The following is a 63,622-nucleotide window of genomic DNA, read 5'->3' on the forward strand; positions in this document are numbered from 1 at the left end:
CATCGCACGTACCAGAGCCTGCCAGGAAGTCGGCACTGCTCTGAGCTAATCACAGGCAGTGAGACATTTCCTGATCTCTGCAGCTGTGGATCGGGAAATGTCTCACTGCCTGTGATTAGCGCAGCGCAGTGCCGACTTCCTGGCGGGCTCTGCACGTGAGCTGTGCTGTGATAACAGCTCCCTGCACACTAGACTCCGCCTAATTTATTGCAGGTGGGACACGATCTTCCCATGTGACAGGTTGCCCTTTGGAGTGCTGCTATCTTCAGCTATCTCTCTGTTTGTTGGACTTGTCTCCAGTTATGGAGTTATACTGTCCCAGCAGTAAATAAGTCTGATCCTGAGTGTGCAGTGAATGTTCTGTTATCAGGTGAGGAGGTTAACCCTTTACTTCCCTGCATTTGTTGTGTTGGTTTCTCTTATTACCTACTGGAGGTCAGGTATGAGCCCAGGTTCAGACTACTGCGATATAAGACCCGCACTGCGGTGTGAATCACATGCGATGTCTGTGAGATGCGAGTTCAGCCATACAGTTGTATGGCTGAACTCGCATTAGATTCGCAGGAAAAAAAGTCCCCCACACTGAAATCGGATCGCATGGGTGTTCTCACCTGTGCCATGCGATTTCTGTGAGAGTTCACAGTTCACACTGCGATCTGTGAACCGATCGGGGGGTGTCATTAACATTGTAATGACACCCGCAGCGGTTCGCAGAGGGCGGTGTGACCTGCCTGCAGGAGAGATGCGATGTGGGAACCGACGCTGGAATCGCACTGGTTCCCGCATTGCATCAGTGTGAACCCAGGCTAAAGGAGAAGGATCATCTCATAAAACCAGGACTGGTGCTCCAGATTAGATTAGAAGCATCCACTATTTTAGAATTCAACTGTTTGTTGAACCCAGGGGTGTTACAAGGATGAGGATGATGATGATGACGGGTGCATTATACAAGGATGAGGATGATGAGGATGGGTGCATTACACAAGAATGAGGATGATGAGGATGGGTGTATTATAGAATGATGAGGATGATAATGACGGGTGTATTATAGAATGATGAGGATGGGTGTATTATATGAGGATGATGAGGATGGGTGTATTATACAAGGATGAGGATGATGAGGATGGGTGCATTACACAAGAATGAGGATGATGAGGATGGGTGTATTATAGAATGATGAGGATGATAATGACGGGTGTATTATAGAATGATGAGGATGGGTGTATTATATGAGGATGATGAGGATGGGTGTATTATACAAGGATGAGGATGATGAGGATGGGTGTATTATACAAGGATAAGGATAGCGATGACGGGTGTATTATACAAGAATGAGGATGATGATGACAGGTGTATTATAGAATGATGAGGATGGGTGTATTATACAAGGATGGGGATGATGGGTGTATTATAGAATTATGAGGATGGGTGTATCATACAAGGTTGAGGATGATGAGGGTGGGTGTTTTATACAAGGATGAGGATAGCGATGACATGTGTATTATGCAAGGATGAGGCTGATGATGACGGTGTACTATACAATGATGAGGATGGGTGTATTATATAAGGATGAGGATAGCGATGATGGGTGTATTATACAAGGATGAGGACGATGAGGCTGGGTGTATTATACAATGATGAGGATAGGTGTATTATACAAGGATGAGGATGATGATGATGGCTGTATTATACAATGATGAGGAGGATGATGATGATGGGTGTATAATATGGGCAGAAGGATAGTGATGATGGTGTATAATAGGGGGATGACGATGATGGGTGTATTATACAATGATGAGGAGTATGATGATGATGATGACGCGTGTATAATATGGGGATAAGGATAGTGATGCCACTGATGATGGAGGAAGGAGGAAGGTCTCTATATACAGGAAGGAAGGTGGGTGTATATAGCTAGCTGTATACAGGACAGATGATGTATACCTGCATACCCTCATCTGTGAGGCTGAGCTATATACCCTGATCTGTGAGGCTGAGCTGTATACTCTGTCCTGTGATGCTAGGGCTGTATACTCTGTCCTGTGATGCTAGGTCTGTATATTCTGTCCTGTATTGCTGAGCTGTATACTCCTGACACTATGGGTGGAATACAGGGGGCGGAGTGGGTGGATTCTGTAAGAGGTGGGGCTTATATGAAGTGGGTGGGGTAAAAAAAGAAGGGCGGGGTCTGGCACCCCCCATCCTAAACTTTCACTAGCCGCCACTGCTCGTGGAGATGTACACTCCACTGGGGCACTCAGAATCTGGTGCAGTCGTACATAGTAACCAATCAGCTTCCAGGTTTTTTTGTCAAAGCTTCATTGAACAAACTGAAGTTAGAAGCTGATTGGTTGATTGGCACAGCTGCACCAGATTTTGCAAACTCCAGTTTTAGTAAATCAACCCCTTGCAGTCTTCTGTACAGCAGAGCTCAGTAATGATGAAGGGGACACTGCCTTACATACTCATAAACAGTGCACTGTGTAAACTGCAATGTATGTTGTTTACGAGGGGTGAAAACAACCTACAACAGTAACAGGTAAATTGTTAGATATTGTTCATAGGATCACAGTTTGTTTTTATCTGCAGTGGTGAACCAACTCTTTAACCTCATAGCACCAGCACCTCCTGGTCCTTCAAGAGTTTTATGACACCGGGAGGCAGAGCGCGGCTTAATATCTCGTGACCACGGTGATTGGCTGTCATGTGGTCCAAACACTTCCGATCACAAGCTTTCGGTTAGACGACAGTAATGCCGCATACACACGGTCGGACTTTTCGTCTACAAAAGTCCAACGGACGCTGACGGACTAAAGCTGGCTGGTAATCCGATCGTGTGTGGGCTTCTCCGGACTTTCAACGTACTTTTTTAGCCTCAAATCCGACGGACTTTAGATTTGAAGCATGCTTCAAATCTTTACGTCGTAACTACGACGGACCCCGAAGTCCGCTCGTCTGTATGCTAGTCCGACGGACAAAAAAACGACGCATGCTCATAAGCAAAAACTAAACGGAAGCACTCGGTCTAGTAAAACTAGTGTTCGTATTGTAGGTAGCACATTCATCACGCTGCAAAATCTGTGATCGTTGAATGCAGCGCATTTTATTTCTTCTTTACGAGTGCTCTAAAGAACGAAGGTGTTTTGCTGTTCATAATCAGAGTTCTCCCAAACTGATTTCTGGATTCTTTTTCTCTTTGATCTCATGAATGATATAGTATGCATTTTAAAAACAATGTTTCCATACTAATAATACTTTTTCCCCTTTTTTTTTTTTTTTTTTAGGTTTGTAAAGTTACCACAAAGAACCCATTATTCTTTTTTTTTTTTATAGTGATTATTTTTTAGTTTTTAGATAAAGTTAACCCAAAGCACCGTTTTTGGTTATGTAAATTTTTTTATTTTCAAGACTTACCACTTGAACATTATTAACATTAGTAATGTATTTTTGGTGTGTTTTTTCCAAACTCAATGAGATTGTTGTCCCTTGTTAATTTAACATTGTGTGTAAAATCAATGATTTCAAAGAAAACACATAAAGTCTTTTGCTAAACTCAAAAAAGATCCATTTATTCATGGTCAAAATAAAATAAAGAGGAAGTCAACGCTGGAAAAAGTCGGTGTACCAGAAAATTGGGATCTTGCGGAGTCCATATAAGAGGGAGCACAATCTGGTCCAAGAATCCCAGAGATCAACAGCACCAGCACATGATCTAGATGTCCCCAGACTGTGGTCCTACAACAGCCTGCGTCTTCTGTCAGACCAGACTGAACCCAGGTCATCACTTTCTTCTCTTCCCTGCAGCCTTTCCTCCACGCTGCCCTGCAGCCTTCCCTGTAGCCTTCTTTTGAGGCTGTGGCTCTGGTGTTTCAGTTGTGGCAGGAGGAGGAGGAGGAGGAGGAGGAGGAGGGGGGGCTGCCTCATGTAGTTGGGTGTTTTGTGTTAGCGTGCCCTGCAGCCCCTTATGGATTGTTTCCCCAAATAGGCGCTCACAAATGAGGCGCTGCTCCCAATCCATCTGAAGAAGCCTGCTGGCTAAGTAGCAGCCATAGGATTCTTCCGCTTCGGGGGGGCTCCTTAAAAAACGGGTGGCCTCTTGCATGAGGCGCAGGGATGCGTCCTGTGTGACCATCCCCTTCCTGGCCCTTTTTTTGGGAAGGTGGAGGGGAGGCACTTGGGATTCGGTCAGGCTCCTACTGGGCCCAGCCACCTCACTTGGCCCAGCCACCTCACTTGGCCCAGCCACCTCACTGGGAGCAGCCACCTCACTGGGAGCAGCCACCTCCTGCCTGACACTGGGCCCAGCCTCCTCCAGGATGATGGTGAATCCGGCCTCCTCCAGGCTGTCCATGGGCCTGGTCTCCTCCTGCCTGCCACTTTCCCCACATTCCTCCTGGATGAACTCATCCTGTGTATAAAAAAAGGACAATAGTTTGAGTATATTTTTTTGGGTTCATCAATGACACACAGTTTGCTTCTCATGAATAGCAAATTCAATGTGAATACTTCTCTTTAATAAAAGAGTCTAATCAGACACCATAATTATTTCAAGCAGGTGCCAAACATATTTAGCCACTACTGTCAATTGATATGTATACACAATTTTGAGTGCAAAATTATTTTAGACAATTATAACATCCAGTTAACATCATTAATATTAGTACAGTAAATATTTGTTAAAATAATTTACATGACTCCAGATGGTCATATCTGGTTCATCCAGGATGGAAGACCCAGCTTGCTCCTCATCAGCCTCTGCTGGGGTGGAGGGAAGGGTGGAGGGAAGGGTGGAGGGAAGGGTTGAAAGTGATGGCCTGGCTTCATTCTGGTCATCCAGAAAACGGAGTTGATTGTAGTACCACAGCCTGGGTACATAAACATCATCTGCTGATGCTCCTGATCTCCTTGATTCCTGGATCTTCTTATGCTCCCTCTTATACATGTTCCTCAAGACCCCAATTTTCTTGAGCAATGTCTCCATTGTTGCTTCCGGGATGGTCGCCTGGACAAAGGACAGAAGTCTCTCCAGCGTTGACTTCCTCACATGCTTTGCATAATACTGAGGGTGTTTCACCTCCCACAAATTCCTCATCTCTCGATATTTAGAAATAAAAGCTGTAAGGAACTCTGGATCCTTAAATAGGGGATTCATTATATCTGGAAAAGATGAAGTCACAAGACAAAAAACACTTTTATTATAGGTTTCTGCTAACCCCTCATCATCTTCTCCCTATGTAGGCCTCATCAATCTATCAAGCCATATAGGCCGCTTGCTACAAAGTCATGACCATAAAACCCAAAAAATATATATCTAAAATTACCTTCGTTTTGTAACGTCCTGGTCCACTATCACCTACCACAGAACGTACGTACGACACGTGCGCAAGGCCCCTCTTTATACACTACGCATGTGTGAAACTCCGCCTGCGTCGCCCGCCCCTGACGTTCGAAATTAACTCATGTTCTCCGCCCCCTAATTCGACGCACAGAACGTACGTACGACACGTGCGCAAGGCTCTTTATACACTACGCATGTGTGAAACTCCGCCTGCGTCGCCCGCCCCTGACGTTCGAAATTAACTCATGTTCTCCGCCCCCTAATTCGACGCACAGAACGTACGTACGACACGTGCGCAAGGCCCCTCTTTATACACTACGCATGTGTGAAACTCCGCCTGCGTCGCCCGCCCCTGACGTTCGATTTTAACTCATGTTCTCCGCCCATTTTTTGTTACGGCGCGTAGTGGAGTTAAAGAATGGCGGAGACACCTGAAATGTTGACCTCAGGTAGTGGAGACAGCCCGGAGGCTGGAACGTCAACTAAATCTATGAGGCCTAGATTTAAGGCCTCTAATATGAGTTTTAAAGAGATGGTGGAGATGGTGGCCATTCTTCACAAAGACGACTATGATGGGAATTATGGGCCGTACGCACGGCCAAATTTGCGCAAGGCCAAAATAATGGCGAAGGTCGTGGAGACTTTGCAGGCATCTTTTGGGGTCCAGCGCTCCAAAGATCAATTGAGAAAAAGATGGTCTGACCTGAAACTCAGGGAGCCGGATCAATACCGACGTATCCGGAAAGTTCTTAAAAAAAGTAAGTACTTGTCGTGTTTTTCTCTTGTGTTTATTACCTTGTATACTGCTCCATGTGCTTTTCCTTCCTATACGATTTTTTGTTCATCGTTTTAAACGATCTTTTAATAAACCTCGTTACATATCTATAGATAGATCTATATCTATATCTATATCTATATCTATATCTATATCTATATCTATATCTAGATCTATATCTGTTCATCGTTTTAAACGATCTTTTAATAAACCTCGTTACATATCTATAGATAGATCTATATCTATATCTATATCTATATCTATATCTATAGATATATATATAGATATAGATATAGATATAGATATAGAGAGAGAGAGAGAGAGAGAGAAATATATAGAGAGAGAGAAATATAGAGATAGGTAGATAGATAGATATAGAAATGTAAAACATTCTTTTGGAATATTTTAAGTTATCTTAATTTTTTTTCTTTACATTTAGTTAGATATTTAGAGATTTTGTTCCAGATATAGAGAGAGATCAAAAGATTATTAACTATATTTTGAGATATTGATATCTATCTATCCGATATGTCTTTATAATTTTAAATATTGCGGTAAAATAGGAACTCTACACAAACCACTTCACTACAAATGTTGCAAAATTACTATGTACTAAAATATCTGTGTGCTAAGTAGATTAATAATTTTTTGTTTCACATAGGGGAAAAATCACTCAGCCAACAAGAAGACAGTCCACCCCAAGCAAAACATGATTGGGAAATCAGCCCAAGTCCCACTGAGGATGTGGAGGAAGGAGAGGTGGGCGACATGGGCACCCCACCAGGTGAGTGTCTGACACACCAGCTTACGTTAATCTATGCATGGCTGCCTTTTGTTTAATGTAATTTGTCTACTCTATTTTAGGGGATCTGGTTGTGCTTCATTCAAGCAACAGTGCCACCCCCGAGGATGTGGAGGAATTAGGCTACATGGGCACCCCACCAGGTCAGTGTCTGAGACAACAGCTTTATTTATGGTAAGGTAAACTATGTATGTGTGCATATTTCTAAACACATTTTTTGGTTTCATTCCACTTTAGGTACAACAAGAAGTGACTATTTCACCTCTGAAAGTGCCCAACGGCTAATTGGTCAAATAATGGCTTGGAATAAAGACATTGATGAAATGCGTAATCGGCTGGATCGTATGCAGCAGGAAATGAAGGACATGATTGATGTTTTGGGTCGAATCTAAATGCCCTTTTTTAAACCCCAAAACATCAATCATGTCCTTCATTTCCTGTTTTGCTGACCCCATTCTGGGCCTTCTCTTTCTTTTTTTGCCAGAACATAAATGGCTGTTTAACCTAATGTAAAAAAGGAGGGCTGTTTCTCGTAAATACCTCAAAAATCCACAAAAAAATAAAACTTGATTTTCTCAAAAACCCAAAAAAAAAAAAAAAAATAATTGATTTTAAAAAACCAAAAAAAACTAAAAAAAACTTGATTTTCAAAAACCAAAAAAAACTAAAAAAAACTTGATTTTAAAAAACCAAAAAAAACTAAAAAAAACTTGATTTTAAAAAACCAAAAAAAACTAAAAAAAACTTGATTTTCAAAAACCAAAAAAAACTAAAAAAAACTTGATTTTCAAAAACCAAAAAAAACTAAAAAAAAACTTGATTTTCAAAAACCAAAAAAAACTAAAAAAAACTTGATTTTAAAAAACCAAAAAAAACTAAAAAAAACTTGATTTTCAAAAACCAAAAAAACTAAAAAAAACTTGATTTTCAAAACCAAAAAAAACTAAAAAAAACTTGATTTTCAAAAACCAAAAAAAACTAAAAAAAACTTGATTTAAAAAAAAAAAATAAAATAACAAAACTTGATTTTCAAAAAAACAAAAAAAAACAACAAAACTTGATTTTCCAAAAAAACAAAAAAAACAACAAAACTTGATTTTCCAAAAAAACAAAAAAAATAACAAAACTTGATTTTCAAAAAAACAAAAAAAACAACAAAACTTGATTTTCCAAAAAAACAAAAAAAATAACAAAACTTGATTTTCAAAAAAACAAAAAAAACAACAAAACTTGATTTTCCAAAAAAACAAAAAAAATAACAAAACTTGATTTTCAAAAAAACAAAAAAAATAACAAAACTTGATTTTCAAAAAAACAAAAAAAACAACAAAACTTGATTTTCCAAAAAAAAATAAAAAAGCCTGTTTGCGAAAATCAAAAAGCCAAAAATATTTTTTTGTGGATTAGGTAGAAATATTTAAATATAATTATATTTTTCTACATTATTAAGATATCATTATATTTTTGTCTATGAACATTTTATACTAAATGCAGAACTGAATGCATAACAACCATTAATAAAAACATCTCCTTATAGGAATTAAATAAATGTGTGGTTTGTTATTTCAAGGCTCAGTATCAGTTTGGTTATAATTGTAAAAAAGTTGTTTACAGTGGCAATGGAGCTTATTTAGACATTTAAAATTAAAATACAGTTGGCACTACAACTGCTCGACCATAACCTAGGAGACAGCCCAAAAGAAAGGCAAGCAATAAATATAATGCAAGATTTCCTCAATATTTTTTTTATTGTAAAAAATTATATATCCTGGCCCATTGCAATGGCCCCCCTACCCATAAAATAATTAACATATTGCTGTCTAACTTGACGGGCACTTTGGGGGGCCAAGCCAGTACGGACAGTATCCAAGCCTGTAAGGTTGGCTTCTATTTGTCCGGCCTCAGGCCCAACTGTGCCTATATAATTGGGAGAATGCTTGTTTAAAAAGTTGTGCAGAATGCAGCACGATAAAATGATAAAATTAAGTTTGTATTCCGCCAAATTAATGGCTGTTTGAAACAGGCGGAACCGGCTGGCCAGAATTCCAAACGCATTCTCAACCACTCTTCTAGCTCTGGCCAGCCGGTAATTAAAAACCCTCCTCTCCGGGGTGAGGGTTCTTTGGGGGAATGGCCTCATGAGGTGCTTGCTGAGAGCGAAGGCTTCATCGGCAATGAAGACAAAGGGGAGTCCTTCCACGTTATCCTCATCAGGTGGCAATCCCAGGCCACCACTCTGGAGACGCTGGCAGAACTCCGTCTGGGCAAATACTCCTCCATCCGACATCCGGCCATTCTTCCCCACGTCCACATATAAAAAATCATAGTGTGCCGACACCACCGCCATTAAAACAATACTGTGGAACCCCTTATAATTAAAATAATATGACCCCGAATGGGGTGGTGGCACAATGTGGACATGTTTCCCATCTATAGCCCCTCCACAATTGGGAAAGTCCCAACGGCTGGCAAAATGGGATGCCACAGTCTGCCATTCCTGTGGCGTTGAAGGAAACTGGGGAATCAAACAAGAAAACCAAAATCAATTAATTTGGAAGCTAACATTGCAAGAAAATTATAGACAATTAAAAACATTATTCCCCAGCATCAGTATAACATTAAATAATTTAATTCTTCTGGAATAACTAATATGGAAAGGCACACTTATCAGATTGCTCACCCCCTCTGATGGAACATTGATTACATTTTAGGGGGTTGTGAAATCCCTAAAAAAGATTACTTTTAGGACACGCAGGAATTTAGGGACTAAAAAGGCTACAAGACTGCAGTTGTCGCACTCTGCAGGTGCAGTTGCTAACCAGCTTACAGTAAATGAGGTAATGTAAAAAGGCATTCATGTTGCAAGGAGTACACAATCACAGGCAAGGGCAATTAATGAAAACACTTTGAGGCTTGCATATGATTTGATGATGTAAATCAGCAGAGCTTCTGCTCATTTACTAAAGCACTGGAACAAATGCACTTGTAGAGTGCACATGCATTTTGCAAACTGCAACATATATTTGCTTTAGACAAATCAACACCACAGAACATTCAAGCAAATTTTAACGAGGGTGGGGGGTGGGGGGGTTGTGAAATCTAGATAATTGCTCATTAGCAGCACACTATTTGGAGTGAGTTTAGGTGGGGGGGGGGTGGGGGAGTTGTGAAATCTAGATAATTGCTAATTATAAGCACACTAAATACACTCAAACAAAATACATTCAAAATGAGTAGACTAGGTGGATATGTTCCCATCACTTCATGCTGGGAAGGTTATTGAAGGAAAATATACATGCATGACAAAAAATAACAGGAAAAAATTCCAGCATGTGTGAGGATAAAAAGGGGACATTCACACTATATTGCAATGATGGTAAGTAGTGTTTGAAGCAAGAAATACATTACATTATCAAAGATTACATAAAAGAACATGTGATGCTAATAAAAGAAAAATATCTTACCTTAATATAGTCCTTCTGCAGGACCTGTATGATGGCAGAACAGGTCTCTGGGATAATGATCCCCAGAGCCTGGGGGGAGATGCCTGTCGAGAACTTAAGGTCCTGCAGGCTTCTCCCTGTGGCCAAATACCGCAAGGTAGCGACCAGCCTCTGCTCCGGAGTGATGGCTTGCCTCATGCAGGTATCCTGCCTGCTGATATAGGGGGTCAGCAAAGCCAACAAACGGTCAAAAACGGGGTCCGTCATCCGGAGAAAGTTCCTGAAATCCTCAGGATTATTCTCACGGATCTCACGGAGCAAAGGCATGTGACAGAACTGGTCACGCTGAAGCAACCAATTCTTGGTCCATGAACTCCTCCTCGCCCTGTTCATGGACTGGTCTTGGGCTGAAGAATAAACTACAGCACCAAGCACATACAATGCACGAGCTCTACGACGAGTACGTACAGGTAACATGGCTTCAAAACGGTCGGCTGGTCAGAACGCACTAAACAGAACGCACTGAAGAACAGCAAGGCCTGTGAAGAACGACCTGAAAATCAGGAACGAGCGGCCAATAAAACAAAGATTTCTCAATGCCAACTGACCAAACGCACTGAAAAGCAGATACAAACCTCACAAGCACAGACTGAACAACAGTTAAAACGAACTGAAAAATACGAGTCTCACAAGCGCGAATCGTCTCTCACCAAACTTCTACTAACACGAGATAAACACGAGATTAGCAGAAGGAGCCCAAAGGGTGTCGTACGGGCTATTGAACTTCCGTTTTTTAGTCTCGTCGGACTTGGTGTACGTCACCGCGTACTAGGCTGTCGTACTTTTGTGTGGTCGTGTGTAGGCAAGTCCGTTCGTAAGAAAGTCTGCCGCAAGTCCGCCGAAGGTACGTCGGAAGTATGTCGGACAGGCTGTCGGACTTTTGTAGACGAAAAGTCCGACCGTGTGTACGCGGCATAACAGTTTCCTGAGTGCGCACACTGTCGACACAGGTGTATTGGCAGCATATGGAAGGACTCTGCGGCAGGCACTGCTGAGATTTGAACTCAGGATCTCCTGTTTACTAGACAGGCGCTTTCACCAACTAAGCCACAGCGCCTCACTTGGGGCAAGCCCCTTGTGAGAATTTTTCAAATCTTTGGAGGCAAGGTCTTCCGTCAGGTTAGCACTGGGTTAGAAACCTACCACGCTTGGGAGACTCAAGGGTGCCATTAAGCTTGCGCAAAACTGAAAACTTTATAAATGGAAAGACTCCACGGCAGGCACTGCTGAGATTTGAACTCAGGATCTCCTGTTTACTAGACAGGCGCTTTCACCAACTAAGCCACAGCGCCTCACTTGGGGCAAGCCCCTTGTGAGAATTTTTCAAATCTTTGGAGGCAAGGTCTTCCGTCAGGTTAACACTGGGTTAGAAACCTACCACGCTTGGGAGACTCAAGGGTGCCATTAAGCTTGCGCAAAACTGAAAACTTTATAAATGGAAAGACTCCACGGCAGGCACTGCTGAGATTTGAACTCAGGATCTCCTGTTTACTAGACATGCGCTTTCACCAACTAAGCCACAGCGCCTCACTTGGGGCAAGTCCTTTGCAACCCAGTCAAGTGCAGAGTGGGTGCAGGAGTGAGCGCTGTGTGTAATAGGAATGCCGGGGCTGGGGCTGGGGCTGGAGCTGTGAAGGGGAAGGGGAGTGCACAGAGGTTAAAGCTGTGAACAGAGGGGAGAACAAAAGCGGGAGCTATGTCCGGTCAGGGATGTGAAGAGCTCTGGTTGGGGGCGGCTGGGTGCAGAGGTGAAAGCCATAGATGGGGGTGATTGAGTGCAGAGGTGAGTGCTGTGGATTGGGGTGAACTGTGGAGAGGGCCGAAGATAAGGTATACGGAATGTAGGTAGATTGATTGTCTAGGGTGACTGTGTCTTTTTATTTTTTTTTTTTCTATGTGTAGAAGACTATCGTGCCATAAGATGCTTTACGTTACGCACGTTTACATGGATTATAAAATAAACTACCGACGAGGATGGGATTCGAACCCATGCGTGCAGAGCACAATGGATTAGCAGTCCATCGCCTTAACCACTCGGCCACCTCGTCATGTGTGATCTAGAACCTTGTGCAGTTTCTTGTCTGTGGTTTTTGAGAAGGGCTTAGCCAGATTCCGGCAATCTGGGAGGGCACACGGAGAATCTGGCAGGAGTCTGAGTATGTCTGAGCACCACGTTCTCCTGGGGCAATATGCTTCCTTCTGAGCTGTACCACCTTTGGTGACCCCCTTGGTGATTGACGTAGGCCACAGCCATGGCATTGTCTGTCCAACTGGATTCCCATCTGCGGTTCTCACAGAAGAAGAGGTATCCAACATTGAAGGGAGGCCTGATTTGTTCTCTGCTCCAGAATGTTGATGGGAAGGCATGCTCCCTCCAAAGACCAAGTCCCCTGCATTCAAAAGGGCATCCAGGACTGATCTTTAGCCTAATAGGCTGGTATGTTCAGTGAGAATTTTTCAAGTCGTTGGAGGCAAGGTCTTCCGGGAGTCCAGCACTGGGTTGGTAATCTACCACGCTTGGGAGACTGAGGGGGGACATGGAGCTCGTGCAATACTGAAAAGGTTATAAACGGAGGGACTCTGCGGCAGGCACTGCTGAGATTTGAACTCAGGATCTCCTGTTTACTAGACAGGCGCTTTAACCAACTAAGCCACAGCACCCTACACTGGTAGTGACATTCCTGCTTTTCTCTGTCTAAGTAATCTAGTATGTAAGTTATATATATATTATATTTTTTTTTTTAAAATATGCGTGTTCCTGTATACAGTACATATTTTTTTTAAATATCTGTGATCATATATTGAACTATATAATATTGTTATATTGGGTTTAGATACCTTAACCACAGTGGCGTGCGGCAATGGTTCAAATATAGGCCAGGACACTATCTAAATGGAGTTTGCATGTTCTCTTTGTACTCGTACTTGTCATTCCAAAGACATGTCAGTAGGTTATTTGGCTACTGACTAAATTGGCCTAGTACGTGTGTGCAGGTCTAAAAATTTTAACAGCAGACCCTGGTAACACTCTGTTGAGTGGCTAATGCAGCTCTGGTATGCCTGTCAGACATGGAGCCCCCAAAAAATAGTGGGGTAAGGATGGATAATACAGTAAATATTTGCTCAAAAAATATCTTGTTTTATTTAAAAATATATATATATTTATTGAAATACAGTGTATAAACAAAATGTCTAAAGCAATAGACATATTTTTTACATGTAAATATAGCAGAAATAATTTTCTACTTACTCTGTAAGACCCTCTATTGTCAAATCTATCAGCGAAATCACAAATTTTTACATTTTTGCACTACAATTTGTTTCAGATCCTACATCCAGTCCTTTAAATTGTGTTTTCCACAGTACTTGATCTCTTATACACAGTCACAAAACCTTTCCTTTGGTAGTCTTACATGGTAGAGACAACAAGGGGAGCTGGATGACTAGTGTGAAAATCTTTGGCGTGTACAGTTCCTCCGCTCCTTGGCTTGTGAAGAACAAGTTGATAACAGTGTAATAATGCTGTACACTCTTCCAGCTCCTTGTACAAGAAAAGACAAGATAATATGGATTGACATGAATTTAGCCCTTGAGCCCTTTAGAAAGTCTTGTTCTTTTGAAACCGCTTCACAAAGTTGGTGAAGACCTCCAGCCCCTCCAGCAGTCCTTCCACATTGGTTGCACAGCACCCCTGGATGTGCCATGGATGTCCTTTTATCTTCGCCAGTCCAAACGCATCTGCCACCTCCATAGGTTTCCTGGCACCTGGGAGATCTTGCTTATTGGCCATCAACAGAAAGGGCACACCTCTCATTTCATCATCCCCTAGCATAGCACTGAGGTCAGTCCTGGCTTCATCAAACCTCTCTGGATCAGCACTGTCCACCACAAAAATCAACCCATCTGTATTGAGATAGTAATGTCTCCACAGGGGTCGAATTTTGCCATGACAGGCTAAATCCCAGACAGTAAAGATCACATTACGGATGGGCTCCACAGTCTCAACGTTGAATCCGATGGTTGGGATTGTACATACTGTCTCATTTAACTTCAGCCTGTAGAGGATGGTGGTCGTTCCAGCTCTGTCCAGACCCAGCATCAAGATCCGAGCCTTGGTGCCAGAGAAGCTCATAAGAACTTGTTAAAGGCTGCTGAGGAGGGCACCCATATTTGTAGATATAGATTAACTGTCCCTTCTGAAATCTGTCTGCTCTGTCTATAGCTTTCCATACTCCTAGTAAGCTTGATTGCTGTATATATACACAAGATCTCTTATCTGGCCAAACCCAAGTTGTCCAGCAATTTCCTGGTTGCTCTCTAGTTCCGTACTACGTTGGAAGATTCCCCTAGAAGTCATTATGACAGTGACAAAGCTGACAGCAGCACATAAAGTGATGTTGTTAGCACAGCATTCAAAACAGAAACAACTTTATTGTAAAGAAGCACTTTAAGTAATAAACAAATCAACCATTCAAATGTACAAGAGCATGAAACAACATTGTAATTGTTTGCAAAGACCAAGTACAATATATATATATATATATATATATATATATATATATATATATATATATATATATAAATTTAGGTAAAACAGATTTAATTGTATTATGAATAAAAATCATTTCAGCAATTTATCAGATGTATCATTCAACTATTTTTTTTTTTTAATGGTAAAAGGTTAGAAATGTTTTCAGATTATAAATGCTGCAGGAGAGCCCAGGAACCACGCAGGGGGGCTATACAGCCGTGGCCAAACGTTTTGAGAATGACACAAAAATGAATAATGCTTAAAGTGAAACAATAAAAATGAAATATTCCTTTAAATATCGTGCCTGGGGGGTCCCCTTAGTCGCCTGTAAAGTGGCGCATCTGTGCAATGTGTAGAACAGTGCCACAGCAAAATTACATTTCTACAGGAAAACATTTAATATAAACCTTCTCGCGGCTGTAATGTATAGCCGGCTCCCGGCAATATAGATGAAAAATCAAGGAAGAAAACAGCGTAGGATTCCCCCCCAGTCCATACCAGGCCCTTTGGGTCTGGTATAGATTTTAAGGGGAACTCCACACCAACATTTTTTTTAAAAAAACAGAGTGGGGTCCCCCCCAAAATCCATACCAGTCCCTTATCCGAGCAAGTAGCCTGGCAGGCCCAGAAAGAGGGGGGGGCAAGCCAGCGCCCCACACTCCTGAACCATACCAGGCCACATCCCCTCAACATGGGGAGGGTGCTTTGGGGTCTTCCGGGGTCTGCGGGTGGGGGGCTTATCCAAATCTGAAAGCCCCCTTTAACAAGGAGGCCCCCCGATCCTGGGCCCCCCCATATGAATGGGTATTGGGTACATTGTACCCCTACCCATTCACCAAAAAATGTGTCAAAAAGTAAAAACCACAATAGACAGTTTTTGACAATTCCTTTATTAAATAAGAAAAAAAAGTGTCCCACGATGAACATCTATCATCAATCATGCCGCCCGACGGACCCAAAAAATAGAAAAAAAAAATTAAAAAACTCTGGATGACCCCGACATGACGCCAGAAGGAGGCCGGGTCACTTGGTTACGTCACCTTGCCTATATAACAGCTGTCACAGCCAAGAGACAGCAATCGCCAGGAGGCCTCCCATCAAGGATATTTCCAACTGACGGATTACTTTTCACTACTCCCGCAGTGGCTGTAAGTCTTTTTTGTAGACTTTTTTTGCCATATGCCTTGAGATAGCAACCCCATCGGCACAGCTGTTTGTGTTATCTACCTGCATGTTTTAATGTTACATAATGAAATATGGAAAACCACCCTGCTATCTACTATGTAAGTGGATTATTGAAACATTCAGTATACATATGTACCTTGATTACAATATTCTATGTATAAAACTGATATAATCTTTTAATTATGCCATAGATGAATTTCTCCTTTTCATGCACCCCTGAAGGATTAAACTGTACCCCAAAATGTGTTGGGTGTAAGGAGGTTCTTTCTTATGCCCTTTAGCACAGTGTTAATATCTGATATTGTTCAGATAATCAATATTTCATTCTTTGTATTTTTTAATTATGTCTAATTACCAATAAAACCTTTTTCTACTTTAATACTCTGTATACTTGCACATTTTGATACTACTAGTTAAAAATGGAAATTCAGTCAGCGCAAAGAAAATCCTAACCATAAAATACAAGCAGCTGAACACTGAAGGCAAACATATAAAACCCTAAAGTACACAAAATAGATAAGCAGTGCAGCACTATGAATAAAACCAGAAGACTCAAATGTTACTCATAGCATAAATAATAAAAGTCCCCTTTATATTGTAGAAATCAGCAAGCTGATAGAAAAGAGGTCTCCTCTGCGGTGGTCTAGGTGCTTATAACAGTTCATAAAGTGCAATGCAATCCGTGATTCCACCACCAGCTAGCCAAACCGCTCACCTCAGCAATTGGACCCCTGAACTAACAGATGGGTCAGAAAAGCATTTGCCACTCTCAGTGGACATGGACGGAAACTTGCGTAGGCAGACGGTCACACGTATTTTTAAGGACGGCACTCGGTTATTCTCAATTGATGATCATATTCACATGCAATATAAAATAGAATATATAGTGCACACTGTGTGGCTAAAATAATCACAATTATCACATTTATTGAATTTATTGAAAGTCAGGTACTCACATACAAAGCACTACACCCTAGTGCTGGGATAAAAGTATAAAATGACATCAAAGGATAGTGTAGCAATAACACTCAGTGGAGCTGCTGATTTAAAGCAGGCCTGTTACCTTCACTTTCGCCAGCTCTGTTTCACCGGCACCGGGTCTAGGGTCCCGTTGAGTTTACCTCTGGACAATGTAGGCACCAAACACTTGAGTATCTTTTCCAATGCTTTAATGAACAGGTAATAAAGGAAGTAGCAGGAAAGAGGTAGAAGGAAAGTTGCAGGGAAGCTCAAATACCTTTTCTTAGTATTCTTTAGTACATTATTAGGAATTGAACACTTGTAGTTGAATGCATTCCCCTTGTGGGATTCAATCTTTGCCCGCCTGGATAGGCCTCTCTCACTTGCCTAGCAGCCAGTACGTAGCACGAACAAAAGTCTCTGCCGCAGACTTGTCTGGAACAAAACCCGCACAATCCTCTGCCACAGGATGCAATGGCCCACGATGAATATCAGACACAGCACTTGAACCTTTAAGCCAACCCGGCAGTACCATGCAGTAAGATCACTTCAGGATACGTCCTCCAACCTAGTCACCAGGCCCTTCTCCAGACCAGCACTCTGCATGATCCTTCCATGATGGGTCCTCCCCTGGGATCTCCTCGGTTGTCCAGCTTCTTCACTCAGGATAGACAGCTCAGGACCATTCCTCTGCTGCTGTGGTAGGCCCCAGACAGGCTTCTGGGCCCACCCACACGCCGCAGCGACGTGGGCCTCTGGAACGGAGGACCACGAGGTGGTATTCCTAATGCATACCTGTCGGCCAGGAGGGCCAGCAGGTGGATGAAAACGAACCCCTAAACATGGCATCTGTCCCATAAATACACTCTCCCAGAATGCAACTCGAAGGACCACCTCCACCGAGTTGTCTTCGGGACAGAGGAACACTCACACGCTTCAACACGTTGCCTTTCCAACACTGGCCCATGGTGACAACGACACCCATCGGCGCAGTGTGAAACTACACGCAACTCAGCCAAGCTGGAACAGAGGCAAATCTAACTTCACCTAACAAGTAACACACTAGATTTACCTATCAGCAGTAGATTAAAAATCTACCAGCGCTACAATAGCATCAGTAGAAAAGGTGGCTGCAGTGATGTCCGAGGGACTCGAAGTCCCTCGGACATCACTGCAGCCACCTTTTCTACTGATGTTACTACTAGTTGCCTTAAAAGTCTGTTTAGGGGAAATTTCTTTTTCTTTCTTGCCCGAGGAGTAGGGTTGTCACATGTCTGGTTTTCTCCCGGACAGTCCGGTTTTTGAATGATGTGTTCGGGTTTTCATCTGCCCGAGACCCAGACACATTATTCACACCGGACTGCACTGAGAGCGACATCTGATGTCACAGTCTCCCCGACGGGAGCGTGGTTCAGCACAGCAGAGTGTCAGTGAATCAAAGCTTCCCCCTCCTCCTCCTATCTGACCCCCTCTGCTATCTCTAGCTCTTTCTTTTCCCAAAGCATCCCCCTAGCACTTATCTGACCCCCCCAGCTAGCACAAGTCTTCTCCCCTCCTAAAGCACCCCCCAGCACATATTCAAGCCCTCCACACCCCCCCTTGCTAGCTCTAGCTCTCTCCCCTCCCAAAGCGCTCCCCAGCAAATATCTGACCCCCCTTGCTAGCTTTCCCCCCTCCCAAAGCGTCCCACTAGCACATATCTGACCCCCCCACTAGCACAAGTCCTCTCCCCTCCCAAAGTGCCCCCCCAGCACATACCTGAGCCTCCCTTTGCTAGCTCTAGCCCTCTCCCCCCCAAAAGCATCCCTCCAGCACACATCCAAACCCCCCTGCAAGCACTAGCCCTCTCCCCTCCCAAAGACTCCCCCCCAGCACATATCTAACTCCCCCCACCCCCTGCTAGCATTACACCTCTCCTCAGGACATATCTGACCCCTGCATTTTGTACATTAAATATTTCTGACCCCTGCATTCCATGCGTAACACTCACAATTTAGCCACACACACTGTTCGCCACGGGACTATGTGCCACATTACTACTCTCTTTCGGGCCACCAAAAGTTTCCCGGGTCTTTTACAATCTTATAGCGTATACCCCCCCCAAACAAAAATGCCGCCACTAAAGTGTTCAGGTTTGGCTTGAAGTAATGGTGGTACCCCTACCAAGAAGGCCCCAATGTAATTCCAATGTCAGTCACATCATCCAGCAATGCAAATCGATCATCAATAATGATGAGCGACGACCTTCCAACACGAGGATCCTCATTTGGTATCAGACTTGTGGACAGTGGTGGCCCATCCATAGGGGGCGCACGGCGCCCCCCCCCCCCCCCCCAAGCTGTAAAAAAAAAAAAAATGCCCTTTAAGAGTGTCCCAGCGGTTCACTGCGATCTGTAAACCGATCTGGGGGTTTAACATTGTAATGACACCCACAGCGGTTCGCAGAGGGCGGTGTGAACTGCCTGCAGGAGAGATGCGATACGGGCACTGACGCTGGAATCGCACTGGTTCCCGCATCGCATCAGTGTGAACCCAGGCTAAAGGAGAAGGATCATCTCATAAAACCAGGACTGGTGCTCCATGCTTCTAGATTAGAAGCATCCACTATTTTAGAATTGTTTGTTGAACCCGGGTGTATTACAAGGATGAGGATGATGATGATGACGGGTGTATTATAGAATGATGAGGATAGGTGTATTATACAATGATGAGGATGATGATGATGACAGGTGTATTATACAATGATGAGGATGGGTGTATTATACAACGATGAGGATAGCGATGACGGGTGTATTATTCAATGATGAGGATGATGGTGGGTGTATTATACAATGATGCGGATGGGTGTATTATACAAGGATGAGGATAATGATGACGGCTGTATTAGACAATGATGAGGATGACGATGAAGGGTGTATTATACGGAGATGAGGATAGTGATGATGGGTGTATAATATATGTTTGATGATAACAGGTGTATAATATGGGTTTGATGATGACGACGAGGAGTATGATGATGATGATGATGGTGGGTGTATAATATGGGGATAAGGATAGTGATGATGGGTATATAATATGGGGATGATGATGATGGTTGTAGTATACAATGACTGGAGCATCAGGGTGTCAGACAGTGTCAGTGAGTGTGCCACATCATGTCTCGCTGGCTGCTTTGCAATACATGATTTTGGGGATTTTTGTCATGCCATGTACTGACTAAGTTACACTACATAATAGTCACAAATTGTGAGTAAATCTGTCCTGTAATGTATACAGCTATATACACCCACCTTCTTTCTTCCTCTATATAGAGACCATCCTCCATCATCACTGACTGCTGACTGCAGATATACATCATTATTACTTTATTTATTTTATTTCAGGTACTTATATAGCGCCGTCAATTTACGCAGCGGTTTACATATACATTGTACAGTCACATTAGTCTCTACCCTCAAGGAGCTTACAACCTAAGGTCCCTAACACACATTCATACACATATTAGGTCAAATTTAGACAGGATCCAATTAACCTACCAGCATGTCCTGTTATGCCCCGTACACACGGTCGGATTTTCCGATGGAAAATGTCCGATCGGAGTGTGTTGTCGGAAATTCCGACCGTGTGTGGGCTCCATCGGACATTTTCCATCGGAATTTCCAACACACAAAGTTTGAGAGCAGGATATAAAATTTTCCGACAACAAAATCCGTTGTCGGAAATTCCGATCGTGTGTACACAAATCCGACGGACAAAGTGCCGCGCATGCTCAGAATAAATAAAGAGATGAAAGCTATTGGCCACTGCCCTGTTTATAGTCCCGACGTATGTCATCACGTTTAGGACGATCGGATTTTCCGACAACTTTGTGTGAACGTGTGTAAGCAAGACAAGTTTGAGCCAACAACAGTCGGAAAAAATCCTAGGATTTTGTTGTCGGAATGTCTGAACAAAGTCCGACCGTGTGTACGGGGCATTACTGTTTTCGTCTAGGATATCCCTGTACTTCCCATCTTTCCCTCGATTGCAACCAGTCGTCCTGTCCCTGCATCTGAAAAACACCCCCACAGCATGATGCTGCCACCACAATGCTTCACTGTTGGGACTGTATTGGACAGGTGATGAGCAGGGCCTTGTTTTCTCCACACATACCGCTTAGAATTAAGGCCAAAAAGTTCTATCTTGGTCTCATCAAACCAAAGAATCTTATTTCTCACCATTTTGGAGTCCTTCATGTGTTTTTTAGCAAACTCCATGCGGGCTTTCATGTGTCTTGCACTGAGGAGAGGCTTCCGTCGGGCCACTCTGCCATAAAGCCCCGACTGGTGGAGGACTGCAGTGATGGTTGGCTTTCTACAACTTTCTCCCATCTCCCGACTGCATCTCTGAAGCTCAGCCACAGTGATCTTTGGGTTCTTCTTTACCTCTCTCACCAAGGCTCTTCTCCCCCATTATCTCAGTTTGGCCGGACGGCCAGGTCTAGGAAGGGTTCTGGTCGTTCCAAACGTCTTCCATTTAAGGATAATGGAGGCCACTGTGCTCTTAGGAACCTTAAATGCAGCAGAAATTTTTTTGTAACCTTGGCCAGATTTGTGCCTCGCCACAATTCTGTCTCTGAGCTCTTCAGGCAGTTCCTTTGACCTCATGATTCTCATTTGCTCTGACATGCACTGTGAGCTGTAAGGTCTTATAAAGACAGGTGTGTGGCTTTCCTAATCAAGTCCAATCAGTATAATCAAACACAGCTGGACTCAAATAAAGGTGTAGAACCATCTCAAGGATGATCAGAAGAAATGGACAGCACCTGAGTTAAATATATGAGTGTCACAGCAAAGGGTCTGAATACTTAGGACCATGTGATATTTCAGTTTTTCTTTTTTTAAAAATCTGTAAAAATGTCAACAATTCTGTGTTTTTCTGTCAAAATGGGGTGCTGTGTGTACATTAATGAGGAAAAAAATGAACTTAAATGATTTTAGCAAATGGCTGCAATATAACAAAGAGTGAAAAATTTAGGGGGGTCTGAATACTTTCCGTCCCCACTGTATACCCTGATCGGTGAGGCTGAGCTATATACCCTGATCCGTGAGGTTGAGCTGTATACTCTGTCCTGTGATGCTGGGGCTGTATACTCTGTCCTGTAATGCCGTGCTGTATACTCCTGACACTATGGGGGGAATACCGGGGACAGCGTGGATTCTATAAGGGGTGGGGCTTGTGGGAGGGGTCAAAAAAGAAGGGAGGGGTCTGGCCCCCCATCTTAAAACTTCACCAGCCGCCACTGCTCGTGGAGATGTACACTCCACTGGGGCACTCAGAATCTGATGCAGTCGTGCATAGTAACCAATCAGCTTCCAGGTTTTATTGTCAAAGCTTCATTGAACAAACTGAAGTTAGAAGCTGATTGGTTGATTGGCCTCCTGGCCCTTTAAGAGTTTTATGACACCGGGAGGCGGAGCGCGGCTTAATATCTCGTGACCACCGTGATTGGCTGTCGCGTGGTCCAAATACTTTCGATCACACGACGGTAACTGTTTCGGGAGTGCGCACGCTCTGGGCACTGGTGTATTGGCAGCAATTCACGCAAATATGCTGCCCCTCGGCGCTAAGAGGCCGCATAATTGCATATGGCCGGCGCCAAGGGGTTAAGAAAAAGCAGGCACTGCTGAGATTCGAACTCAGGATCTCCTGTTTACTAGACAGGCGCTTTAACCAACTAAGCCACAGCGCCCTACACAGGTAGTGACATTCTTGCTTTTCTAATCAATGATGGGAGAATCGTGCGAGAAATGTCATAAAAAAAGAAAATTTACAGAGAGAAAAGAAAATTCTTTTCTGTAGCAACATAAGGGGAAATTGAAGGCTTGGTCGGCCGAATTTCGAAAATCAATGGTGGCATCATCGAAGCACAAAAAGAACGAACTTTCTGATTTTGAAAAGAAAATTTGTTCAAAATTCGACCATGTATGGCCTGCTTTAGTAATCTAGTATTTAAGTTGGTTACTATATTTTTATATTCTTTATGTGTGTTCCTGTATACAGCACATTTTTTTTTAAATATCTGTGATCATATATTGAACTATATAGTTTTTTTATATTGGGTTTAGATACCTTAAACACAGTGGCTTGTGGCAATACTTCAAATATAGGCCTGGACACTATCTGCATGGAGTTTGCATGTTCTCTTTGTAATCGTACTTGTCATTCCAAAGACATGTCAGTAGTTTATTTGGCTACTGACTAAATTGGCCTAGTACGTGTGTGCAGGTCTAAAAATTTTAACAGCAGACCCTGGTAACACTCCGTTGAGTGGTTAATGCAGCTCTGGTATGCCTGTCAGACATGAAGCCCCAAAAAAGTAGTGGGGTAAGGATGGATAATACAGCAAATATTTGCTCAAGAAATATCTTGTTTTATTTAAAAAATATATATATATTTATTGAAATACAGTGTATAAACAAAATATCTAAAACAATAGACATATTTTTTACATGCAAATATAGCAGAAATAATTTTCTACTTACTCAGTAAGACCCTCTATTGTCAAATCTGTCAACAAAATCACTAGTTTTTACACTTTTGCACTACAATTTGTTTCCGATCCTACATCCAGTCCTTTAAATGGGTTTTCCACAGTACTTGATCTCTTATGCCATGTACACATGGTCGGACTTTTCAGCAACAAGTCCGACGGCCTGTCCGACAGACTTTCGATGGACTTTTGGCGGACTTCCGACAGACTTTCTAAAGAAAGGACTTGTCTACAAACGATCACACAAAAGTCCAACGGATTCGTACGTGATGACGTACACCGGACTAAAATAAGGAAGTTGATAGCCAGTAGCCAATAGCTGCCCAACGTCGTTTTTTGTCCGTCGGACTAGCATACAGACGAGCGGATTTCTGGGTCCGGCTGAGTTACGACGTAAAGATTTGAAGCATATTCCAAATCTAAAGTCCGTCAGATTTGCGACTGGAAAAGTCTGCTGAAGGTCCAGTGAAGCCCACACATGATCGGATTGTGCGCCGGATTTGGTCCGTCAGGGTCCGTCGGACCAGTCTGGTCGAAAAGTCCGACCGTGTGTATGCTGCATAAAACACAGTCACAAAACCTTTCCTTTGGTAGTGTTACATGGTAGAGACAATAGAGGGAGCTGGATGACTAGTGTGAAAATCTTTGACTTGCACGGTTCCTCCGCTCCTTGGCTTGTGAAGAACAAGTCGATAACAGTGTAATAATGCTGTACACTCTTCCAGTTCCTTAGACAAGAAAAGACAAGATAATATGGATAGACATGAATTAGCCCTCTTGGCAAGTCTTGTTCTTTTGAAACCGCTTCACAAAGTTGATGAAGACCTCCAGCCCCTCCAGCAGTCCTTCCCCATTGGTTGCACAGCACCCCTGGATGTGCCATGTATGTTCTTTTATCTTCGCCAGTCCAAACACATCTGCCACCTCCATAGGTTTCCTGGCACCTGGGAGATCTTGCTTATTGGCCATCAACAGAAAGGGCACACGTCTCATTTCATCATCCCCCATCATAGCACTGAGGTCAGTCCTGGCTTCATCAAACCTCTCTGAATCAGCACTCTCCACCACAAAAATCTACCTATCTGTATTAGGATAGTAGTGTCTCCTCAAGGGTCGAATTTTGCCATAACTTCATCCCAGACAGTAAAGGACACATTAGGGATGGGTTTCAAAGTCTCAACATTGAATCCAATGGTTGGGTTTGTACATACTGTCTCATTTAACTCCAGCCTGTAGAGGATCGTGGTCTTTCCAGCTCCGTCCAGACCCAACATCAAGATCCGAGCCTTGGTGCCAGGTAAAGGTTGCTGAGGAGGGTACCCATATTTGCAGATGTAGATTAACTGTCCCTTCTGAAATCTGTCTGCTCTGATGTCTGTAGCTTTGCATACTCCTAGTAAGCTCGATTGCTATATATATATATATATATATATATATATATATATATATATATATATATATACACAAGATCTCTTACCTGGCCAAACCCAAGTTGTCCAGCAATTTCCTGGTTGCTCTCTAGTTCCGTACTACGTTTCCTTCCTTCCTTCCGTTTTACGTTTACTTCCTCTAGAAGTCATTATGACAATGGCAAAGCTGACAGCAGCACGTGAAGTGATGTTGATAGCACAGCATTCAAAACAGAAACAACTTTATTGTAAAGAAGCACTTTAAGTAATAAACAAATCAACCATTCAAATGTACAAGAGCATGAAACAACAACATTGTAATTGTTTGCAAAGACCAAGTACAATATATATATATATATATATATATATATATATATATATATATATATATATATATATATATGTATATTCATTTAGGTAAAACAGATTTTATTGTATTATGAATAAAAAAAAATAAAATAATTTCAGCAGTTTATCAGATGTGTCATTCAACCATTTTTTTTTTAATGGTAAAAGGTTAGAAATGTTTTCAGATTATAAATGCTGCAGGAGAGCAGGGGGGGGGGGGGGTATACAGCCATGGCCAAAAGTTTTAATTAATTTTCACAAAATCTGCTGCCTTAGTGTTTTTAGATCTTTTTGTCAGATGTTATTATGGTATACTGAAGAATAATTACAAGCATTTCATAAGGGTCAAAGGCTTTTACTGACAATTACATTAGGTTTATGCAAAGAGTCAGTATTTGCAGTGTTGGCCCTTCTTTTTCCTTGTCAAAAGAAGTTTATTGAGTATACAATATTATAAAGATACATAAAGTAAGTTTACAAGGATCTATAAAGTAAGCTCATTGTTTTACAGTAGGGATTATATAGGTAAATATCATGAAATTTCAAATATTAAACCTTGGGTTCACGTAAACCTAAATTAAAGATATATATCATTTCCTTAGTTACTTTTGTAGGTATTTAAATGATTTATACCTACTATACATATTGTTTACAGGTAGAGTGTATATAGGTCAAATAAATTCTGATAATGAGCTTTAATCGTAAGGTGGAGAAAAGGAAAGAGAAAGAAGAAAAAGGGTAGAAAGGCAGAGGTATGGTCCACAAGGTTGTCCCGCTCGTCAGTTTATTATTCTTTTTAGTTCTCTTTAAAGCCTTAGAATGGGTGTCTCTGTAAGTCATTTAATCTGTTACCATGGCAACAGGACAGAGTCATTGAAATTTGACAGGAACTGTTGTTTTATCCAAGGATGCCAAAGTTTTTCAAATTTTGGAATTTGATTTTGATCGATGGCTACCATCTTAGCATGGGACATTGTATTATTCATTCTGTGAATTGTTTCTGCTAGTACCAATGTAGGAGATTTCCATGCCTTGGCCACTGTTTGTTTTGCAGCCGTTATTAGTTGGATCATAAGTTTGAATTGAGAGAGTGTTAACCATTCCGGTTTTAGATTAAGTAAAGTTATATATGGATCTGGTTGTATTATTTTTTTAAATATTTTAGATGCAATCACGAAGACTTCCTTCCAGAAGGTTTGGATTACTGGGCACGTCCACCATATGTGTAAATGTGTGCCTATTTCTGGGCATCCTCGAAAACAAAGAGCTGAGGTATTAGGTGAATATTTTGCCACTCTAGCAGGTACAAGGTACCAGCGAGTTAGGACTTTATAATTTGTCTCCAGTGCTAAGATGTTGGGTGAAGATGACTTAGATGTGAGCCATATGTTAGACCAGTCCGTGTCTTCTAAAGTTCGTCCCAGGTCCTCCTCCCACCTCTGAACGTAAGAGGGTCTATTAAGATTTACTACTCCATATAATTGATTATAAAGTGATGAAATTGTACCTTTAGCAAATGGATCTTTTGTACAGATTGATTCAAAAATGGATAATTGGGATAATGGTGTATCCCCCTTTAGGAATGGTGTATAGAAATTTTTGATTTGGAGATATCTAAATATCTCAGAGTTTGGTAGATCATATTTTTCTCTAAGCGATGGGAATGAATGGAATGATTTAGATGCTATGAAGTCATTTAGTGTCTGAATGCCTGATGTTGTCCAAGCTTTAAAAGAATTTGGGTAGATCCAAGCCGGATAAAAGGCCGGATTTCTGATAAAAGAAAGGAGAGGATTGTGTGGAGATTGTAACTGATATTTGGTTTTTAGTTTATCCCAGAGAGATAAGAAGTGTTTAGTTATGGGATTATGAAATTTAAAGCGGTCTTTAGGATCAAGCCATAACAAGTTTGATATTAATAGAGGGTAATTTTCTGAAGCCTCTATAAATACCCATAATGGGATTTCCTGTTTTGCATGGTATTTGGACAGACTGGCCAAATGTGCTGCTCTGTAGTAGTTAGTAAAATTAGGGTATCCCAGGCCTCCTTTATTTTTGGGAAGATGTAGTGTGTGTATAGGTATACGTGGTTTAGAAGAGCCCCATATAAACGAAGTTGCTCTTTTTTGTACTATTCTCAAAAAATAGGAAGGAATTGGAATAGGGAGGACTCTGAATAGATAAAGCAATTTGGGTAGAATAGTCATTTTGATTGCATTAATCTTCCCTATCCAGGATAAAGGAAGTTGCGACCATTGTTTTATTAGATTTGTGATCTGTCTTAATACAGGAGGTTAATTGGTTGAGAATAAGTCAGAATGAGAAGCTGTTAAATGAATTCCAAGATATGGGATTGATTTTTCTGCCCATGTGAATGGGAGTGCAGCCCTAGCCGGGATCAATTCCATGTTTGTGAGCGAAATATTAAGCACTAGGCATTTCTTAGGATTAATCATAAGGCCGGATAGGGCTGCAAATCCATCAAGAGCTGGTATTAAGTTAGGACCAGAGACCTGTGGTGATGATAGAAAAAGTAATATATCGTCTGCAAATATACATAATTTGTGTGTAATACCTCCTACTTCAATGCCAGTTATAGTTTGGTTTGTTCTGATGTATTGGGCCATGGGTTCGAGTATAAGGGCAAATAATAAGGGAGATAATGGGCAACCCTGTCGGGTACCTCTTTCGATATTAAAGGCATCAGATTTGTATCCAGCATATTTTATATAGGCTTTGGGTTTATTATATAATGCTTTGATCCATGTTAAAAAGTGGGGTCCAAAACCCCATTTTTGTAATGAACATTGCATATATTGCCAGGATACTGTGTCAAATGCCCTCTTAATATCGAGAGATAGAAAACATAAAGGGATTTTCCGTTTTTTAGCAATATGTGCCAAAAACACTGCCCTGCGTATATTATCGCCTGCCTGTCTATTTGGCATGAAGCCTACTTGATCTCTATGTATTAATTTTCCTATAATGCTATTGAGGCGTTTTGCTATTATTTTTGCTAATAATTTAATATCAAGGTTTAACAGAGAGATAGGCCGACAATTCACACAGGAAGTATCATCAGAAAGGGGTTTTGGGATCATACAAACAATTGCCATTAGTGTTTCTTGCCGAAAAGAATGTCCTTCTAGAAGTTTGTTAAAAGTTTCAGTGAGAATGGGAGAGAGTATTTCTGAGAATGTTTTATAGTATAAAGCCGAGTAGCCGTCTGGGCCTGGTCTTTTGTTAAGTTTTAGGTCTTTTATGGCGTTAGCAACTTCATATATAGTTATAGGCTCATCCAAACTGCTTTTTTGATTCTGGGACAACTCAGGTAAGGTTATTTTTGAGAAAAAGGATTCAGCCTCTGTAGGATTAAATTCATTGTTTGTCTTGTATAAAGTTGCGAGATGTGAGTGAAATTTATGGACTATTTTAACTGGATTACAAGTATAAACATTTTTTGATAATATCAAACGTATTGGTTTGAAAGATTTGTTAGTTGAATTTAATGCCCGAGCCAAATATGTACCTGGTTTGTTTGTATTCATGTAGAAATTGTGTTTGGAGCGTTTGAGGGATTTATCAACTGACTCAGTGAGAAATAGATCGTATTCCAATCTAGATTTTTCCAGATGAGATTTTGTACTCTGAGATGGATTATCTTGGAATGATATGTAGGCTGCATTAAAATTGAGTTCTAGTTTTTTTGCTAGATTTTTGCGTTCCCGTTTAAATAGTCCCATTTGTCTTTGTATTGTACCACGCAAGACAGGCTTATGAGCTTCCCACAGTGTTATTGGGGAAATGTCTGTTGTATTATTAATTGATATGTATTCCTTTAAAGCTTGTTCAATGGCCATCTGATGTAGTGGGTGTTTGAGCATTATGTCCGGTAAGTACCACGTTGGGTCATGCGCTTTTGGTATGGCTGAGGCTATAGTAGTGTATACTGCATTATGGTCAGACCACGGAATCGGAATTATATCTGATGCAATAATTTCTGGTATCATTCCTATTGTTAGAAAAATATGATCTATTCTGGTGAAGGTTTGATGAGGGTGTGAGAAATAAGTGAATTTCTTTTTCATTGGGTTACTTTCTCTCCACGAATCTACCAGATTGTATTTGGAAAGAAGTTGAGAAAAAGGTAATCTAGAGGTTATTTTGGATGGTGTAAAAGGTGATTTATCTAGAAATGGGAGGAGGACCTGGTTCGAATCCCCGCACATTATCACTGTTCCTATTTTGTGTGTATTAATCACTTGTAATATATGTGAGAGGAATGGTGTAGGTTGTTTGTTAGGAGCATAGTAGGAAATCACCGTGATTGCTGTATCCATTATATAACCCATGAGTATCAGGTATCTACCTTCTGGGTCTTTAATTTCTGATGATAAGGTGAATGGTGTGGATCGGTGAAATGCAATTAGAGTACCCCTTTGTTTGGTACAGGCAGAAGCCATGTAAATTTGTTGATAAAAAGGAGAAATATATTTTGGAGTAGAATCTTTGGTGAAGTGTGTTTCTTGGAGGCATACTATGTGAGCCTTCTTGTTATGGAAAGTACGGAAGGCTTTGGTCCTTTTTTGAGGGACATTTATTCCCTGAACATTCAGGGAAAGTATATTCAGTGGTGCCATGGCAACAGATCAAATAGTTTTGACTTACTTTTTGTTATGCAGAGCTGACTGCGCAGATCAACCTGTGTGGACTGAAGAGATGAAAAGATAGAAAAGAAACCAGTGAATTCTGGAGTAAAGAGTAAACAAAAAACATATGAGATTAGATGATACATTGTATAAATTATTTTTTGCAAGTAATCACAATTTACCCGTGAAAGAGAATAAATATCTCTCTCAGGGGAATAAGTGCCTTCGTCACACTCCCACATAATATGGTTGGGAGAATGAGGAGGGCTAATGGGGGTACACGGATCTTCCGCTTACAGGAGAGAAGTGCTATGTCAAAAGACATCAAAATGATGATTCATTAATTGGAGTGCAGAATATAGTTTTTGTTGAAATTATTTATTCCAGTGTGGTTGTATATGGTTAGTCTTGCCCTAGGCTAAATAATTCAGTTAGAAAGGTACTGTTAATAACTTTGGTATTGATGAAGATAGTTTGAATTATTTTGGGATTTTAACCCTTTTAGAGTAAACAATTACATATTTTATTCATATGTAACTGTTTAGATATGTTAACTCATAAAATTGAGGTTGTATTGCTTCAGATTAGAATAAACAAAAACATAGTTCTAGGAACTAGTTAGGTAATAATATATTTGTTTTAAGAAAAGAAAGAAAAAGCTTCCATTACTTCTGGATTATTGAACATATTTGTCCTAAAAAGTAATAAATCTATTGTTATTACCTGAAAATATATAACTGAACCAGAATTTCCTTATTTCACTTATATATTCTAAGGCCATATGAATCAGAAGTAATAAGAAATATAACTGGAATGTAACATGATCCCACACAGTGTGTGACTATCAGAATGCAGTTACATTCAGTTATAAATACAGGTTTTTTATAGAGAACCATCTCTTAGTATAATAAATGAAGAGATATCAGGGATTAGGATGTCAGTCCATTGAATCTTCTTGGTCCATGGATGATGTGGCATAACGGCCTCTTTTGTGAGAATGATGATTCCCATTTTGTTCTGAAATTTTCTGGGTGCTGCCTGAAGGTGAAGATGATGCCATTCTTCTGCGTGTGGGAGAGTTGCTGCTTGTGGGTTCTGTCAGATTTAATTTTAAAAGGGTTTGTTGTAGTTCATCTGCTGATCTGCTTCTGTAAATTGTACCTTGGTAGTTAAATCTGACTGAAAAGGGGAAGCCCCATTGATACATAATGTTGTGGCGTTGCAGTTCCATTAGTTGGGGTTTCATGGATCGTCTTTTAGTAATAGTAAGTTGGGATAGGTCAGATAATTGTGTCCTTGAAAATTAAGTTCCTTTTTTTCTCTTGCAGCAATTAGTATTTGTTCTTTCGTTCTGTAATAATGAAATTTTGTGATTATATCACGTGGGGGTCCATCTTTCTTTTTGGCTGTGAGGGCTCTGTGTACTTTGTCCAGTTCTAAACGTTCAATAGGGATATCTGGCTTTAGTTCTTGTAATAGAGCAGTAATAGTAGATTGCAGGTCTGTCACAGTTTCAGGTATTCCCCTTATGCGCAAGTTTGAACGTCTGGCTCTATTTTCGTAATCTTCGAGCTTAGTTTGAAGTATTAAATTCTCTTCTTTTAATTGTTCCAATTCTGTTATATTTTCTTGGGTTGTAATTTCAATTTCATCCATTTTTATTTCTAAGGCTGCTGTGCGGTTTCCCAGCTCTCTTATTTCTTTGGTTAGGCTGTTTGTTATTTGGTCTGAGGTTTGTTTTAAAGCCTTATGAAGCATCTTTTCAAATTTTAATAATATTACTGGGGATGCTGAGGAGGCTTGTGGAGAAGTTTGTGAGAGGAATTGTTCTGTATCTGACTCAAATGGAGAGTCTTGCTGTGACATTTTCTGTCTGTGAGAGCGCCCTGATGCTGTATATTGTGAGGTGACTGGAGCTGCTTTAGTTGCAGTGAGTGCCTGTGAGCTCTTTGTGAGGTGATTTTTATTTCTGCCACGGCTTCCTCCCAGTACCATATTTCCTGCCCAAACTTTCACAGTTTGTTCCCTGGGGCATAAAGGTTCAAATGGATACCTTTTGAGCCTGCAGGCTCCGCTTTGTCCTTCTCTTCTCTCCTCAGCGGTGCGGAGCTCTAACAATGCATGTCTGCTCCGCTAGGCTCCGCCCATGCACCCCTGACCCTTCTTTTTCAAGACCTCTGCAATTTCCCCTGCTATGCTGTCAATCAACTTTTGGGCCAGATCCTCACTGATGACAGCCCATTTCTGTATTATCAATGCTTGGAGTTTGTAAGAATTTGTGGTTTTTTTTTTGTTCACCTGCCTCTTGAGGATAGACCACAAGTTCTCAATGAGATTAAGGTCTGAGGAGTTTCCTGATCATTGACCCAAAATTGTCATGTGTCAAGTGTAAACCACTTGGCTATCACTTTTGCCTTATAGCAAGTTATTCCATCATGCTGGGTAAGGCATTGTTCCTCACCAAACTGTTCTTGGGTGGTTGGGAGAAGTTGTTCTCGGAGGAAGTTTTTGTACTATCCTTTATTCATACCTTTGTTCTTAAGCAGAATTGTGAGTGAGACCACTCTCTTGGCTAAGAAGCAACCCCACACATGAATGGTCCCAGGATGCTTTACTGTTGGCATGATACAAGACTGATGGTAGCGCTCACCTTTTCTTCTCCGGACAAGGTTTTTTCCTGGATGCCCCAAACAATGGTAAAGGGGATTCATCAGAGAAAATTACTTTACCCCAGTCCTCAGTAGTCCAATCACTGTACCCTTTGGAGAATATTAGTCTGTCCCTAATGTTTTTCCTGGAAAGAAGTGGCTTCTTTGCTGCCCTTCTTGACACCAGGCCATCCTCCAAAAGTCTTCACCTCACTGTGCGTGAAGATGCCCTCATACCTGCCTGCTGCCATTCCTGAGCAAGCTCTGCACTGGCGGTGCCCCGATCCTGCAGCTGAATCAACTATAGGAGACGGTCCTGGAGGTTGCTGGATTTTTTTGGGCACCCTGAAGCTTTCTTCACAACAATTGAACCTCTCTCCTTGAAGTTCTCAATGATCCGATAAACAGTTGATTTAGGTGCAATCTTAGTAGCAGCAATATCCTTGCCTGTGAATCCCTTTTTGTGCAAAGCAATGATGACTGCACGTGTTTCCTTGCAGGTAACCATGGTTAACAGAGGAAGAACAATGATTTCAAGCACCACCCTCCTTTTAAAGCTTCCAGTCTATTATTCTAACTCAGTCAGCATTACAGAGTTATTTCCAGCCTTGTCCTTGTCAACACTGTGTAATGCTTTCCGTTTATCTATTAAGTTCTTGTGGTAAAACCAAGGAAGCTTAGACTTCTGAAGTGTATCAATGCTTTACTAAACAGGGAAAAATCTGCACATACAAACGGTAGGATGCACAATACAACACAACTTCTAGCTTACAAAATATGCCTACAAATATAAGCATGTACAATATGTACACATTAAGTAAACTAAACAGTTACTCAACTTAGGGGTCAAGGTGTCCTTCATAGTTCCTTGCTCAGAGTCCAACTCACAAAAGCGTCTCCAAAGTTATCGAGCTCCTCGCATCCATGTCTTCCTCTTTGTCCTCCCAAAACCTCTCTGTTGTCCAAACACATGTTTCTTACAAACGCTCCCCAAGCCCCTCCCACCCATTTCCTGCATACACCGACTTCCTGCAAAGTACATCCTGTCCCAGTTATTTACATAGCACTAGTGGGGGAAGGGCCTCTGTAAACATATGCTGTTACTAATCCTAACTCTATATTATTGAATAAAGTCGCTATACAAATGGCCATAGCAACACATAACACCTATTGACTTTATAGAATAATATAGTAAACTTCTTAAAGCCTTTTGTCCAGGAAAGGGCGAAATAAACCCCCCATATTGTAAATGGGAGGAAAAAATTCCCTTTCGACCCCCATCTGGGCGGTCAGACTTTTGTTTTGTCCCTGGAAGGCTGCAACATTACTTTTGAGCAGAGTTAACAATGTCTTTTAGCAGTTTGTAAAGAAAGTCCCAGGTGAAAGTCTCTTGTCCTTTGGTCATAAGGAAATGCTCAGATGAAAGTCCACTCCAATTCAGCCATCATCAGGAAATCATGTGCATCTTCCGTAGGGCTCTCTTCTGGTCTGCCTCCTCCCATCCAGCATGGTCATCTGCTCTACCTGCTCCACCTCTCGATGCTCAATACCTGAAAAGAGTAAGACAAAGCAGATTATATGTTCCTTCCAACTGTGCCAAAAACATAGCTCACTGCTCACATTTCTCTATCTGCCCATTTCTAACTGCAAAACTATTGTAGGTTGCCCACTGTTGCCTTGAAACACTTTCACGGAAAGGCATTGACTTCCAACGTAACGAATAAACTTGCCTGTCTCTCCGTGCTGAACTGGGAAGCACACAGGCCTGCTGTTGTCCAGTCTTCACAGCATGGCACATTTTTGCAAAATGCCCCATTTTATGGCAACAGAAACACTTAATGTGACTGAATCTACCATTCTCAACCATTTGCTTCCACTTCCTAAACAATGCTGGTGTAGGAATCCCATCTATTTCCTCTCTGGGGACCCCCACGTTAAGTAAATCAATCCGCATGTGTTTCCTGGAGCTCATAGGCCTTGCCTTCCTTGTATCTGAATCAGCTCTGTCATTTGAGCTGATCAAATCCTCTGCTTCCCGGTTATGAGAAGTAACAATGGCACATGTCCTACTTCTGCTTACAGGCTTCAGGCATTTGTCCTTTGTTAGGGCATCATTAGACTTGGTCATGAGGGCTGCACATCGCTCATTCAAATCAGTTCGGCCTACAGGGGTTTGAACACACTTCGAAGCCACTGCAGGTTTAACTTTGATTACCTTCCTTTCTAAATCTTTTGCCTTGCTTGCAGTTTCTTCCAAACACTTGGATGCCACTGCAAGCTGCTCCTTCAGTAAATCTCTTTCTAATTCTGCCTTTTCCCTCTTTTCAGATTCAATATGTAGAGCATGCAGGAAGTGCAAACCAAACACAGCAAATGCCCGCATCTCTCTCTTACTGAACCCAAAACTTTTGAGACTAAAATCTGAGTAAAGATCAGAAACTCCATCCCCCAAGCGCTCTTCAAATGAGAAGCATATCCAGCCAGCTCCTTTGCAACAGACATACACTGACTATTTCTGGCCCAGATAGGAAGGGTGCACGCCCTCAAGTCCTCCTGGACACCAGAAACCTTTGCAGCCTTAGCACAAATCCAGGCCACGAGCCCCCATTGTAATGCTTTCCTTCTATCTATTAAGTTCTTGTTCTGACACCTGTGTTAGGCTCGATTCACACCTATGCATGTTGCTTTTGAGCGTTTTTGGAGGTTTTTTTTTCATGCTTGGCACGTTTTTGAGCAGCGTTTTTGTAGCGTTTTTGTAGCGTTTTTGCCGCGTTTTTGCCGCGTTTTTGCCGCGATTTGCGTTTTGCGTTTTTTTTTTTTTTTTACAGTCTTAAAAAAAAATTACAAAAAAAAAAAAAACGGCAAAAACGCACCAAAAACGCACCAAAAACGCTGCAAAAACGTTGCAAAAACGGTGCACTTGCGTTTTTGATGCTTGTCCATTGAAATCCATTACATGCAAAACGCTGCTTTTTGCATGAAAAAAAGTCCCCGACCCTTTCCAAAAACGCAGAGATACAAAAAAGCATTGATGTGAACATGTTCCATAGGAACCCATGTTAAAAAATTCCCATGCATTTCTGCAAAATGCAAAATGCATCAAAAAACGCGCTAGTGTGAATGGAGCCTTAATGAGAGAATCACTGACATGATGTCAGCTGGTCCTTTTGTGGCAGGACTTCAGTGGAAATGTTATTTTTGGGATTAAGTTCATTTTCATGGCAGAGGAACTTTGCAATTAAGTGCAAATCATCTGATCATTCTTTATAACATTCTGGAGTGTATGCAAAGTGCCATTATAAAAACTGAGGCAGCAGACTTTGGATCATTAGCACCAAGAAGTGCTTAGCCAGAATTCTCCACAAGTGCAGGGCCGATCCCAGGCGGGTGCACGGGGTGCAGTGCACCCAGGCGCCAGAGAGGTGGGGGTGCTGAAGAGCCAGAGTGCTCCCCTCCTTCCTCCTCCTCCCCTCGGTGTGCAGAAGTAGCTCTGTCCGCAGCAGGTCACCGCCGCGGAGCGGCCGCGCTGCTGTGCTTTACACTGCTAGAGCCCGTCCCCCCTCCCTCCTCCTCCTGTCAGAGGAGAGCAGCCGCCGGAGATCGGAGCGGCTGGTCTCTGTGTTGAGAGAGACCAGCCGCGCAGTGACTTCGCTGGGGAGGGGCGGCCTGTGCCTGCAGCCTGACACAGGTTCTCTCCACTCTCCTCCGCTCTGTCTCTCACTCCCGCCTAAGCTGCTGCCTAGCTGTCTCGATCTGCTCTTCACTCGGGCAGCGCGGCTGCACACTGTCCTCTCTAGCTGCCGCCCGGGTGTTAATGTGTCTGTACTGATGGAGGGAGGTTTGTCCCTGGGGGTCTGTACTAATGGGGGGGTTGTCCTGGGGGGGTCTGTACTAATAGGGGGGTTGTCCTGGAGGGTCTGTACTGATAGAGGGAGGTTTGTCCCTGGGGGTCTGTACTAATGGGGGGGTTGTCCTGGGAGGGTCTGTACTAATAGGGGGGGTTGTCCTGGGGGGGTCTGTACTGATAGAGGGAGGTTTGTCCCTGGGGGTCTGTACCAATGGAGGGGAGGGGTTTGTCCTGGGGGGTCTGTACTAATGGAGGGGAGGGGGTTGTCCTGGGGGGTCTGTACTAATGGAGGGGAGGGGTTTGTCCTGGGGGGTCTGTACTAATGAGGGGGGTCCTGGGGGGGTCTGTACTAATGGGGGGGTTGTCCTGGGGGGTCTGTACTAATGGAGGGGGAGTTGTCCTGGGGGGTCTGTACTAATGGAGGGCAGGGGTTTGTCCTGGGGGGTCTGTACTAATGGAGGGGAGGGGTTTGTCCTGGGGGTCTGTACTAATGGGGGGGTTGTCCTGGGGGGGTCTGTACTAATGGGGGGGTTGTCCTGGGGGTCTGTACTAATGGAGGGGGAGTTGTCCTGGGGGGTCTGTACTAATGGAGGGGAGGGGTTTGTCCTGGGGGGTCTGTACTAATAGAGGGATTTGTCCTGGGGGTCTGTACTAATGGAGGGGTGTTGTCCTGGGGGGGGTCTGTACTAATGAAGGGGGGTTGTCCTGGGGGGTCTGTACTAATGAATGGGTGATTTATCCTGGGGGGTCTGTACTAATGGAGGGGGGTTTCTCCTGGGGGGGTCTGTACTAATGGAGAAGGGATTTGTCCTGGGGGGGTCTGTACTAATGGAGGGGGGATTTGTCCTGGGGGGGTCCGTACTAATGGAGGGGGGTTTCTCCTGGGGGGTCTGTACTAATGGAGAGGGGATTTGTCCTGGGGGGGTCTGTACTAATGGAGGGGGGATTTGTCCTGGGGGGTCTGTACTAATGGAGAGGGGATTTGTCCTGGGGGGGTCTGTACTAATGGAGGGGGGGTGTCCGGGGGGGGTCTGTACTAATGGAGGGGGGGTGTCCTGGGGGGGTCTGTACTAATGGAGGGGGGTTTGTCCTGGTGGGGGGTCTGTACTAATGGAGGGGGGGTTTGTCCTGGGGGTCTGTACTAATGGAGGGGGGTTGTCTTGGGGGGTCTGTACTAATGAAGGGGGGTTTGTCCTGTGGGGGGTCTGTACTAATGGAGGGGGCTTTGTCCTGGGGGATCTGTACTAATGGAGGGGGGGTTGTCCTGGTGGGGGTCTACTAATGGAGGGGGGGTGGTTTATCCTGGGGGGGTCTGTACTGAGAGAGGGATTTATACTTAGTGGGGGGCCTGCACTGACGAAGGGGGGTCTATACTTAGTGGAGGGGGTCTGTACTGAGGGGCGACTAAAGTTGGTGGAAGGGGGGTGACACCATGTTATACCGCACCTGGTGACACCAACCCTAGTGACGTCACTGCAGCTGCGGGCTCTTCTTTCGCCCCTTCCCCTCCCTCTCCTCCGCACATGCACTGCTATACTAGTGAGCGGCGCTGGCCAGCACAGCCTCCCACTATGTTTCTTCCCCCGCCTTCATATCAGCCAGGGAAAAATTAGAATAGAAAAAGCAGCAGAGAAGAGGGATTGTGGGACATGTAGTCCCGAGGACTGGCAGCCCCACTGTAACATGGAAACTGCAGCCCACACAGCAGGCTCAGCTGAATGGGAGAGAGAGAGATACAGGAGCCTGGGAAAGCTTTCAGGGAAGTACACCCAGGACTCCAGAGGGAGAGGAAAGTGCTGAGGGAACACCATCAGAGAGGAAACCCCACTGCCCTGCGCCACCAGAGGGAAAGACACACAGCCCAGCGCCATCCCTGGCGGAGAAAGGAATGGAGTCAATGCCAGAATACAGATCTGGGTGCTACCCAGCGGAGTCGCCACAGGCAATTCAGAGTGAGCCGAGTCCTGATCAGAGGAACCATCGCTGGGTCAGGTGAGAAGGCCGATCGGCCATTATCTACTAACGTCCATAGGACTTGCAGTCTCTGACCATCTCCTGTATTATATCTGCAGTCTCTGACCATCTCTTGTATAATGTCTGCAGTCTCTGACCTTCTCTTGTATCATGTCTTCAGTCTTTGACCTTCTGTTGTATCATGTCTGCAGTCTCTGACCATCTCCTGTATCATGTCTGCAGTCTCTGACCTTCTCTTGTATCATGTCTTCAGTCTCTGACCTTCTCTTGTATCATGTCTGCAGTCTCTGACCATCTCTTGTATCATGTCTGCAGTCTCTGACCATCTCTTGCATCATGTCTGCAGTCTCTGACCATCTCCTGTATCATGTCTGCAGTCTCTGACCATCTCTTGTATCGTGTCTACAGTCTCTGACCATCTCCTGTACCATGTCTGCAGTCTCTGATCATCTCCTGTACCATGTCTGCAGTCTCTGACCATCTCCTGTACTATGTTTGCAGTCTATGACTGTCTCTTCTATCATGTCTACAGTCTCTGATCATCTCCTGTACTATCTCTGCAGTCTCTGATCATCTCCTGTACCATGTCTGCAGTCTCTGACCATCTCCTGTACTATGTCTGCAGTCTCTGACTGTCTCTTGTATCATGTCTACAGTCTCTGATCATCTCCTGTACCATGTCTGCAGTCTCTGATCATCTCCTGTACCATGTCTGCAGTCTCTGATCATCTCCTGTACTATGTCTGCAGTCTCTGACCATCTCTTGTATCATGTCTGCAATCTCTGACCAGCTTCTGTACTATGTCTGCAGTCTCTGACCATCTCCTGTACCATGTCTGCAGTCTCTGATCATCTCCTGTACTATGTCTACAGTCTCTGGTCATCTCCTGTACCATGTCTGCAGTCTCTGATGATCTCCTGTACCATGTCTGCAGTCTCTGATCATCTCCTGTACTATGTCTACAGTCTCTGACCATCTCCTGTACCATGTCTGCAGTCTCTGACCATCTCCTGTACTATATCTGCAGTCTCTGACCATCTCTTGTATCATGTCTGAAGTCTCTGACCATCTCCTGTACTATGTCTGCAGTCTCTGACCATCTTTTGTATCATGTCTGCAGTCTCTGACCATCTCCTGTACTATGTCTGCAGTCTCTGACCATCTCCTGTACCATGTCTGCAGTCTCTGATCATCTCCTGTACCATGTCTGCAGTCTCTGATCATCTCCTGTACTATGTCTACAGTCTCTGACCATCTCCTGTACCATGTCTGCAGTCTCTGATCATCTCCTGTATTATGTCTGCAGTCTCTGATCATCTCCTGTACTATGTCTGCAGTCTCTGATCATCTCCTGTACTATGTCTGCAGTCTCTGATCATCTCCTGTACCGTGTCTGCAGTCTCTGATCATCTCCTGTGCTATGTCTGCAGTCTCTGACCATCTCCTGTACTATTTCTGCAGTCTCTGATCATCTCCTGTATCATGTCTGCAGTCTCTGACCATCTCCTGTACTATGTCTGCAGTCTCTGACCATCTCCTGTACTATGTCTGCAGTCTCTGATCATCTCCTGTACCATGTCTGCAGTCTCTGATCATCTCCTGTATCATGTCTGCAGTCTCTGACCATCTCTTCTATCATGTCTGCAGTCTCTGACCATCTCTTCTATCATGTCTGCAGTCTTTGACCGTATCCTGTATTATGTCTGGGGACTCTTTCTAACAGAAGCCCTCTCTGTGTGCATCAGAGAGACTCCCCTCCAGGTCTCATTAGTGTTCTCTCTTCCTGTATTTTCTTTATTGTTAAGAGATCATGGGAGAATTTCAGGGTAACAAAGACTTCTTAGGGGAGCAGCTCTGTATTTGAGTCATTGCCATAGAATCATTTGTAAAGGGGAGGAGTTGGTAAGATGACCACGCCCATGTGGGGGCGCCAGAAATATTTCTGCACCCAGGCGTCTGTGACCCTAGGATCGGCCCTGCACAAGTGTTTTAGGTGCCGCATGTTGAGGGGGGAAAAGCCAAGAACAAAGGATGACGGACTTGCCACTAGGGATGAGCCGAACACCCCCCGGTTCGGTTCGCACCAGAACCCGCGAACGGACCGAAAGTTCGCACGAACGTTAGAACCCCATTGACGTCTATGGGACTCGAACGTTCGAAATCAAAAGTGCTCATTTTAAAGGCTAATTTGCATGGTATTGTCCTAAAAAGGGTTTGGGGACCCGGGTCCTACCCCAGGGGACATGTATCAATGCAAAAAAAACTTTTAAAAACGGCCGTTTTTTCGGGAGCAGTGATTTTAATGATGCTTAAAGTAAAAAAAAAAAAGTGAAATATTCCTTTAAATATCGTACCTGGGGGGTGTCTATAGTATGCCTGTAAAGTGACGCGTGTTTCCCATGTTTAGAACAGTCCCTGCACCAAATGTCATTTTTAAAGGAAAAAATCTCATTTAAAACTGCTTGCGGGTTTAATGTCATGTCGGGTCATGGCAATATGGATGAAAATCAGTGAGACAAACGGCATGGGTACCCCCCAGTCCATTACCAGGCCCTTTGGGTCTTGTATGGATATTAAGGGGAACCCCGCACCCAAATTAAAATAAGGAAAGGTGTGGGGCCACCAGGCCCTATATACTCTGAACAGCAGTATACAGGCGGTGCAAACAAGACAGGGACTGTAGGTTTGTTGTTAAGTAGAATCTGTTTGTAATTTTGAACATTTTTAACGTGTTTAGCTCCAGCCAAAAAATCTTTTCTAAGCTTTTTGGAAAACATAGGGAAGGGTTATCACCCCTGTGACATTTGTTTTGCTGTCTTTCCTCCTCTTCAGAAGATTTCACCTCACTTTTTTGTCCCAATGAAAAATGTTTTTTGAAAATTTGGGTTTTTTTGTGGAACAAGGATTGGAAAGCATCAGTGGAAAGGAGAAATTGTTTTCCCATATTAACTCTTACAGGAGAGAATTTCCCTTCCTAGGGGTAGATTTCATCTCACTTCCTGTTGTCTCCTTCCGTTTGCAAGTAGGAGTCGTTTGTAAGTTAGATGTTTGAAAGTAGGGTCCTGCCCTATATACTCAGCAGAAATTTGGGCCTTAGGTGTTGCTGTGGCCACAACACTGTAAGCCCTCACAGGGCCCTGCTGTGAAATATTAGATCAAGAATTGTAATTACATGCCCCTGCACTAAATGTAAATAGCAGGAACGGATCTAGCTGAACACTGTGAGCAGGACGCACTGCACTAAATGTAAATAGTCTAGAAGATAACAGGAACGGATCTAGCTGAACACTGTGAGCAGGACGCACTGCACTAAATGTAAATAGCAGGAACGGCTCTAGCTGAACACTGTGAGCAGGACGCACTGCACTAAATGTAAATAGCAGGAACGGATCTAGCTGAACACTGTGAGCAGGACGCACTGCACTAAATGTAAATTGCAGGAACGGATCTAGCTGAACACTGTGAGCAGGACGCACTGCACTAAATGTAAATAGTCTAGAAGATAACAGGAACGGATCTAGCTGAACACTGTGAGCAGGACGCACTGCACTAAATGTAAATAGCAGGAACGGATCTAGCTGAACACTGTGAGCAGGACGCACTGCACTAAATGTAAATAGCAGGAACGGATCTAGCTGAACACTGTGAGCAGGACGCACTGCACTAAATGTAAATAGCAGGAACGGATCTAGCTGAACACTGTGAGCAGGACGCACTGCACTAAATGTAAATTGCAGGAACGGATCTAGCTGAACACTGTGAGCAGGACGCACTGCACTAAATGTAAATAGTCTAGAAGATAACAGGAACGGATCTAGCTGAACACTGTGAGCAGGACGCACTGCACTAAATGTAAATAGCAGGAACGGATCTAGCTGAACACTGTGAGCAGGACGCACTGCATTAAATGTAAATAGTCTAGATAGAAGATAACAGGAACGGATCTAGCTAAACTGAATACAGTGTATATATATATATGCAACACCTGGGATGCATATATATACACAATACACTGTAAGTGCAGCTAACTGACTGACTGTTCTGCCTAATCTATCTAACTCAAATCAAATGACACTGTCTCTCTCTCTCTCTCTCTCTATCTCTCAGCACACCGGAACACACACTACACAGGGCCGCCGTGCAGGCGGCCTTATATAGTGTGGGGTGTGTACTAAATCCCCTGAGCCATAATTGGCCAAAGCCACCCTGGCTTTGGCCAATTACAGCTCTCTCTACTGACGGCGCTGTGATTGGCCAAGCATGCGGGTCATAGTGCATGCTTGGCCAATCATCAGCCAGCAATGCACTGCGATGCCGCAGTGAATTATGGGCCGTGACGCGCCACACGAATTTAGCGCGAACGGCCCATAACGTTCGCAATTCGGCGAACGATCGAACAGCCGATGTTCGAGTCGAACATGGGTTCGACTCGAACACGAAGCTCATCCCTACTTGCCACCAGACAGACTTAGCACAGAATTCCCATTTACTCACATAGGACTTGATGCTTTTGGACCATGGATGAACATCTCACGTAAAACGAGGGATGGGCAAGCTGGCTGCCAATGATGGACGGTGCTTTTCACCTGTATGAGTACACGGGCCATACACATTGAGGTCATAGAATCAATGGATACATCCAGTTTTATAAACGCCCTCAGAAGATTCTTCGCAATCAGGGGACCAGTCAAACAAATACGTTCCGACTGTGGAATCAATTTAATTGGAGCATGTAAGGAATTACAAATAGATACTAAAGACGTTGAAGATAACAGCATCCAAAAGTATCAGCGTGATCAAGGGTGCACGTGGATATTCAACTCTCCTCATTCCTCTCACATGGGTGGAGCATGGGAACGCTTGATCGGAGTGACTCCATACATTTAAGACTCTATGATGATAACTACTAGTTTAGCTCCACTCACCCATGAAGTGCTAACCACATTTATGGCCGAAGTGTCAGCCATCCAAAGTTTGCACTCCAAAGTTGGCGCAACTTAGGAGTCGTACAATGTGAATGGAGTCTAAATCAACCCCCTTTGCAGTCTTCTGTACAGCAGAGCTCAGTTAGGCCGCATTCACACCTGAGTGTAGTGTTTTTTAGCGTTTTTCAGGCGTTTTGTCACGCGTATTTGCGCGTTTCCATGCAGCATTTTCCGGCCTTTTTTGAACTTTGGTGTTTTTTCATTAGCCAATAGGAAAAATGATCATCTGTTTCATCATTTGTTGCTACGTTTTTAGATTTTGTCATCTGCTTCCTGGGTGAATATGCTCCAAAAACGCCCAAATCTGCCCGATTTGAGCGACAAAAAAGGGTCCAGAACTTGTTTGAGCTTCAGGCGTTGGGCTTCTGGCGACTTGGAGTGGAGATGTGAACCATCGCCATAGAGAATAATGGATTTTTTCCCCTCAAGCGTTTTGTAGCTTCAGGCTTCAAGCTACAAAATACTCAGGTGTGAATGGGGCCTAATAATGTAGTCAACACTCCTTTACATACTCATAAACAGTGCACTGTGTAAACTGCAGGTTACGTTGTGGACGAGGGGTGAAAACAACCTACAACAGTAACAGGCACATTTTTAGATATTGTTTATAGCTGCACAGTTTGTTTTTTATCTACCAACACTTTATAACTGTAAAGCCCATTTTACTGTAGTGGAATTAACTCTTTAAGAAAAGGCAGGCACTGCTGAGATTCGAACTCAGGATCTCCTGTTTACTAGACAGGCGCTTTAACCAACTAAGCCACAGCGCCCTGCACTGGTGGGATGTTATTGCTTATCTCTGCCTAAGTAATCTCTATTTTTATTCTTTTTTAACATGTGTGTATACATATTTTGTAAAAAATATCTGTGATCATATATTGAAATATATAACATTTCTGTATTGGATTTAGATACTTTAACCACTTCAGCTCTAACCACCTTCATCTTTTGCGATATGGCACTGCGTTATTTTAACTGACAATTGCGCGGTCATGCGACTTTGTACCCAAATAAAATTGATGTCCTTTTTTTCCCACAAATAGAGCTTGTGGTGGTATTTGATCACCTCTGCATTTTTTGGGGGGTTTTTTGCGCTATAAACAAAAAAAGAGCGATAATTTTGAAAAAAAATAATATTTTTAAAAATTTTCGTCATTAATTTAGGCCAATATGTATTCTTCTACATATTTTTGGTAAAAAAAAAATCACAATAAGCATATATTGATTGGTTTGCACAAAAGTTATAACGTCTATTTTTCTTTCTTTTTTTCTTTTCTTTTTTATTACTAGTAAAGGTGGCAATCAGCGACTTTTAGTGGGACAGCGATATTGCAGTGGACAAATCGGACACCTATTCGACACTTTTGACCTTTTGTGGGGACCAGTCACATTATTACAGTAATCAGTGCTAAAAAAATATGCACTGTTACTGTACTAATGACAATGGCAAGAAAGGGGTTAACATCAGGGGTGATCAAAGGGTTAAATGTGATCCTAGGGAGTGCTTGCTAACAGTGGAGGAGGTGCTTTGACTGGGGGAAGGTAAAGATCTGTGTTTCTGCTTAGCAGAAACATAGGATCAGTACATTCCCCTCTCACAGAACAGCGATTTTGTTTTCATAGGCAGACTACATTTTGCCTGTCTCCCGAATGATTGGCGAGTCTGCCAGATATCGCGTCTGCCAGACCTACTGATTGGCTCCCGCTGTGTCCACTCACAGCGGGAGAGGGTCACACCGGCGGCACGTGTGTGCCCCAGACCCGGAAGTGTCAGATCCCGTACTAGGTATGGGATCTGGCACAAAGCGGCTGCCCTGCCGCAGTATATGTGCGTGAGACAGTCCACATGTGGTTAAAGTCGTTGTAAAGGCAGAAGGTTTTTTTATCTTAATGGATTCTATGTACTACGATAAAAAACCTTCTGTGTGCAGCAGCCCCCCTAACACTTATCTGTCCAGCGATGTCCACGAGTGCTTCGGCCACCCGGGACTCTCCCTCCTGATTGGCTGAGACGCAGCAGCAGTGCCATTGGCTCCCGCTGTTGTCAATCAAAGTCAGTTAGCTAATCCGGAGAGAGAGGGGGTGGGGCCGAACCACGGATCAGGGAGCTGCGGCTCGGCTTGGGTGCCCCCATAGCAAGCTGCTTGCTGTGGGGGCACTCAACAGGAGGGAGGGGCCAGGAGCACTGAAGAGGGACCTGAGAAGAGAAGGATCGGGGCTGCTCTGTGCAAATTAATTTCACAAAGCAGGTAAGTATGACATGTTTTTAAAGAAAAAAAAGTCTTTAGTGTCACTTTAACCACTTCAATAACAGGCACTTTCACCCCCTTCCTGCCCAGGCCAATTGTCATAATTAGAATGACAACTGCACGGTTATGCAACACTTTACCTATATGAAATTTGTATAATTTATTTCACACAAAAAGAGCTTTCTTTTGGTGGAATTTAATTGCCACTGGGGTTTTAATTTTTTTTGCTAAAAAAAAAAAATGAAAAAACACCAAAATGTATTCTGTTACCTTTCTTTGGTGAAAAAAGCCCAAATCAGTGTATATTATTTAGTCTGTAGGAAAGTTATAGAGTCCACAAACAATGGTATATATCTGAAAATCAATCAATCCTGATGTACTGTCGGCCTATTTCTTGAGGCCCAGAAATGTCAGGACAGTACAAATACCCCCCAAATGACCCCTTTTTGGAAAGTAGACAGTCCAAGGTATTTAGTAAGAGGCATGGCAAGTTTTTTTTTGTAATTTTTTTGCCACAATTTTTTGGAAAATTAAGAAATTACAAAAATATTTTGTTTTTTTTTACATACTGTCACCAGTACAGTACAGTGTCATCATATAACTGGTGTGGCAGTGATTAAGAACACTGACTGGTGACAGTATGTGAAAAAAAAAATTCCATTTTCTTTTTTTTTTTTTTTTACAATTTTTTTTACATACTGTTACCAGAGCAACACAGTGTTACCATGGCAATACTGTACTACTACTCTGGGGAGGTGATCAGTATTTTTTTTGCACGCAATGATTGCTTAAAACAGTGAAAAACCAACATTCTTACTGAATGAAATTGATTTATTCAGTGTTTACTATTGTGATTAGCTGTGATTGGCCACAGCTAACCATATGGTACAGATTGGCTGAGGACTGTTTCTGTACCATGTGGTCACTGTGATCATTCACACAATAATGCACAATGAATGCCATGAATGGAAGCAATCCATTGTGTACAATTGTCATGTGATCTGCTGTGATTGGCAACAGTGATCACATGGTACTGGCAGCGGGCCAGTACACTGATCTGTCATTCGCTGTGTGCGGTGGCCTGTGGGGGTCACGTGAGGCACGTTCTGGGGAAGACATCATATGACATCCACCTAGATGTAGAACGGTGCCGCCCGGCCGTCATTGACTATAGGCCGGGCAGGAAGTGGTTAAGGGCTCATAAACAAAAAAAACAAGTACATTGATGCATGTTTACATCATTTTTATGGAAGTCACCATTGCATGGTGGTGTGAACAGGCACATAGGCAACAATTGTCATTGACACATTTGTGTAATAGCAAAAGGACCCTCCCGGTTGACATCATAGCCAACAAAACACAGGGGAGGGACAGGGGAGGGACCTCCAACTGAGCTCTGCAGTGTGTAACTTCAGCTCTCCACCCCCTTTTTTTCTGAACTCTCAGACAAACTTTAAAATTCAACACTTTGAATGAATGTAGAAAAGGGCTGCAGATAAACAGGTACAGCTTATGCAGAAGGATTTGTTTCATCGCTGTGTATTACCTGCGGATAATCCCTTCACTGCATATTTGTAAGGGTTTACAACCACTTTAAGACGTACTCTATATTACCAAAAGTATAGGGGCGCCTGCCTTTATAGGCACATGAACTTTAATGGCATTCCAGTCTTAGTCCGTAGAGTTCAATATTGAGTTGGCCCACCCTTTCCAGCTATAACAGCTTCAACTCTTCTGGGAAGGCTGTCCACAAGGTTTAGGAGTGTGTCTATGGGAATGTTTGACCATTCTTTTAGAAGAGCATTTGTGAGGTCAGGCACTGATGTGGGCAAGAAGGCCTGGCTCGCAGTCTCTGATGTAATTCATTCAAAAGGTGTTCTATCGGGTTGAGGTCAGGACTCTGTGCAGGCCAGTCAAGTTCCTCCACCCCAAACTCACTCATCCATGTCTTTACGGATCTTGCTTTGTGCACTGGTGCGCACTCATGTTGGAACATGAAGGGGTCATCCCTAAACTGTTCCCATCAAGTTGGGAGCATGAAATTGTCCAAAATGTCTTGGTATGCTGACATCTTAAGAGTTCCCTTCACTGGAACTAAGGGGCAAAGCCCAACCCCTGAAAAACAACCCCTCACCATAATCTCCCCTCCACCAAATGATTTGGACCAGTGCACAAAGTAAGGTCCATAAAGACATGGATGAGCGCGTTTAGGGTGATGGAACTTGACTGGCCTGCATAGAGTCCTGACCTCAACCAGATAGAACACCTTTGGGCTGAATGAGAGTGTAAACTCTTGTCCAACATCAGAGTGGAGATTCTTGTCCAACATCAGTGCCTGACCTCACAAATGAGCTTCTGGAAGAATGGTCAAACATTCCCATAGACACACTCCTAAACCTTGTAGACAACTTTCCCAGAAGCGTTGAAGCTGTTATAGCTGCAAAGGGTGGGCCAACTTAATATTGAACCCTATGGACTAAGACGCCATTAACGTTCATGTGCATGTAAAGGTAGGCATCCCAATACTTTTGGTAATATAGTATACATCATATTTGTTGACAATATCTCTTCTATGGTGAGATAAGACATTGCACAATGGACCTGTTTGCTTTCAAATGCTTTACAGACCCCAACATGAATCGAACACACAACTATGTGACCTGGAGTCAGATGTGCTACCACAAGATCACTGATAAAGCATAGTAATAGCTCCAAATAACGGAAGTTTTTTTTTTAACATGTATCCTGGCAGAGGTGTAGTCATCAGCTAAAAAGATTATGGAAAAGTTGTTACCAAATACTTGCCATAATTTTCCTTTCATTGCTATTCTACAAGACAGCATACATTTAGGTAGTCTCCACTCCGTGTTATTTTGACACTTGAAATAATTAAACAGGGGGGAGGACAATGGTTTGCGGCAATGGTTCAAATATAGGCCAGGACACAATCTGCATGGAGTTTGTATGTTCTCATTGTACTTGTCATTCCAAAGATATGCCAAAAGGTTATTTGGCTACTGACTAAATTGGCCTAGTACCTGTGTGCAGGTCTAACAATTTTAACAGCAGACCCTGGTAACACTCTGTTAAATGGCTAATGCAGCTCTGGTATGCCTGTCAGACATGGAGCCCGAAAAAAGTAGTGGAGTAGGGATGGATAATACAGCAAATATTTGCTCAAGAAATATCTTGTTTTAATTAAAAATATATATTTATTGAAATACAGTGTATAAATAAAATATCTAAAACAATAAACATAACTTTTACTTGCAAATATAGCAGAAATAATTTTCTACTTACTCAGTAAGACCCTCTAATGTCAAATCTGTCAGTGAAATCACTAATTTTTACATTTTTGAACTACAATTTGTTTTAGAACCTACAACCAGTCCTTTAAATTGGGTTTTCCACAGTACCAGATAGTCAGAAGTCACAAAACCTTTCCTTTGGTAGTCTTACATGGTAGAGACAACAGGGAAGCTGGATGACTAGTGTGAAAATCTTTGGCTTGTACGGTTCCTCCGCTCCTTGGCTTGTGAAGAACAAGTTGATAACAGTGTAATAATGCTGTACACTCTTCCAGTTCCTTAGACAAGAAAAGACAAGATAATATGGATAGACATGAATTTAGCCCTCTTGGCAAGACTTGTTCTTCTGAAACTGCTTCACAAAGTTGGTGAAGACCTCCAGCCCCTCCAGCAGTCCTTCGCCATTGGTTGCACAGCACCCCTGGATGTGCCACTGATGTCCTTTTGTCTTTGCCAGTCCCAACTCTTCCGACAGCTCCATAGGTTTCCTGGCACCTGGAAGATCTTGCTTATTGGCCATCACCAAGAAGGGCACACCTCTCATTTCATCATCTTCCAGCATAGCACTGAGTGCTGTCCTGGCTTCATCAAACCTCTCTGGATCAGCACTGTCCACCACAAAAATCAACCCATCTGTATTGGCATAGTAATGTCTCCACAGGTTAGCAATATTTCCCTGACCGGCTACATCCCAGACAGTAAAGGTCACATTATGGATTGGCTCCACAGTCTCAACATTGAATCCGATAGTTGGGATTGTACATACTGTCTCATTTAACTTCAGTTTGTAGAGGATGGTGGTCTTTCCAGCAGCGTCTAGACCCAACATCAGGATCCGAGCCTTGGTGCCAGAGAAGCTCATAAGAGTTTGGTAAAGGCTGCTGAGGAGGGCACCCATATTTGCAGATGTAGACCTTATCTATTTCTTCTGAAATCTGTCTGTTCTGATGTCTGTAGCGTTGCATATTCCTAGTAAGCTCCATTACCGTATATATACACAAGATCTCTTCCCTGGCCGAACCCAAGAAAGGAATTTCCTGGTTGCTCTCTAGTTCCGTACTACGTTGGAAGATTCCTCTATAACCCATTGTGACAGTGTCGAAGCTGACAGCAGCACAGGAAGTGATGTTGTTAGCACAGCATTCAAAACAGAAACAACTTTATTTTAAAGGAGCATTTTAATTGATAGAGACGTCAACTATTGAATTGTACAAGGGCATGAAACAACATTGTAATGCCCCGTCCACACGGTCGGACATTGATCGGACATTCCTAGGATTTTTTCCGACGGATGTTGGCTCAAACTTGTCTTGCATACACACGGTCACACAAAGTTGTCGGAATATCCCATCATTCCGAACGCGGTGGCGTAAAACACGTACGTCGGGACTATAAACGGGGCAGTAGCCAATAGCTTTCATCTCTTTATTTATTCTGAGCATGCGTGGCACTTTGTCCGTCGGATTTGTGTACACACGATCAGAAATTCCAACAACGGATTTTGTTGTAGGAAAATTTTATAGCCTGCTCTCAAACTTTGTGTGTCAGAAAATCCGATGGAAAATGTGTGATGGAGCCAACACACGGTCAGAATTTCCGACAACAAGGTCCTATCACACATTTTCCGTCTGAAAATCCGACCGTGTGTACGGGGCATAATTGTTTGCAAAGACCAATGCACTTGCAAGTACAAAAGAAAAAATATATAAATTAATGAAAATAACTTCAGAAGTTTATCAGATGTGTCATCCAACCATTTTTATTTGTTTTTTTTTTATGTTTGAATGGTAAAGGGTTAGAAATGTTGTCAGATTACAACTGCTGCCTAATGCCTCATTTGGGAGATGTTCCTTTGTTTTCTTTTTTAATTCTGACAAATGTTGTCACCGAGACAGGAAGTGAGTGATAAGAGTAGGAGAACCCAGGAACCATGCAGGAGGGCTATACAGACACCTGGATCACTTTTACTTTACAGTCAGGAGCCGAATAAAGAAAACCGGCACAAATGGCCATCAGCTTGTGCTTAAAGCAGAATTCCAGCCTGGGAAAAAAAAAAATTAAAAGTTTTAATATAAGGACACTTACCTGTCCAGGGAGCCCGTGATGTCGGCCCCCCAAGCTAATCCAGCTCTCTGCTTCAGGTGTAAGTGTCGCTATTGCAAGTAAGGGAAACTGGCAGTGAAGCCTTCAGGCTTCACAGCTGGTTTCCTACTGTGCATGATCCCGTCGTCTTCTGTGAGAAACACAGTTCCCAAAAGGCAGCAGGGGGAAGGAGGAGGGCCGGATGCAACCGTGGAAGTGACGTACCTCGCCCCGGTGACATAGGACAGAAGTCCCGAAGAAAAATAGCAAAAAAGGGTACCAAAAAGAAATAAAAATATCCAAAAATGAGAGGGGGGTGATTTTGGTCAATTGTTTGGGACCGAGTTGGCTTTTTGCCTGATTGACAATGGATTTACATCGGGGGGACACTGTTTTTTTATTTTTTAAAATAGAAATTGTCAAAAGCTGTCCCTGTGTTTTTATTACTTTTTGACACTTTTTTGGTGAATGGGTAGGGGGTACTATGGGGTGGTGTGATTGACGATGGATTTACATCGGTGGGCCGGCAATTGCAACCGTGAGTCTATTTAAATGAGATTTGACAGTTTTTTTTCTTTAGAAATTCAATTTTTGCTGCAGCATGTTCTTTTTCTGGCGAGTGTGGGCTACCTGGGAGCCGGGGGGGGGGGGGGCAGCATGGCCGACAGGCGGAGTTGAATGGGAGCCATTCTCCCAGAGATCGCCAAGGGGAAGAGGATGGAGAGCAGGCGGCCAGATTATCAGATTGCGGGGAACATCACTGTAGCAGCTTTCATTTGCATTGCCATGTGTTCCCGCCGCTCGCCGTCACATACAGCCCCGCCTCCTGGCCCGGGTACTTTGATGTACGTCACACGTCCCGGCATTCGACGGGTGATCTGTCTATCAATGAGGGGATTTTTGAAGAAAGAAAGGTATTTAAACAGAATACCCAAAAGAGTAATGGCACAGGGGTGAGCTATCAGTGAGGCCAAAGTTGCTAAATAGGGTGGAACTCTGTCTTAAATCTCCAGAGCAGTGGTCTCCAAACTGCAGCCCGTGGGCCAAATGTGGCCCTTTGCTTGCTTTTATCCGGCCCTCGGGGCACAATTCCACTGGCACCAGCAATGGGGCACTATTCCTCCCAATGACACCAACAATGGAGCACTATTCCTCCCACTGACACCAACAATGGGGCACTATTCCTACCACTAACACCAATGATGGGGCACTATTGATCTTTTATTAAAAAGAATCAAGCAACCAATTTTATACAAAAGTAAAAAACAAAACCATAGTACAAAACTTCAACAGAAATCCAAGGAATACACATCCATGTTCAAAATATATACAATATATACATAATCCGTTACCAAAACTATTTACATACAAAGCAGCAGAGAGGGCCTAAGAGGCACAACCCATCACCTATGTACGCAGCCATTTATCAAAAATTAATCCAAAAAATAATAATCTAGGGTGATAAGAGACAGACAGCCACACCCGGGAAAGAGACTCCTGGCAGTCAGGGAGGCTTGAAACCCCTCCATGCCTTCAACCAAGCCCCCTGACTCCGCTTGTCTCTCTCAAGTACCCGAATCTTCTCCACCTCATGCAGAATGTCATACACCACCACCTCAACAGGAAGGATTTTACGCCGAATGCAGACCTGACACCGTGCGTTCCAAGTGAAATAACGGACTACTAGGCTAACTAGAAAAAGTGTATCTAAACAAAAAACCCCACCAGTATTGAATGCTCCATACACCCACTCAGCATAACCCAGTCTGGAGAGGAAAGGGACACCGAGGGCCCGCCCCACCTGTTTGTACACCTCTATGTTAAAAGGGCAATGAAGCAGAAAATGGTCCATAGTCTCCTCCTCACCTGCACACTCCTCCCGAGGACAGCTACGATCCACCCCACTGCGGAATTTCAAATTGCCCCTAACATAGAGCCTCCCATGGAAGCACATCCAGGCCAGATCCCTGAATTTGGGAGGTACTCTGTCCAAATTAATAAGTCTTAACCCTGCCCTCAAAACTGGGCCTGGGCAATCCCTTAAGGCCAGTGGGTCATGAAAGACTTCGCTCAAGACTCGACTCATAAGGACTTTCCTCGGAACCGATCTGAGATCTTCAGCCGACAATCGCCACTGCCGTAATAACTTCAGGCACGGAGCGACATAGGCTGGTAGCTGACCACGATGACCCCTGAGATTCTTCACTTGGCCACCTTCTTCCCAAAGTCGCAGAAAAGGCCTAAACCAAGATCTAAAAATGCCTGCCCATCAAGGAGGTTCCACTGCAAGCATATTACCAATATTAAACTTGAGAAAAAGCAGTGAAAAGAAAAGAACTGGGTTGACCATACCTAAGCCACCCTCCCTCCTGGATAGATAGGGGACATTCCTCTTGATGGGGTTCAGTCTGTTCCCCCACAACATCTGGAAGAACACACTACTGACCCTAGCATAGAGAGACACTGGCAAGATGCAGACAAAGCTGACATACAAAAAGATCGGAATCAGGTAAGTCTTAATCAGATCAACCCTTTCCCTCATAGATAACTTCCATCTCTTCCAGCTGACCACCTTAGTATTGGCAATTTCCAGTCTGCCTTCCCAGTTTTTGAGGCCATAATCGCCGGGTCCAAATTCAATGCCTAGAATCTTAATTCTTTCCTGGGGCACTGGAAAGGTGTCCGGGAGATCAAAACCCTCACCTTCCTTTCCCATCCAGAAGACTTCACTCTTTTCCTGATTGATCTTGGAGCCTGATGCTTCAGAATACCGTGATGTCAGAGAGACCACCTCCTCTGCTTCATCTGCCCCGGTGACAATCACTGACACATCGTCCGCATAGGCAACAACCCTCAAAGGCGGCTCACCCGGGAGCCCCACTGGCACCCCACACAACATGCCGCTCTCTAGCTTCCTGATGAAAGGGTCGATTGCAAACACATAGAGCAGGGGACTCAGGGGGCAACCTTGACGCACTCCAGAGCCAACCTCAAAGGACTGCCCAACCCAACCATTAACAAGAGGAAAGCTTTCTGCCCCCTTATACAAGACTTTCAACCAATTGACAAAACCACCCGGCAGACCGTACTTACTAAGGAGCAACCACAGGTACTCATGGTTAACACGATCAAAAGCCTTTGCCTGATCCAATGTCAGCAAATACTTTCCCCAGCCTGCAGCCCTGCACCGCTCCAAGGCCTCCCGGACAGCTAAAACTGCTGTGAAGGTGCTCCTACCCTGGACCGAACAGTGCTGATGGCGAGAAAGCAAAGACTCTGCTACTGACGATAGGCGCCAGAAAAATATCTTTGCCAGTATCTTTCTATCGACATTAAGAAGGCTGATGGGGCGCCAATTCTCAATCATCGAAGGATCTTTACCCTTTGAAAGAAGAATCACAGCCGATTGCCTCATGGAAGGGGGAAGTACCCCCTCTGCAAGGCAACTGTTAAAAACCTCTACCAAATGTGGGGCCAGAATAGACTTAAAAGCTTTGTAAAACTCAGCCGTCAAGCCATCCGGTCCAGGTGACTTTTTGATGGCAAGCTGTTCAATTGCCCTCATCACCTCTTCAACTGTGATCTCCTCTGTCAAATTCATCAATGGGACATCTTCATCAATTAGACCTGGAGTAGAGTCCAAAAAGCTTTCCATCTTGTCACGGTCAAGCTCTTTCCTCCCAAGAAGGTCAGCATAAAAGGACCTCACGACCTCCAGAATCCCTGACCTGGACTTTGTCAGGGAACCTGTACTGTCCTTAAGGCCAACGACCGTTTTAACAGCTACACCTTGTTTGCAGTTCTGGTAAGGGTCAGGCGAGTGGTACTTCCCATAGTCCCTCTCCAGAACCAAAGAGGCATGCCGGTCATATTGACACTTCCTGAGAAGGAGTTTCACTTCAGAGATTGCCCCAGGATCTCCTCCTCTCGAGACAAGAATATCCAGCTTCCTCCGTAAACGTTGGTAGGTCATGTATTTATTAAACTGCTTTCTATTGGCTAGGCCCCTGAAGAATCCAGCGATCCTCTTTTTGGTCAGCTCCCACCACTCAGCCTTGCTGCTACAAAAGTCCAGGATGGTCACCTGTGCCTGAAAGAATTCCTCAAAGGATTGTCTAACATGTTCTTCCTTGAGTAGAGTCGAATTCAATCTCCAGATGCCCTTGCCCCTCTGAGGGGCGTCTGAAGCATTCAGGACCACAGATAGCATACAGTGATCAGAGAACTCTACTGCCTGCACCACTGGGGGTGAGAAAGCAGAGGTCTCCTTCAAAAAAAAACCTATCTATCCTACTCTGACTATTACCTCGATGAAAGGTGAACCCGGTGTCATCCGGGAGGTGCTTAATGTGCACATCCACAAGACCAGCATCCCTAACCATACTATTTAAAAAAACGCTATCATATCCCAGCCTGTCCTTGAAGTCCTTCCTGTCCTTGGGCCTAGTTATTGTATTAAAGTCACCTCCAAAGACCACTTGCCGGGATGTAAAAAGAAATGGCTTGATCCTTGTAAAAAGGCATTTCCTGTCCCACTTTGTGTGCGGCCCATAGACATTAATTAGGCGCAGGTCCTGCCCTCCCACAAGGACGTCTAAGACAATACATCTCCCAATCTCCACCTCAATAACCCGCCGGATAGTTACCATGCCGGTTTTAAACAACACCGCCACACCGCCGTAAGGCTCGGCCGCAAGAGACCAGTAAGATGGACCATACCTCCACTCTCTCTTGGCCATATGAATATCTGCCAAGGAGGTGAGCCTAGTCTCTTGCAAAAATAAAATTTCAGCATCTAATTGGCTGAACAAAAAGAAGGCCATAGAACGAGCTCTTACTGACTTAATGCTGGCGACATTTATTGTCACCACTTTTAACGGAGGGGGAACCGCCATTTGGGTTATTGGGTGGTTTGCTTCTTAGCTCCCCTCTGCTGCTCATCACCAGAAGCCTCTCTCTTTCTTGAGGCCGCCTCAAATTCCATCTCAGAATCGGAACTTCGCTCCGAAGAAGCTCCGGATGAAGAAATATCCCAGTTAGAGGACCTATAACGGTTGGAGACAGGCACTGGAGCCTGTTCCGTCCTCACCACCTGCTTCTTCCGCTTCCCAACCTTCCTTCTCTCCTCCAGGTACTGCAGGTCAGCTTCAGAGATGCCCTCATCTCTTGTTTTTTTCTTTGAAGTCTTTACAGAAGACTCCTTTAGAGAGGAAGAAGCGACCTTTTTAGTACCCACTACCACTCCTGGTGGGGAGGGTGCTCCCTTTGAGTCAGACTTAGGAGGGGTAGACTCCTGGGGGGGAACTGACTCAGGGGGCACAGACTTGGAAGGTTCTGACACATGAGGAGAGGGTACAGTAGGCTGGGGGGACACAGAGACAGATACAGAAGGAATACTTACAGACACAGGAGGGGTGGCCACAGGAACTGGGGAGGGATCCTGAGCAGGACCAGGGGAGTCAATCACCGCAGAGGAGGATGGTACACCAGGGGCATCACCCTCCATCCTGTCCAGCCTCGACAAGTCATCTATTACCTCCTTCTCCATATTGTGCCAGGCTTCAGGACATCTGCTGTAGGGGTGGCCAAGGCGCAGGCACAGGTTGCACCTGATCATCTCGGTGCAGTCCTTAGCCATATGACCCTGACCCAGACACACTGAACATATCAAGGCTGAACAGGAAGAGCTCAAATGCCCCTTTTCTCCACAGCGGTGACACAGCTTCGGCTGACCAGGGTAGAAAATAGTCATCCTATCCCTCCCTATAAAAGCTGAGGAGGGCAGGTGACGGACAACATTCCCATCCCTGGCCAACCTGACTGTTACTGACCAACCCCCAGTCCAGATGTTACGCTCATCAAGGATTTTGCTGGGCTTAGTCAATACCTCACCATAATTCTTTAACCAGACCTCTAGGTCCCGAGCAGGAACACTCTCATTGGTGAGTATGATGGTTATCTTTTTCACCGTTGACCTTTGCGAAACCGCAACTGGGGCCAGACCTTCCCATTCAGGTCTTGACCTGCACCGAGCCTCATATCGCTCCCAGAACAGGTCAAGACCCTCTGGCCTGGTGAAACTAATGGTATAATCCCGTGTCCCAGCTACATGTATTAGAGCATACAGGTCATTTGCCCCAAAACCCATCTCTAAAATCAAATCCACCACTGCACGCCGTGCTGGAGGGATTGCACCACCTTCCCATTTGAGAATTACCACATTTCTTCTTGGACCCCCAGCAGAAGCCAGAGACCCAAGACCAGATCCCGGGGTGCCCAAAGTGGTAGGCTGCAGGGGGAAACCCCGCTTGGGGGCGGAGCTACTTGAGCAAAGGTAAGTTTATCAGGGCCAAGGCCCCACACTGAAGTCACAGCAGTCTGTACATTACTATTATTATTCACTGCTTGAACGGAGTTGGTAGGACTGTCCACACTCGAACTGGGACCATTGTTCATCACACTTGTGCTGGGAAGATTCTCATCAGTCACACAAACATTCACATTCTCATCAGGAATAATCACAGTTTCTGCTGCAATATCAGCTGTCTCCTGAAGCTGTGCTGTAGAGTCCTCAGCAGCTGTGGGGCAAACAGCTTCAGATTCAGCTAAAGGGGGGTTAATTGGCTCTGCTGAATGTTGTAGTTCATCTGCAGGAATGTCATTTTTTAAACGCAAACTTTGCTGTACTGCAGCATCAGCAGGCACAGCATTGCTACACATAGGACTAGCAGCCTGACTCTCACTGGGCACATTGTCTGTATCAGTCACAGTGTTGAATGGCACAAAAATTGTTTTATCCACAATATGGGACTTGACAGGCTTTACCTTGTCAGGCACATTGTCTGTTATGTCCTCATCATTAAATGCCAGCTGATCCCCCCGCATAGGAGATTCCATTACCTGGATGGCCCTGAGCATGCCTCCTGAGTCCTGGGAAGGCATGGGGCTGCTTACCTCTCCCTGAGGGGGCAGGGGGTCAGAACTGGGGGTCTCCTCCTCCACCTCCATCTTTGTCATCCTCGCAAATCTTTTATCATTACAAAACTTTTCTTTAAATGGCCCATCTCTTCCTTCCATCATGGACACAATGGTCTCCTGGTGTTCCACCCGAACCTTGGCCAGTTGGATCTTCGGATCCATGGATCCACGTCTCTGGCTATGCAAGCCCTCCCGCTGCCTTCTCAGGCGCTTCAGCTCCGCTCTGAGCTTGTACAGCTTGTCTCTTTCCTTATTCAGGACTTTAATCCCGGCCACCACTCGCTCCCGGATGGCCCCGGAACCTTCATCTTCACCAGGGGTAGAGAGATGACCAACCATGGGTTGCACAGGGGCAGGTATGTTACCTGATGGCCCAGGAGATGGCTGAGAGCCTCCAGCAGGAGAGGCCCTGCTGGCCTCCATGGCTTCCCCAGAAAGGGGCCAGGAGAGCTGGGAGAGAGTTCCTCACCACTCCCCTCTCACACGGATCACCTGCAGCAGCTCCAGAGACAGCCTCCTCCTGACACACCTGTGCTCCAATGATGGGTGGGGCACTATTCCTCCCACTGACACCAACAATGGGGCACTCTTCCTCCCACTGACACCAATGATGGGGCACTATTCTTTCCACTGACACCAATGATGGGGCACTAATCCTCCCAATGACATTAATGATGGGGCACTATTCCTCCCACTGATATCAATGATGGGGTACTATTCCTCCCAATGACACCATTGATGGGGCGCTATTCCTCCCAATGACACCAATGATGGGGCACTATTCCTCCCAATGACACCAATGATGAGGCACTATTTCTCCCAATGACACCAATAATGAGGCACTATTTCTCCCAATGACACCAATGATGGGGCACTATTCCTCCCAATGACACCAATGATGGGGCACTATTCCTCCCAATGACACCAACAATGCGACACTATTATATTGGTGGGGCACTGACACCAATGGTGGGGCACTATTCCTCCCACTGACACCATTGATGGGGCGCTATTCCTCCCAATGACACCAATGATGGGGCAATATTTCTCCAATAGTCAGTCCTACAGACCAGAGATGCTATGTCTTTTTTTTTTTACTCCCCCTGAACACCAACTGATGCTGGGTAATTTTCTACTCCTGGGGGACCACAGCCTGGCCCTCCTAATGTTTTAAGGACAATAAACTGGCCCTCTTATTAGAAAGTTTGGAGACCCCAGTTTCAAAGGACTGGGTAGTCTACCCTCCATTCAAGTATATTTAAAGAAGTAATAAACCCAAATGCAAACATTTATTATATTGCAGCCTCCCTGAAGATATATGAGTTAGAGGCAGTAGACAAACCATTTACCACCAACAGGGGTTCTGTCAGCACAAGTCTGATTATCGGAGGACAGGCAGGCTGTAATCCCAGCACAGCCAGAAAACTGATCACGCTGGCATAGATGACCTTCTATGTCTAGTGTGGTCAGTTTTAAATAGGAAAGCAGAGGGACTGGCAGGATCTCCAGGTATTTCACACAAAGGAAGCAATGCAAGGACATTAGGGTACTTTTTAACACAAGTACATGGTACAACAGACCCATATCAGGAATATGAAACGATGGGGTAACATATTCTTTAACTGGTTTGATTTATTTCAAAGGGAAGAGGGGAGTTTGTACAGGGACTGTACTGTGCACAGTGCTTGAACATTGCTCAGTGAACCGTGCTGATGATAACAGTGGTGACAGTATATAGGAAGTGACCTCATGGAAGACACAATCATTTCAGAGTCAGACATAAAAATGTTCTCTGAAGGAAATCTTCCAACGTGGACCAGAGTGACAGAACAGGTAGGACTTTCCGAGGATGGGTGTGTGCTGCTGAGGTGGGGGAGGAGCGCGATCGTAGGGGCCAGACTGACTGAGTGATCCGGAGGCGCTTTTTTCTGTTTGTTCTTTTTCATGTATTTGGAGCCTGCTTCATGCTTCCCTGAAGGCTTGCCCTGGAGCACGGACTGCTAGCCAGTATATACAAAGGTTTTTTGCCCACTTGCTTTTTATTCTATTCACACCGTTTTTTTTTTTTTTTTTTTCCATTAACCTCCCTGGCGGTATGATTATTTCGGATTTTAGGTGCTGAAAGCGGTACAATAATTTTGCATGGAAATTTGGCGTTTTATATTGTAGGTCTGTAATTCTTAACAATAACACACTTAAATCTGTCCAAACAAGAGTCTAGTAGATATTCCGGGTATGATAAAGTTTGAAAGACAAAAACATAAATTATAATATAATAAATAAAAATAAATAATTAAAAAAAATAAAAATAAATAGTAATAAAATAAATTTCCCCACGATTCACTATCGCTCAATTCTGCAAGTGTTCTAATTTACTATCGCTGTTTTCTAGCTGGTCTAAAGCCGTTTTTGACGTAAAGGGACACTTTTTGGTTGCTATGGACAATCTCCAGTTTCCAGGCAGAAAGAACAGTATATATCTCATAAAACTGCATGCAGGGCATTGGCCAAAGCACTGGGGACAAAAGGGATGTGAAATTATTTCATACAGTACAGTAATCTGTAAGATTACAGTACTGTATGTGTTATGATTTTGACATTTTTTTGAATTTGTCGCCAGGCTCCGCCCCCGTGCGTCACGACGCTCCAAGGGAACGGAGCCTGGCACAGAGAGGCTTCGGGGGAGGACAGAGTCCACAGACACTGTGGGGAACATCGCAGGATCCCGGGGACAAGGTAAGTAATGCCACACCAGGATCCTGCGATGTAATCCCGAGTGTGGCTCGGGGTTACCGCTAATGGGACTGATTTTTAACCCCGAGCCACACTCGGGAAAACCGCCAGGGAGGCTACTGAAAATTCCCGGTGGACATTTATACTATATCTATCTCAATCCAGCAAGAGCGCTACTGACCATTGTTTTGTTGACTGAGTGGAGGAGGGAGGCTCCAGGTGGACGAGCTGCAGCCAGCGGCGTGAGATACCAGGACATGTGGCAGAGGTAGAGTTGCCACCTCATCCCTTTAAACCCGAACACCTTTGGATTACACAGGTTCTGAGGCTAATTAAATGCAGAGAAGGCACCAAGTGAGTTTAATTACCACCTTAATCAGCCACAGAACCTGTGTAATTAATGTGTGTTCGGGTTTAAAGGGATGAGGTGGCAACCATAGGCAGAGGTGAAAGCCCACTGCACCCCCAGAACATCACCAGGACAGCGGGTGCTCGAATCGGCAGCCGGCTTGATGTTGGAGGAGGAGGAGAGACGGCAGCCCTGAGCACAGGAGAGAACATGGAGCGACACACCCGGAGGACCCCCTCCTACACCCCCCTTGAGACTTGGATGTAATATGTAGGGGGAGAGGTGAACAGACAGTTATGAGCTTTGTATGCGATCAACCTATGCAACCTATGCACTGCTAACTGAACATGAACCATGAAACTTTGTGGAAAGAGTGAAATTTTGCATTTGCATTTGAAAACCTAATTGATTGAGAAACCTAGCATGCGTATCCTCCCGTCTGCACCTGTGCGATCCTCTATAAGGGAGAAAATGGATTAATGGACTGTGTGCAGTAAGCATTACCCTTATATATGCTATACATGTAATCTAATCATGTTATATTAATGGACTAGGAAACCTTGGTGAAAATAAGTTGAATGTGAAAAAAATCTGCATCTTTAACTGCAATACCCTGCTGGCTGTGAAAACCTCCTTTGTGCATTTTTTCTAACCTGCTCTGGTGCAACCCCCCTAAATAAGAGAGGTGAGCAAACTGATGAATGGATTGTGAGCAGGCGGCAGGGGCGGACTGACCATTCGGGCACTCGGGCAATGCCCGAGGGCCCCATGCCACTAAGGGGCCCCATCAGGGTTGCCAACCACAATAAAACCAGGGACAGTATGTAAAAATCTGTGTTTTTTAAAAAATCCCAAGATTATAGCTGCCCCGCCTCTCCAGTACCTTTTCAGTGTGTGTATATATTATATTATATTGTGTGTCTGTGTATACTGTATGTGTGTGTATACTGTGTGGCCCCATAATCTCCTATTGCCTGGGGGCCCATAATCTCCTATTGCCTGGGGGCCCATAATCTCCTATTGCCCGGGGGCCCCATAATCTTCTCCTATTGCCTGGGGGCCTCATAATCTTCTCCTATTGCCTGGGGGCCCCATAATCTTCTCCTATTGCCTGGGGGCCCCATGAGTTGTCAGTCCGCCCCTGGCAGGTGGTATTATTTTTGCACAGGCTTTGCAGGAAATTTGTCTATGTCATGGCAAGCAGACTGTGAAATTCTGTTGAAGGTGAAATCTAAGTACCTGCACTCTGCAAACCTGGTTGAATATGAAAATCCGGTATATGTACCCATTTGCCTGCCCCAGTGTGACCCCCCCCCCCCATGGAAGTACTTATAGGGGAACTGGCAAACAAACTGTGAATAGTAAGAGCTAATTTATTTATTTTTTGTTATATAAGCTATGCTTGCAATTTGCGGATGAGTTGGTAATTGATGGCGAAATTCTGTTGAGTCTGCACTCTGAACTTGCTTTCGTAAACCCTGCCTACGGTAAAAAACTTGCATGTACAGTGAGACCCCCAGATAGGAAATACCTACAAGGAAGAAAAGAGCAACAAGTAAAAACCCTTAAACATATCTTGTACGTAATCTGCTTATGTACGGGTGACTGAATGTGAAACCTTGTTAAATAGGAAAACCCTGCACCTGCCTATGGGCCGGTAATTAACGTTGAAGCCCTGTTAAATGTGAAAACCTTGCATTTGCCTGTGCAAACTTTACTGATTGTGAAAAATTTTGCATGCACATCCGTGTGTCTGCCCCAGTGTACCCCCTGAAATCCGTTGATGCACGGCGAATTAACTGTGAAATCTTGCTGAATGGGAAAACCTTGCAGGTGCATTGGCAAACCCTGTTGACTGTGAAAACCCTGCACCAGTCTTCTTTCTTATCTGTATAAATACTAGAATGAGAAGCAGAACTACAAAAGGAACTGTGCCTAAAACCCCAAGGGAAAGCTTGAACACTAGTACGATCCAAAAATATTTAACGAAAGAGGAAAATTCAAAAAGCCCTGTCCCTGAAAAACAACAAGCGACTAAAGAAAAGAAAAAAAAGAGTCCGCGAAAAAAGGAGAAATGCAGGGAAAAACTAAAGCAGACGTCAGGATGGATAATGAAGCAGGTGCAGGAGAGCAAAGTACTTACGCCTAATTGCCAACTAAATCAGAAATAATAGAAATGTTTGAAAGATTAGAAAAAATATTAGAAAATTCTTTTAAGACAGAAATCGCAACAATGCAAGCTGACTTGGGCCATCTGCTAAAAAGGGTAGAGGAAATGGAGGACAAGAATGAAAAGCAAGCCTCAGAAATACAAGAACTAAAAACACAAGTTAAAACTCTCTGCAAACCAGTCAGAGGAAAATATTATACAAAATAGAAAATCAAGAAAACCAAAGCAGACGTCAGAATCTAAGGATAAGAGCGCTTCCAGAAGAG

General features: G+C 43.7%; 2 protein-coding genes, 3 non-coding genes and 1 pseudogene across 5 annotated transcripts; all 6 read right to left on the bottom strand.

Annotated features, from left to right (window-relative positions):
- Window positions 1–12,384: 12,384 nt before the first annotated feature.
- TRNAS-GCU (transfer RNA serine (anticodon GCU)) lies at window positions 12,385–12,466 on the bottom strand. Its single transcript has one exon. It is a non-coding gene; the product is annotated as a tRNA-Ser (tRNA).
- A 1,236-nt stretch (window positions 12,467–13,702) lies between these two features.
- On the bottom strand, window positions 13,703–14,800 carry LOC141134731 (ADP-ribosylation factor-like). The gene has a single exon (XM_073624168.1). The coding sequence runs from the start codon at window positions 14,548–14,550 to the stop codon at window positions 14,017–14,019; it is 534 nt and encodes a 177-aa protein (XP_073480269.1). The 5' UTR covers window positions 14,551–14,800; the 3' UTR covers window positions 13,703–14,016.
- A 7,951-nt stretch (window positions 14,801–22,751) lies between these two features.
- On the bottom strand, window positions 22,752–22,825 carry TRNAT-AGU (transfer RNA threonine (anticodon AGU)). Its single transcript has one exon. It is a non-coding gene; the product is annotated as a tRNA-Thr (tRNA).
- Window positions 22,826–24,249: 1,424 nt separating this feature from the next.
- On the bottom strand, window positions 24,250–24,950 carry LOC141134732 (ADP-ribosylation factor 6-like; annotated as a pseudogene).
- Window positions 24,951–44,183: 19,233 nt separating this feature from the next.
- TRNAT-AGU (transfer RNA threonine (anticodon AGU)) lies at window positions 44,184–44,257 on the bottom strand. The gene has a single exon. It is a non-coding gene; the product is annotated as a tRNA-Thr (tRNA).
- Window positions 44,258–48,975: 4,718 nt separating this feature from the next.
- Window positions 48,976–50,160, bottom strand: LOC141134733 (uncharacterized). Its single transcript, XM_073624169.1, has one exon. It carries the CDS (start codon window positions 49,940–49,942, stop codon window positions 49,364–49,366), a length of 579 nt encoding a protein of 192 aa, XP_073480270.1. The 5' UTR covers window positions 49,943–50,160; the 3' UTR covers window positions 48,976–49,363.
- Window positions 50,161–63,622: the final 13,462 nt, after the last annotated feature.

Source organism: Aquarana catesbeiana, linkage group LG03 (assembly GCF_042186555.1).
Source record: "Aquarana catesbeiana isolate 2022-GZ linkage group LG03, ASM4218655v1, whole genome shotgun sequence".
Lineage (NCBI taxonomy): Eukaryota > Metazoa > Chordata > Amphibia > Anura > Ranidae > Aquarana > Aquarana catesbeiana.

Excerpts from the sequence above, each read along its gene's own strand:
- LOC141134733 (XM_073624169.1), bottom strand. The coding sequence starts at position 49,942 with ATGGGTGCCCTCCTCAGCAGCCTTTACCAAACTCTTATGAGCTTCTCT.
- LOC141134731 (XM_073624168.1), bottom strand. The coding sequence starts at position 14,550 with ATGAGCTTCTCTGGCACCAAGGCTCGGATCTTGATGCTGGGTCTGGAC.